We start from the raw sequence: 71,167 nt of genomic DNA on the forward strand, positions 1-71,167 counted from the left end.
ATAACTCAGAGAGACAAAACCTTCAGCTATTTTGGTTTTTGTATTATTTTAATTTTCAAGCTAAAAACCATGTTTTATGTAATAAATAGGAAATAAATTAGTTATTCATGAAAGTTGAACGCGTGCCGGCTACGTCACCAGCACGTGGCGTCATTCCGTCATTCCCACGTGGTGTCACTCAACCCGGAAGTGTGCGTCTCGCGTCGCTCATGTAAACAGCGGCCGCAGATAAACCACATGTACATTAGATCCGTGAAAATCTTCAGTAAAATAGTGGTTTGTATCAAATAATCGTCGGTGTTTGTGCTCTTTAGCGGCCATGTCGGAGGACGTGTCCTGTCTGAAAGCTCAGCTGGAAGAGAAAGAGAGAGAAATCGCTGCTCTGAAGAATAAACTATCACTACTGGAAAAGGTAGGCCAACTTAATGAATGGAGGAAGTTCTGTTAAGTGCTTTGCAATCTATGTACCATCGTCTGCAGACAGCACGTTTAACAAAAGTCTGTGTTTTAAGATGACCTGACACTAGAGATGTGCACAGATGCATCAGAAACACACATGTAATGGCTGGGAGGTTGAGATGCAAAGCTCTTCCTCAGGTTTGCACCTGGTGAGGAATTCAAATGAGCTAATAAATAAATTAATATCCAACCATTATAACATTTTTCAGTGCCACAGTTTACTGTCCTACTTTTTCTGGAGTCAGCACTGCATGGTTTTTACGAACTGGAATTATTTGGTCAATAAATGAAAAAAATAATTCAAAATGCATGTGATTCAAGGGACAAACAAGAAAACAGACAGTAAATCCCTTATTCTCAAATGTGATCTGAAGACATTTATGGCTGCAGACCCTCTCCCCTTTTTGATTTGTCCAAACATTACAGTGAAAGCAACACACCCACTTTGACACAAACAGAAGTAGGAGCTTCCAGTATCAAAGAAATGGGTGACATCTATGATCTGCTCTTATTTTTATATGAAAGACATAATTATATTGCAGCCTCATATCTCCCGTGGTCGCTGGTGCACTGTCAAAGGTCTTTGCAACTTTCCTTGTAAATCTGATGTATATTTTGTAAGAATTCTGTGTTCGGACATTGTTGACCAAGTCAATGGAACCTGTGATCAACCAGCTCCTGACTGAATCTATGAAAATTCTTTGTTTGTTACCAGAGCCAAACGCTAGTGCTGGACCTCCATGACAAAGTCACCCCCCTCACCCCTCTGAGAGCCAAACATGCACTGAGCAACGAGGACATCATGCGTTACAGCAGACAGCTCCTCCTGCCTGACCTGGGCGTCCGAGGTCAGGATGACCGCAGGCCATGTGGTTCGCTGCAGAGTCACAGTTAGGACAGAAATGACCACAACAGTGTGAATCTTGACTGTCCGCAGGTCAGCTGAACTTATCCAAGACATCAGTGCTGATTGTGGGCTGTGGGGGACTGGGCTGCCCGCTGGCGCAGTATCTGGCAGCTGCAGGCATTGGTAAGTACAGCTGAATAGATGATATTGATTATTAATGAGAAGATAATGTGTGGTGTGTTAATCTGGTTCATAACCAGAAAACTGTTCATATCTAAATACATCACATTATGATGAATCATTTAAATACTCTGGTAACTGTTTTGTTGTCAGTTTGATCAGTTCACCACAAGCTTTCTGCAGAGCTTTTTATCATTAGATTATAATTAAATTTAAATATTAGGCATCTTTACCTGAATAATTCCTGTCATTGACAGTTATTTTAACACTTCTGTTGCATCAGATAAAGTCCTCATCTTCAGAATAAGGGATCCGAGTTTAGTATAAGGACATCAGTATGAATCTGGACAAATGTATGGTGCAAGTGGCAAAGACGTGGAGACCCCAGTAAAAAAGGAGCAGATTAATAGAAACTAACTGTTGCCAATCATTTTAAACAGATTAGATGACTGAGATTCACTCAGTAATTAATAGTTAGTAATTAGTAGTTTTCAGTCTCACCACACAGTGGGAATATATCCAATTCTTTTCTGTGTGGAGTTCATGAGGATGGGTTTTATTTCTGTAACCAGTTTCCTCTAGCCGTCTAAAACTACGCCAATTAATTCATTTGTGATTGGGAAATTGCCTGTATATGTGAGTGTGTGTATGTGATTGTCTGTATTGAACAATAAGTCCAAGGTGTGTCCTGCCTTTGCTCATTGTCAGCTGGGTGTGGCCTGAAATTGAATAGACAGATATTTTTAGCATTTTGCACAGAGTCGCTTACATTGTGATACTAAATAAGTTTATAAGAACAAGTTAAAGGTCAAAAGAAAGAACAAAAAACATTCAATACACATTCACACACTCACACAGTGCAGACATGAACTCATATCTTGATGCATTTTTCATAATTCTGTCAAGTAATTCTGCCATAACGTCCAATCAGAGGTCAAAAACCTGGAATACAGAATATGCCTGATTTAAGGGGTAGAGTTTATAAGATGAATAATGCAAATATTAGTAAAAATGATGGATTTCATTGATCTTGTTCGACTATGGATGTGACATTTCTTGTGAAACTGTTCTGTCGGACTCATTGGTCCCTGCAGGGCGCCTCGGCCTGCTGGACTACGACGAGGTGGAGCTCAGTAACCTGCACCGGCAGGTGCTTCACGGGGAGGAGAACCAGGGCCAGGCCAAGGCTCTGTCTGCAGCCAACGCCGTCAGAAGGTACCGACCAGATGCAGATAATGCACAAATGTGCAAATTTGTAGACTAAATGTCATACCAGCACGATCTAGGAGTAAAGGAACTGTGAGGGGAGAGTCCCAAACACACACCAGTCCATTGTCAACCCACATTAAGAATGACTAATTCAAGACATTTTCTTTCATTTGTCTAACTCCTTGATAGGGGTCTTAAAGAAAATAACACCACAGTGGAAACACATGCACACAAGTAAAAACACATATTTTCCACATTGTGCCTTCGCCTGTGCAATAAGTGATCTGTATAAGAGGAAAATGTGGACAAACGTATACACACGCCAAGTAAAACCCCAAACATAATCTACACCATGACTGTATAACCCGTGGGGCCTGGTGGGCATTTAGGACTGATTGAGGGAGACACATGAACTCCTCGAGAGGTTCAGCCTGCAATGAGGAACTTTCTGACTTATCCACAATAGTGCCTACTTGTGTTCAGAGCACATGTCAGACAGAAGCTCTTTCTGGGTCCAGACTCAGATGGGCTTAAGCGGGAGAATTTTTTTGTCATTTCTTCCATCAGGTGGTATCAGATGGGCAGTTTTTCATTTCCAACTAGACAGGGTGACCTGGCTTCAGTGTCCTGTTACACTAAATAGTCTTAAGTGTCACTGATGTCTCATTTATTGTGGAATCTCAAAGCAGAGCAGCCAGTATGCTGATTAATGGTAGTAAATGCTCTTTCATTTCGATAATTTGTGTATTTTGCTGTTTTCCGTGACCCTGCTGGTTCCTCGGCGATGCAGGCTGGCGCTCTCCAGTCTCGCCACAGGTTATATTTGGTTGTGTATTTCTCTCCGCTCGACAAATATTGTGTAAACATGTTATTTTAGAGACTGCTGTTTCTGGTGCCTTTCCGCCTGACAGTGGGCCCTCTGTGGTTACCACACACAATGCACCGCCGCCGCCACACGAGGGCGTCATTTCTCTGAATAACTCGCTGTCATACACTTCTATTATCATCCTTTTTAATGTTATATATTTCATTTTGTAGCACTGATTCTGCTCTACATGCAGTAAACCTCTCTTGTGGTGACATGTCAGGTGATAATGTGGGTTTTCAGGCATATTTTCTTTAATGATTTGATTGACAGTGAGGATTAGGCAGTCGGAGCTCATATGTTGCTGTTTTGCGGCCTGTTCATGGTTAAATCAGCCGACTGGCGTCCCTCTCACACGTGTTGATGGGATTGCAAGTCCTTTTGTGTTAAATCTGCTCATTCCGCAGGGCTCAGTCAGTTCAGTTAATCAGTCGCTACTTCTCCGTGTGCGTTTGTGTCTGCAGGCTGAATTCCACCGTGGAGTGTGTCCCCTACCACCTGCAGCTCTCGCCGGAGAACGCCTTGCAGCTCATTCAACAGTATCCTCAGCCTGCATCTGTTGCACAGACCCCTCCGCTGCCATGAAAACATCATATAGCCGCCATCTGCTCAGTCTTACTCCAGCTTATGATTACTTACTGCACGGAGAGCGTTTTGGATTTCGGTAGGAAAGCTTTGCAACTGTGTCATGCCGGTATTCTTTTGCTCACGGGGCTGCTTTAACCTCGCCGACCTCAGATACGACATCGTGGCCGACTGTTCAGACAACGTTCCCACTCGCTACCTGGTGAGCGACGCCTGCGTGCTGAGCGGGAAGCCCCTGGTGTCAGCGAGCGCTCTACGAATGGACGGGCAGGTAGATGAGAAAACGCCTGTTTTTCTCTCTCCAGTGTGTCGGACAGAGATTTGTGACGTTCTCCGTGTTTCCTGCGCGCAGCTAACAGTCTATAACTACCGTGGAGGGCCCTGCTACAGGTGTCTGTACCCGGCGCCGCCGCCTCCAGAGACGGTGACCAACTGCTCCGACGGAGGGGTGCTGGGAGTGGGTGAGTCTCACAGGTGCAGCGGATATCTTTATTTTAATACAGAGGCTTTTATAAGAGCGTCTTCCAATGTCCCGGCCCACCACGTCCTCGCCTAACTCCCACACCACACTCACACAACCGAATGCTGGACTTCCTTCTTTCTTTTTCCACATTTTAAGACGTTATTGTTAACAGCTGTTGGGATTCGTAGGAGATAAAAAAAACAAATAAAGCTCCTTTCACATCAGTTAGCTGCTTTTAACTTTAAATATCTCATAAGGTGTTATAAAAACTGTAGTTATTCTATGTTAAATACTACAAAATGACATGTAAAAGATCAAACTGATAAAAGGCGTCAGCTTGAAGCCCCCCAGGTTTTCCATAGTTGAATCTATGGTTCACCTCATGATTTAGACGCTGCTAAAACAAAAATAAAAAAAGGATTTAAAATAGCCAAATTTGAATTAACGATCATCATGTTGATGATGAGCTAATCTCACCATTTCACAGTGTTGCCACCTTTAATCTCCATCATCATCATCATCATCATCATCATCATCATCATATTTCTCTCTTTTTTTTCCCCTTATTGTACATTGAACACCGTTTCTTGGTGACATTGTCCACGTTTTTTTCCACGTTCAGTTCCAGGGATTATGGGATGTTTCCAGGCTTTGGAAGTGATCAAGATTGCCTCAGGACAAGGTTGTATCCTTTTCTTGTTCAGTCATTTCCTTTCATGCTACATAGACTCTCCAGCTTGAGCTTTTTTTTTTTTTTTTTTTGCCTAATCATCACAACGAAGCGACAACAGGCAGTTTTAATGTAGCAGAGAGCATGATGGGAATGGCCTGTGGCCGACACCTGGCCACAAGGCATCAGGCAGGGAAACGCTGCAGTGTTTAACCCAACCACAAGCTCCACCTCTCTGAGTGATCTGTCCCTTGACTGGGGGGCGTCCCAGCTTCCTTTGGCCAGCAGCTGCTGATGTTCGACGCTCAGGACGCCAGGTTTCGGTCCATCAAGCTGCGGCCCAGGCAGGCGGGCTGCGCCGTGTGCGGAGAGGAGCCCAGCGTGACCCAGCTGGTCGACTACGAGGCCTTCTGTGGGTCCGCCGCAACAGATAAGGTGGTTCTGTTCAAATATCTGACTTTCCTATATCATATATGTTTTATTATTATGGCATTTCTAAAGTACATCCAAACGGATCTTTGTCATTTCAGTGCCAGAGACTTCACCTCCTCTCCAGAGATCAGAGGATCACTGCTCAGGTAACCCGGATCGACTCCAGCGCCCTCAGTCTGTGCGTGACTCCCTGCATTTAGCGCCGCTCATTGTATGATTACTCCCAATTTTCTCAGTTTTCATTGCGCGTTTATAAACTGATTGCATCTCGCACCGACCCAGCCCCAAATGGGAAATGACTTAAAATGCGCCCGTAGATTTTCTATGGGAAAGAATAACACGTTCTGCTTGGCACGGAGGGCAGCTGGCGGCGGATTGCATCTGTTGATATTTCTGCAGGGTTGGCGCTTTCAAAGCCGCTGAGTCATTAAGCGCCGGGCGATGGGGATCGTGATTGATTGGGGTGTCGCTGGGGGTTGCGCAACAGGCACCAGTCAGAAACAGTTTTGCTTCCTGCGATTTGAGGGAAGGCAGCGAAAGCACTCATAATTCCCCTGCAATTACAAATCCAGGTGACATTTCAGGCGATTGCTGCTCGTAATTTTGGTTTCACAGTTTAACTGACGACATAAATGAGTGTGTTTTCACTCAGATTAAATCCACATCTCGGTAGAATTCCAGGATTTGGAGGCGTGGCTGCATTAAATTCTTTCTTAATGTGATTGCAGGATTACAAATCCATACTGGACGATGCAGGGCCGCATCTCCTGCTGGATGTACGCCCTCTTGTGGAGGTGGATATATGCCACCTGCCCTTTTCTCTCAGTATCCTTTTTTCAAGCAGCTCTCTCTCTCTCTGTCATTGTGTAATAATTTCACACTTTCTGTCATCCAAGTTCCCTCATTTTTGTGCGATTACCCTCCTGACGCGTCTGCCAGATATCCCTCTTTCAAGTCTCGAGGAGAGGAAGAGCGAACATCTCCAGTTACTCCGGGAGAGAGTTGGCCAGTTGAAACGGCAGATGGCGGGCGGCGGCCGGCCTCCAGGTAACGCGGCAGAACAACAGCACGGCGCGCTCTCTCCGTGCGCCGCTGGAGATGAGCGGGCACGCAGAGCCGCCGGTGCATATTCAACGGCGGAGCGTGGAGACGCACGCCACGCCGCGGCCTCCTTCCGGACAGGTTGTAACGGGGTTGCTAGGTGACCCCCTTTTCCAAAACACGCTGGGTCGGCCCGAGCAGCTGGCCCACTGCAAGGACATTAACATGCAAAATGTTATTTTGGTGCTGTTCTTTAATCAGCGAGCTAAATTTAGACAAAGTTAGACAAAATTAGTCTTTTTGAGCTTAATTCAGCCGTTTAAGTAAGTTTGACCTCCAGTATTGTGCCGCCACTCCAGTTGTAATCTCCCATTGTTTTCCTCTCTCTGCGGTTTTCTCCAGTTTATGTGATCTGTAAGCAGGGGAACGACTCCCAGAAGGCCGTGCAGCTGCTGGAGAAGATGAGTGGATCGGAACTGGACCACGTCACGGTCAAAGACATCAGCGGAGGACTCATGGCCTGGGCGAGGACAGTCGACCCCACGTTTCCACAGTATTAATGTGTCTTTACTGTCAACAATCTGCACTTTGGACACATGAATGGGGATCATATTTTCAATGTAAAATGTAAAATCTGTTGTTTTGGAAGGATTCACATTTTTTTTGTAAATTAAAAGAAATTCTGACAGATGTCTCTCATGTTGTGTTGCAGATGTGTGTTTACTTTGCAGGATGTTTGATGCAGAATCTATTGAACTTGACAAACTAGTCCAGAAAAACCGCGGCTTTCCCAGTCTATCCATTGATCCTACCTCACACTGAGCAGAACACACTTTTTTCAGGGATATGGTCAATTTAGAAACATCCGTTCACCATAATACTCTTAATTGTTTTAATTGTGGAAGAAAATTGTAGCACCTGGGGATCAATAATGGTCACCAGTCAATCAAGTCCATGTGATCCATTTTATGATTGTTAAAGTCCAGTTGAAATTATGTGAATGACCACAAAGAACTCAGCATCAGAGCCTTGCAGCCTTCAGGCAGGTTTGTCAAAGTCACTGGAGTTCAGGCAACACACACACACACACACACACACACAGCTCAGTTTGATCTCAATCAGGCCAAATCAGACACGAGACGACACGACATCTTCTAAATAACAACTTCAAATTAGTCCCCCAGTTTGGAAGCAAGTAATCAATGTGTTTACCTTTTTTACAAAATCTATTATGAAGAGCCTGAAATAGATTGAGAATAAAATGCAACATTTCCCTCTGGGATAAATAAAGCTTTTCTATTCTATAATACAAAATTCAACCTTTTCCTCTTCAAGCCTTCTGCACACATTTCCTGAAGTCTTTCAGCATGCATGTTTTAAAAAAAATTCACCTCCATGGCGTAACTGCCACACTTAACTCTATTTATGTCGCTGACTTTCACTGTTGCATTCCTGCCGTCCGTCTGGCTTCTGTATTTTAGGGTCCAGTTCAGGGTGGAGAGGTGATGTAGCCGATCCCAGTGATCAATAAATGACAGTTTGCTGATCGATCACAGGGAAACACGGACAGTCAGGCAGTTTAGGGTCTTATTTTTGGGAGAAAACAGCCACGCATGCTCAGGGCAAACATGCAAATTCCACACAGAAAGACCCAGTTTGAACATAACAACTATACCACTGTATGAGCTGAAACTGCTACCATCTATGCTTCTCATTATTTTAACAGTTTTGCTTGAATTTTCTCCCATGTTTAAGCTTTAATTCTTGTCTTTAACATCGTTTCACTTTTTCATTTTTATGCCTTTTCTTTTAAAATCTTTTTTATCTGAAAGATAAAAGTAATTTTGAAAATGACTGTGGTGTGTAAATAAAATAAAAATAAGTTTAAAATTGTCTTCAGGTTAGTGAAAGCTTCGGCGAGCCACCACAAAAAGGTCAAAGGGGCCTCGTGAGACCCCAGAACCACCGCTTTCAGACCCCTGGACATCAGCTGTAACTCACACTGCCACAAAAACACTTGAAGCTTCCGTAATGTGCCTTTAACTAACGCCACTGCTGAGTTTAACAACCAGGCAGAGGACAAGTTCCTGAAATGTCTTGTGTAATGTGTTGAGTAGAGCTGGCATTCAGACGACATGGAAGCATCATTGCAAAATCAGAGCCCCTCTTCCCTTTTTTATCTGTCAGTACTCAGAAATAATGAAAGTTGCTGAGCAAATATGCTCTTTCATATCCACTGAAAGTGAAGTCTAAAAGTTGTTCTTCAATGTGCATTAAGTTGATTTGAGGTAAGTGAACTTTTCCAGATGTTTCAGATGCCTCTTCAGGCAACAAGCAGGCCGGGCATGTGGAGTAAAGCAATGATTTTTTTTTTTCTTCTTCTTCTTCCTTGCATGGACAAGTTAAAATAACGGAAAAGGCGCACACACATGCGCACTGGCCGGAGGCGCCATTGCTCCACACGGTCTGTAGTTCCAGTTGCGCTCACCGCGCACGCAGAGGCAGTTGTGCGGAGATAATGAGAGGACTACAAGCCCCAGCCGCGGCGCCTCCTCCTGTCCCCCCCCCTCCTCCTCCTCCTCGCCAGGCAGGGGGAGTAGTCACAGCTGGAAGGATAATAAGATGCGCATGAAATTACAATCAGGAATAAAAGATAAGAGAAAATAAATGGACGGCGCGGTTGGTCTCGGCGGGACTTTGCGCAGGAGGAGAGTCGATCATGAGCGGATCACGGCGCCGCGCTCCTCCGTCTGACTCCCAAACGGCGCAGAAGATCAAACTTCAGGCTCCGCTTTCCTCAGTTTATGGGAGCTGAAAAGTTTCGTCGGTCCCCTCACAATGGGAAGAAAAGCGCCCTTCGCCGAGAGTGAAGGTAAAGTATCAATTCGGGAGCGTTCCACTCGACGTTCGGCTCCAGGCGCGCTTTTACGCGCACGGAGGGAGTTCGGATGGAGCGAAATGTTGTCAGAAATGTGCAAATTCAGGGCTTGTATAACTTGTTTTGCTGGCATTCTGCTCTCGGGTAGTGTGTGCTGCCAGCGAGCCAATCGAAAGTGGGAGGGGTGCAGATGTTCAGAAGCCCTGGATCCAGATGTTTGTGAAGTTTGGACTGGCGTAAACGCTTTATCAACTTTTACGCGTCTTTTTTCTCGGGGCTCTCGTCTCTGGATGGGTCGCGGAGACGCACATAGCGGCAGGATGCAGTCGCGACTGAAAAGAGGCAGAGGGAACCGTTATAGCGAATGATTCTGAAAGTCCTTGTTCCCACTTTTACTAAAGAATTCTGCTGATTTAGGAAAAAAAGAGTCCGTAGTGCTCACATTTCAACATGAAATACATTCTTCGAAAGGAGTTTTTTTTTTTTTAAGCAACCTCAGTGAAGGAAAGTAAGCAAAAGAATGTGGTTTTCTTAATTTTCACATTTGTGTTGAGGATCAGCAGCAGAGTCTTTCTTCATTCTTTTATATTTTCTGTTCTTATCATAAAAACAGCGTTGTGTGTGTTTGTGGTGACAGGCTTCCTGTGGACAGGCTGGATTACTGACTTCAGTGAGGAGAGGCAACCAAACTCCAGGATATGAAGTTTTCTGCAGCTCTCTCAAGTCTGGATTGCCTCAAGACTTTTTCTCCATCACCTGCTCAGGCAGCAAATGAGCGAGCTTAGTGCGCGCCCAGGTGGGTGGATTGGTTGTTGTCCTCATAGTGTAGAAAGACAATGCTGCTGTAATTAAAACAACAACAAGAGGAAGGGAAAACGGTTGATGAGGACTACCTGCAGAAATCCAGCTGTGCTCCTTCCCCCCGAGCCCTCTCCGAAACCCCCCCACCATTCAGCGTTTCACGTCGCAACTGGAAGAAACCCAATGTCTGCCTCCTCTCCCCCGTCCTTACCTCGAGCCTTCCTCCACTCGCTCCACCCGCCGTCGCTGAGCCCGCCCGGACCGCTCTACACGCGGCTGTCCAACGGCAGCCACAGCGCCCCCAGCCCCACCGACTCGCGCAGCTCCTTCCATGGGGTGTCCTTCCTGCTGCAGATCGGACTGACCCGGGAGACGGTGAACCTGGAGGCCGGCGACCTGTCGCTGTCGGCCGTCAAGGACCTGGTGTGCTCCATCGTGGACCAGAAGGTAGAGTCCCACACTTCTCCCCATTCGTACACCTCAACCAAAGATCTTGTCCAGCTCTAGGACTGGGAGGCAGTGAAACAGGGAAGGCCCATGCACAGGGAGAACATGCAATCCACACGAACAGGATGAATCAGGGTAAAAGTGCCCTCTACTCCCCTCTCACGCATCACACACACACACACCTTGTTTTCAGGCAGTGATATGAATGATGGATGCGGCGATGCGCCGGTGTGTGTGTGTGTGTGTGTGTGTGTGTGTGTTGTTGCCATCCGTCCATTCAGGTTGTGTTTTTCCAGAGAAGCACATCTGGGCCACGCGCCCCCGGAGTGAGTCAGCGGTCTGCACACGGCAGCACCGCCGCTCCTCCAGACGCACGGTGCCAGCTATTGACACACTGTGGTGTGATGTTACTGGACACGATGCAGAAACATGGTTAAAATATGCACACACACACACACACAGAGGGTTGTGTGGTTCCTGTGTATGTTGGACTCTCCGTATTTTCCATGACATTGGTAATGTGTTATAATGACACTTGAGTGGAGCTCGAACACAAGTATAGGCTGCATCCATCAGCGTGTTTCACCAGCGTGAGAACATCCAACGCGTGAATCAGCGGCGCCAGCTTTAATTTGCCTTTCCTTCATCTCCGTTCACATCGGAAGAGCCGGGAAGTCGCGATCCTGGTTTGCGTCCTCATCTCCGTGTGTGTCCTTCTTTTTTAACGTGCGAAGTAAAGAGTGAAGGCGAAGCTTTTTTAAATTTTTTTTTTTGCCTTTAATTTAAAGCAGCCACGTGTAATCGGCGCAGTGAAGCCGGAGCAGCAGCAGATGCAGCGCCGGGCATGTGAAGTGGTTTTCTCTGTCAGTAAAACATGTTTATTGTGCAACTGCAAACAAGATGAAAAACGTATTTCACATAAAGCAGGGAATGAAACTTAACGGTGCATTTGCACTGTGATGAACGGCGCAGCATACTTTGAATGGAAATAGATTTCAAGACTTTTTTTTTTATATCTTACCACTGGTAGAAAGTAGCAATACTTTATATTTATGCTTTAAGGCAACATTAATCATGTTGATGGCAAGAAAATTTCAACTTCCTGCCAAAAGGACCAAATAACAACTGATTTCAGTTACATTCATTAACAGTTTTTGTCAGTTCAGCTACTAATCTAACTTTTTTTAATTGATTTGGTTAATATTCACAATATTTTCACTGTTTTAATCTTTAAATATTGGGCTTTTCCTTCATCTGTATATCAGGATTGTTAGTGTAGTTTTCGGTTGTTGTGTTTAAGTGACCCTCTCCTTGTATATTTTGTGAAAGAAGGTTACAAGCTCAGAATAATCAAAATAATCACATGTTCAGTCACCATAATCACTGTTGCCAGAAATCAAAGACAAGTTTCCATTTCATACAAACGCAATGAGAAATGGTAACCAAATTAGGCAAAGTGGGGAATGAGATGGAATTGGTGCCAGTTGACGGTAATATCTGCAACACTTCCTCCATCCAGGGCCTATTTAAGGGTCATATTTTACATTTCAAAGCAGGTGTATTTCAGATTTGATCAACACCCCCGCTGTGTGTGTAGTTCTGCAGAAAGTTCTACAGAAAGCAGAATCAGGAAACACCCCTGACTTCAGGATGAGGAATTTATCTATTTGACACAGTTGTAGAGGAAGAAGAAAGGGAGAGATTCTGGTCTATTAATACGCCGATGACACTTTTTTTTTTTTTTTTTGCAATTATTTGACACAGATCGGGTGTTAAATTCGCAATCAAACCACTGACACGATAAAATCTGAAGATTTTATTTTGAATTTCATGGGCTGTTTGAAGCTGACGAGCAGCTTCGTTAGACTTTTATTACTTTCTGTGCTTTGCAGAGGATGTACATCCTTGTTTTGACACGGGGCCCGATGTTTTTACACATGCGTGTGCGTTTTGCCACCTCTGCTGGATGTACAGTAACTCTCATCATATGTATGTTCTCTCAGCATCACTGAGCCCATAAACGTGTCGGATTAAGCGCGTGCGGAGCCTGTCGCGGTAATGAAATGGCTTCTGTTTGCGTCCACACGTTGCTGTTTTTTCGGCCCCTTGTGAATAATGATGATTGCCGCGTTTGTGCCTGTAATTATCAGAGGGGGCTGACTAAAAACAGGGTGATTAAACAAAAGCACTTTCATCAGCCGCTAGAATCAGAACATTCAGGAAGGTCAGAGCTGCACCGGTGGTCGTGATGATAATGATTAAATTCATTTAAAAAAAAGGGGGGGGGGGGGGGGGGGGGAGGAATGTGGTGCAGACTCTCAGCGAACAACACATGAATGATAGTGTGTATTGAGTCTGTGTCCTTTTTCTTCCATGTTGTCCAAGTTGACATTCCAGAGGAGCAGGGTAATGTTGTTGTTCTTTACGAGGTCTGCTGATTCTCACTAGCTAGTTATGAACAGTTCTGGTCCGCAGAGCAGAAAATCTCATGGCTGCGCATATATTTACATGGATCCTGTAATGTATTGGCAAGAATCTCCAGCAGGAGAACGGTGGGAAATTTGATGACGGCCCCTTAAAGAAAGAAACAAAAAAACAAATCCAAACTGTGCGTTGGTGGTTGCTGATCATCTGCCAGGATGAGATCAGGCTCACTGATTGCCTTTGTGCAGCGCTATCGCTGTGTTCCACATACCTGTGTTAAGGTAATGTGTGGAGGAAACGGCCTCATTCCGGCTTATGGGAATGAAAAGTCCTTGAAAATTCTACGTTTATCTAAACATGTTATTCTTTTCATCGCTGAAGAACACATCCAGCCTGCTCATCCACGTTATTGTGCGTTTCTTCTGTTAAACACTGCCAAATGTAGTGTACTGCCTCAGCTATTTCATGAAATCCAGCCATATGGCTTTGATATCAATGGAAAATATGACTGTGGGCCTTGTGTGCTTTCAGTTAACCCTGCCTCGCTCCTCGTTCGAAAATATGCATGACAGTGGAGAGGCTTTTACGAAGCCCGCAGGTCCCGGCCAGCTCTCCCAGCTGACGACCTCTGACCCCCCGGCTCGCTGTGGCCGCTGACAGTCGTCCCGGGACGTGTCTGCTCGCTGGAAACTTCAGGTGTCTTGTCAGCGCTGGCGGGCCGGACGGGAAATCGATCCCATCTGATCTGATCCCACCTCCGGCGGACCCTTTCTGCTGCGTCAGCCGCCGGAGACTTTCAGGGTGACGCGCCGTCGCGTGTGAACCGTGACAGAGACCGCGCTGACGTCCTGTCAGCCTTCAAGCCCAGCGCCGCAGTGGCTGCGCAGTTCACGCTTCTCACCGCTGATTAATCCGAGTCTGGGTCACTGTGCCAGCGGAGCAGAAGCAGCAGTCCAGATGGACTCTTCTCGTTTCTCTGCAGCTTCCTGGAGCTCTTTTCATTCTGTTCCAAGGTGCTTTCAGACATGTTTGGAGCTGAATTCCTCCCGCTGAGCTCTTTTTCCCTTTACAAAAGCCAAGTATTTGTAACTACTACCTCTCACTGATCCACTGAATGTATTAATCATAATCAAATCGAGGAATTTAAGAGTTCCACCACAGATGAGTAATGAAATAGGTTTTACAACATAGATAATAGAGCAAAGTCACCTGAGTCCTTTAATGTACTCGTATTTCAACAGTTTATGTGCAAAGACTCATGTTAAGCTGTTCATTTTGGAATTTATTTTCCAGCTTTTCAGTTAAGTGTAACTCCTTAACCGTAAACTGTGTTTCTTGAAAATTTACATTAAAGTTAAAACAACATTGGGAGGACCACTTTGCGATTCAGTGAATATGATCAGAGGAGAAGGTAGGAACGTTTTGCTGTGTGTGCATGTTGTCAGAGTGAGGAACGGCTGCTGGTTTTGCTGTTTGTTGTTGTTGCTCTGATCTCGGTCCTAAAATCTGGCAGTCGCATTCCTTTGCTATCTTCTGAAAGCTTGTGACCATAGCTTAAGGAAAAAAAAAAGAAAAAAGGTGTGTTTCTGGTGAAAGGGCTGTTCTTTGCTGTGATAACACTGTTCCCCATTTTTGTTTTTTCTTGGGAGACTCTGCCTTCAGTGGCTCGCTGGAGTGATGACTGAGATCTTTTGGTTTACCAAGCAGCAACATTTCCACAACCAAGGTCGAGCCGAATTTTCACTTTTTATCTCAAAGATACTGTTTGCTTACCGTAGCAGATGCAGTTGGACAGACGTAAAATTTGCTGCTGTTTGTGTGTGTGCGCTCCGTATTGTGTATAATGCGCTATGCCTCCAAGGTTGACATTTCATATCTTTCCTTAACCCTTGAGTTTTGAATCAGTCTCATTGTTTGACAGCGAGTCACGCAGCCCCGTATAATAGTTGTGTATTGTATAGATCTCGCACGGCTCGTTCCTCTTCCTGCTAAAGACTCCACCACATGACTTGGCCGGCTTCCACGGAGCGGATTTGCTTTCTCTCTCTGCTCTTTGTGCTGATCTGAAATTGGTTTTGATAGTAGCAGGCCGGACCACAATAACTGACTTTAGTGGTTGAGGTCAACCTTAGTTGGGAGCAACTCGATCCAGGTCGGTTCAGTCTCGGCGTTTGGCTGAAGTCATTGCGGTCGCCGCTCCTGCGCTTTACCAGATATTTCAACGGGCGACTCCTTCAGTGTCGCCACTTGGCACGCAGGCCAGGCTCCTTGAAGACTGTGAGAAAGGATGAGGGGAGCCAGCCGGTTGGGTGGTGGAGACCACCCCTGGCCCGGGTACTGTGGAGGTCAGATCTGACCCCTGATGGCCCTCCGATGGCCTCGCCGCGGCCAGCATGAGACTCCGCGCTGCCGCGGCCTCTGCCGGGTCCCGACTCCTCCGTCTGGTTTTGGGGGCTTGATGAATGGCGCGAGATAAACATCCATAGCTTCCACTTGTTGGGAGTTTCCTGTTTGGTGTCGCCCAAGTCCTCTTGGGCAGCCGGCGCAGGGAGCAGCGGCGGGACAAAAGTTCACGGACTCTCTGAGAATGGCTCCCAGTTAGCCAGCTGGTCAGACTGGACACGGAGTCGGCTCCGGAGCATTCCTCCAGACTCAGGCATTTCTCCGGCATGATGTAATGCTGCTGGTATGGGTGGGATTGCACTGCTGGGAAACCGAGATATCGGAAGCTGAACACTTGATCTGGTCGTACTGAGCAGTTGACAGGTTGGAAGTGTAAAATCTACAGTGTAGCTTGGCAGCAGTTAAGAGTTTCTCTGATAAAGCGTAGCGCAAGGAAAGAAAAACTCCAGTAGATTGGCATCGGTAATGGAAGAAAAAACATGAAACCTTTGCCTCAAATGTTAGTTTAATGAATACTTTAATTGCAGTGCTTGTCCTGAGGATGTAGCTGCGTTTTCCCTGCAGCTGGAAACACTGTGAGAGGCAGCTGCCTCGGCCACAGGTTTCCCCACTGGTTTCTGTCGGTGCCGTAACTCCCAGCCTCTGGTCGAGGGCTGTACAGCTGCCTCTGTAATTAGCCAGACAAAGGCCTTTTTGAGTCAGAAGTGGGCTACGTTGGTCAACATAGAGGAAAAAAACCCGAAAATATTATAAAAACAGCAGAATTTGGGTTCCTCGAAACCATTTAGTGAAATCATTTGAGGTCGCTGTTGCATTGCTTCTCTATGAAACGGATTAAATTGAATTGCAAGAAGAATTTTGCTCATTCTTTTTATGTATATTTTCTAAAATCTGCAGAATTTTTAGAATACGTTTTCAGTAGAAGAGCTCTCTGGATGGATTTAAGTCCTTCTGGGAAGACGGAGCGAGAAAAAACAACCGAGCTATAAGGAGAGGAAAACGAGAAGAGAAAATAGCGAAAGAGAAGGGCGCAGATGGGAAAATGGAGACGGTGCAGCTCGCTCCGACCGACGCTAACCGAAACACACGGGAAATAAATTACCGCCATCTCCCTCCCTTCTTCCCTCCGACAGCATGAGCCCCACATCTGCATGTTCCTATAAGAGCTGGAGGACATATTTCACCCCGGAGGACATCCCGACTGCATGGGGCTTATTGTGCGATGTACATGAGGTCAGGCGTTTCCTGGAAAGCGTATTCAGCCACTCTGAGTCAAAAAAAAAAAAAAAAAAAAAAAAAATGGAGGTCACCCGTGAGTCAAAATATTCACTGTTGATATTGCTTCTGAAGCACAGTTTTGGCTTTTGGTCGTCTTTCCAACGACAAGGATGGACTTGACTGATAACACAATGTCACAATTGATTTTAGACTAAAAGAAATGTCTTCTTATATACTTCTCAAAAGGCTCCTTGCACAAGGAATCTATCAATTTCCCCAGTCTTGGAGTAATTTGTGGAAAAGGCAGGGAGGAAAAAAAAAAAGGGAAAAAAATATCTCTGAAGTTAAGTGAGCTAAGTAATTTCTACCATCTGCAGTGCACATTTCTGCCGCCTCGCTCCCCTTTAAATGTAAAGTGGCCGCAAGAGCAGGAGAATGACAGAGCGGAGCGGCGCGGTCCCCCTTCAGGGAATCGAGGCAGCTTCGCATTTAGGGGGACGGAGGAGGCTGTGTGGGTTTTGTGTGCCAGAACCATCAATCGAGGGCCGCTGCCGCCAACGAGCAACGTCTCTGCCTTGCTTTTAGGCTGGCCCAATGTCCTTTCACTATACTTGACTTTAGAACAGCGGCAGGAGATAATCTCACGTCACTTCAATCTCTGCTAATGCAGGCTGAAACAGCTCTGATTGTGACTGTCCCGAAGCGGTCGGCGTCGAAACGTTTAAAGCTCAGGAATCCTGGTGACTGTCACTGTGAAGCCAACCACGTGTGGCGATTTATGTAAGTGCTCTTCCTGCGAGAATCTGCCAGTTTCCATGAATGCATTTTCAACTGTGGCCCGGCACGGTTCACTGATGAAGGATGTCTTGTTTCCTTCATTAATTTACTCATTAATTGAGTTTTTCCTCTCCTTTGACTCTGTTCCGCCGTTCCGACAGCGTCAGCACAGTTGACGGCACCTCAAGCGTGACGTCTGCTGAAGTGTCTTCAGTTTGGGCTTGAAGAGGGAACGTGTCGGATTCAGTATCAAAGAGAAGGAAAACTATGGATTACAATCCTCCCTCTGGAAAAGTCTGCAAACAGAAATGTTATTTGTCTTTAATAAATGTTGTTCTGTGACATAATTTAAGATAAGTTTTAAATCTGGAATCATATTATTAAAGGCACGGCCGCTCAGTAAGACCAAGGGATCATTTCGATCCAAGGCTCGTGGTTTGATTCCGATCACGGAGCAGCCGTCGGGACTGCTCGAGTGGTGAAACGACACTTTAAAAAAAATGTTTGTGTCTCAAACTTCTTTCCAAGTGCAACAATGGGGACAGCGGCGCGGCGTCTGCCGCGGCCACACAGACGCATCGACGTATTGTTACTGATCCAGCGGGTTGCAGAACGTCTTGTTCGGCGCCGTTTTCTCAGCACTGTTTGCATTTCCTGTCACCCTGCATAGACAGTGATCTGTCAAACTGATAGGAAGGTGGCAGAGGAAGTGAAATTAGATGTTGATACAATAATACAGTGAGAAACTCACACTTACCAAGAGAAAAGATCTCAAGAAACACTCCTTTGAATGCATGCATCTGGGTTGATTAAAAAAAAACAAAAAAAAAAAAAAACCTGCAGGCTAAGTAGGCAGAAGTGCTGCCCTTTAACCTTTTGTTTAATTGTTATAATTTTCAAACTGCTTCAGTGTGACTCTTTCTTTTTCTCCAGCCCTGCTCGCTCGTCAGTTCCCCTCTGAGCCGCTCCCAGTTTCCACATTCGCCCTGCTCCCGCTCTCCAGGCTGCTGTGGTCGCACAGCAGCACAAACTGTTCACTCCGGATCTCTGTTCCCCCCACACTGCACTTGCTATTATTCGCGTCCCTGTGTTTAAACGCCCAGAAAAATGTCCCCCTTTGGTGTTTCTGTTTTTTGAGGGAGGCGACAGCTTCGTGTTTGGAACTTGACTGTGTTCAGGAGTCCTTCAAAACTGAGAAAACATCTGTAAAAGTAGGCTATGCTTATTAATCATAAAGGGAAGTGAAAAACCTCCTGCAGCCGGTTGTTAAAGAGTCTCCGCTGCACGACTCGGAGCAATTATTAATGCTTTTTGTTGAGCAACAGCAGCCTGTTCCTACATCCTGCTGTTTCAGCTCACCCTCTGACCCGTCCAACAAGAGAAAGTGCGGTTATCATCAATCTCACATAAATCCCCCCCCCCCCCCCACCTCCAGGTCCACCTGTTTATTTGCCCTGTGAGGAGGTGGACCTGGCCGCTGCCCCCCGCCCCCCCACCACCACACCTCCCCTGCTCCTCCAGGCCAGGAGACGGGGAGATGGAGTGCGTGCTGCAGTATATCTTCTGGGCGGAGGTGCGAGCGGAGCATCGCAGCGGGGCTATAACTCTTCGGCAGTGTGCGGGGGCCTGGAGAGGCATGTCTTAGATCACACTGCTGTCTTCCTGCGAGGCTTCAGATCCTGTGACTCAGCCTTCCCCTCCTCTGCCCGGCCTCTGGACCCAGTTAATGCATGTCATGCACACGCACACCTCCGCATATCCTCGTCCTCGCACACGTCCATACGTTCGGATGTTGCTAAGCATGCGTGAGCGGGACGAAATCGGCGCCGTTTGGCCCAGAGCCACCCGGTCCTCAGAGGGGATACGGTGGCTGGTAACCAAACGGTGACCTCACCGCCATTATCTCCATTTCACTCCAGTGCTTTTGTACTTTAGGCTGAATACCCACAGAGGAGTATTGTTTCTCCAGACCCAAACAATCCAAAGCGATGTGAAATAATTGTGGAATTTTCTTTGGAGTGCTTCGTTCCATCAAACCGGTTTGCAGAGCCGGCTGGAGACTCTCGCCTGTTGTGGTCGATGTAAATTGGGTAAGCGGTATAGCTTTCGTAGAGTCTCCCGACGGTTGGAGAGGGTCTCGGATGACAGGTGTAGAGTCTCCCTGCTATAGGCTGCGGTCTGGACGAGGCCGCGATCCCGGGCTCGGCGGTTAGAGTTGTGATTCCTCCTTGTCTGCACCAGAAATGTAAACAGGCGCGTTAACACAGGCGGCAATCAGACGCACATGCAGCCCTCGAATCACAATAAGCAGGGAACCGGGGGTGAATTAATTGCATGTGAGAGCTTGGCGCTCCTTCAAACCTCCGCGCTTCTCACTTCACTGTACGAGTGGGCTCTGCCGGGCCCGGCTACGGTGTTGACACTTCTGTTAAATACACAGATATGAGACCAGGTGTGAAGTGGTTCAGCGCGCTGAAATGTTGGTCAAACAATCGCATTGTCGTTATGTTGACTACGGACCGAGTGTTTTGGCCGCAGAAGCTAAAAAGTCACAGTGTTGAGAGCCCGGCGCTACGCCGCGGCGCTCGCTTAAATCAACTGGAGCAGCAGGTATATTTCAAGTCGAGGCTTTATTTCATGCTCGGCCGAGCCCGGGAAGCTCTGCGCAGCATCAGGTGTCGCTCGGGCTGAATCATTCGCTGCGATGACACAGCCTCACACGGTCTGAAGAAATAACAGAACTTATGAATGAACCGCGGTCCGTTTTTCCAGCACATGGAGGAAAACATGTCCTCCTCTCGCCGCTCAGACACCGCGCCGGTTTCCTTTCCGCCGCGTGTGGCCGCTTCGGTCAGTCGCAATGAGTGAAGCTGAGTGAAGTCTTCCTCCTGCAGTGGAAGCGGAGCGGCGTTTCATGGCGAGCGAGAGACGAGTTTGAAGATACCATCTTGAATGTAAACCAGATGAGGGGCAGCCCTTTGTCAAGTCAGCTACATACAGCCCTGCAGCAACCCCCCCCCCCCCCCCCCCCCGTCAACTCTTCCCTCCCCACCTTCTCTGCCTCCAGCTGTAGTATGTTTTTCTTGGCCCTTGCTTGCAAACAGTTTTATGTAATGCGCTGCTGAAATGAAGCATGCATCTCAGCCGTTCTCTTCATGCACTGGCTACATGGCAGGAAGGAAGCAGCGACTGGATCCACTAATGGACCAGTGTTCATGTCTACTTAGCATAGGAATATCACTTCACGGTGAAATGAAATAGAGAAAGGTTTTGTGATTTCACTTGAAAACGCTGTCGTTCAAACGTTCCTCAATGGAAGCAGGAAGCACAGATCACACGATCAGCCAGAGAGGCAGAGAGAGCAAAAGGGGACAGACTTCAGAACAGAGACACACATAAAATTAATGATCTACAGTGGAAGCTAAATATATGAGGGGAGATGAAGTCCAGGGAGACCTGAACCAGCACAAACTACAAGATTTAGCAAATGGAAAGGCTTCAAACAGATGAGCTTTGTTCTTGCAATTAAATTTCCTCTGGGCTCAGAAAAAAACTCAACATGTACAAAAATATACTCAGAATGCATTTCCTCATATTTCAATAACTTCCTGTAGATTGTTTTGAGAGGTATAGTTCTGTGCTTGTTAATATTAAAACACTTCCGCTGTTATAAGCTAAGATGGTGCCTGGTTAAAGAGTGTTTTGAACCTCAAAAGAAGAATTTCACAGTCAGGTAATGAGGTGAAACTAATGTGGAAGTCATATGATCCCTGCTTCTTCCTGTCGGTACGTTTTAGAATCACCCGGCCTCCCAGACTCATTTCATTGATGATAGAATTGTGATTTAAAACGTATTATTAGAAAGAAAGAGCATGTTTTGGGTGTGATTGAGGACACATTGTGGTCACTACCATACAGTTTTCAAACAAAAGGCATACTTGTTCAAATCCTTTTGAATTAGTTGTGTATCTGAAAAAATGTTCTGCACGGTTATCACTTTTTAAAAACATGTCATCCGTCAGTGTGTTTGTATTGACTTGCCTTCAGCTTGTGCTAAATGTGGCACAGTTGACTCTTTATGGAGCACTTTTTGTATTAAAGGATTCCATTGAAGGCTGATGAAGTTACTCACACTTTGATGTTTGAACAAATGTCACAACAATTTCAGAATCTAGAGCAAAAATAAACAAATTCATATGATGCCTTTCTTACTAGGTTTTTGTGAACCGTTACAGACCACGAGAGACCAACAATTCAGTGTTTTATTTTCAAACGAATCATCCTATCGTGACGTACGCGATGGGAATTTGTTATCAAACCTCCGTGCACATGACCAGATATTGTGTAATCGAAGCATTTTGTAACATTTTTCCATATTTTAAGCTGCGTAAGAGGTACTTCATTCAAAGCACGGGGGCAAAAACCAATCAGTATTTATGTGATTATGAGGACTATAATTGACTAAACCCTACTGATATTACACCTTTGAGGCATCTAAAAGCTTCATTTTCATATCAGATGGACGTTGGTTTCATAACCATTAGAGGATGGAGGATCTATTAAAGCACTTTATTGCCCCGTTTTCACGTCATTCATTTATATTGCTAAACAGTGATTGGTGGAATCGCTACAAAAATCCGCCTCCTCGGTGCAAGTTTTCCAGCACTCCAAACTGTTTATCCCCTCTTTCATTGAAAATTGTTTATAGAAAATGTAGCACATACATTGTTAAATTAATATCATTTTACATTAGAGTTTATTTTGTATTATTTTTCTGTTTCTGAGTCGAAGGCAAAATGGTATTTATCGCAATTCTGTAAAAGTATATTAATGGTTTTAGTGAATCAGTATGAAAGGATGGATGGCTCATGGTGCATGTCCTCCCCACGGAGTAACAACAACACTTTTATAAAAGTGTAATAAATACTCATACATGCATACTGGTTTATAGTGAATTGCCTTATGGCGTCCATATAACAACATCTGCACCATAAAAGTGAATTATTGGCACATCATGCAACCAGAGTAAATGGAAACTATTAATTGAGCACCAAAAGCTCTTAACGCCGAGGAAGACAAGAGTATTTCCAGTGTGAACTCTTATTAATTATTTGGCTGCCCACATCGAGTAACAGTCTAATCTCCCATGTGTGTGTTTCTTCCACTGACACTGTGTGGAAACATTTTGCTTGGTATTACGTTAATGAAAACAAATACAATTCCTCACTTGACTTTAATAAATTAATAGTTTTCCACTGAGTCTTTGATGTGACTTGGACAAAGTCATTACGAAGCTCTCCGCTGAAGCTCGCGTGTGCCTGTGAAGTTTCCAGGCTGCGGCACTGAAGCGCGTTTTCCTCTGTTGTGGGCGTTTAAATGCACCTCACAGTCAAACAATGGTCCCCTCGCTGCTTTGACACGCACGAAAACGGCCTCGCCGTTTGTGAAACATGACTCGTGGTTTCACACTTAGCAGCACGTGTCGCCATTTGGGTCGACGTCAGAACTGATGGGAGTCAGTTTCTTTTGAGATCTAACCGGGAGAAACAAAAGTGGGTCATCGTCTCATGTGTTTTGGGAAAAAAATTCAAACTGGGTCTTAGTACAGTTAAATAATTGCAAGGTTACAGTGGGAACGTTTATGCGCTGAATAAACACCTTGTAACACAGCGGTCTTGTGACGGTCTCTGTCTGCCACCTCGAGCCAAACAGCCAGGGCCCGTCTGCCTCCTGACTCCGGCTGAACGTTTCATAAGAAACTCTGTACCTTCATGAAAATTATTTAGGTTCCGCGTTGGACGTTAGATAATCTTTTACCAGCTGCTTATGCAATGCCGGCGTGCATCTGTCATTCAGTGCAAATACGCTCATCTCCACACATTTCACACACGTTCACGTGCTCCACCTGTTGTCTCCAATTTGGACTTCAGATCAGGTCAAAAGTTCCCTGTCAGTCGAGGTTGTTTTTCCTTTCTCCACAGCTCAAATGGCACACTTTGATTCACGTCAAGATTTTAGCGATTTCTTTGTGAAAAAATGTAAATTCTTGGTGGATGTACAGATCCTACGATCAGCTATGGGTTTTAAAAAACAGCTCACTGCATTCCCTGAACAAATTATACAACTTAAACTCATGCAGTGTGTTTTCGGCTGAGGCTGATCAGTTATTCACAGTTTAAGAAGGAACAATTGTATAATCCAGTGAGTGAGCATTAGTAACAACACATCACATGACAATGGCATGCCTGAGGTAACAAGGCCACTCTTTCCTGGCTCCTATTATAAAATGGGAATTTGCTGCAACTTCTGCTTGAAGAGTGTCTGCTGAAAAGAACCATTGTCCAGTGGCATAAAATACTAAAATGAGAATAGAAGACTGATTTAGAGTCAAAAGAGAAAAATCTTACAGAGAGCTGAAATTAGTAGAGAGGGAATCAATTATGATTCTGATAAGAATATCGACTTGTAACTATTTTTATCCAGAGAAAATTACAAGTATTTCGAAATTTTGAATCTATTCATTGTCCTCAATGGTTTTACATGTTTGAGATTTGAAGCACTGCACAAACTCAAAGTTAACTTTTCCTGCTATCTCAAGGGGAACAAGCATAGGAAAGTTGTTAGCATGCTAAAATCTCTGCACTATCATGAAGACCAATTGAGAGCTTGCTGATGACCTGACACGGCGTCTGAAGTGAAAATGCATCGTTTTTCAGAAAAGTTTCGCATTAATGCAGCTAAGCCTTTGAAATCGACGTCCATTTACGCAGAAATGACACTAGTGGGTGCTGTTGATTGTTTTTGTCGCGAAACCACACACACCCACAGAAATACGCTGTCAACATTAGCAATGGCGGGTACTTGCAACTGTAAAACCACCAAGTCCCAGGAGAGCGCGGACTGGGAGCCGTGGCGCTCTGGAGGCCACCGAGATGTTTTCACAGCATGTAGAGGCTTTCTGACTGTTCCATACAGCTGTACATACAGCTCCGAAGTTAAGAATGACGCCGTTGTGATTGTTGTGATCGACCGGAACCCCGATCCTTGTTTTCACGAGGCGTCATTCAGTGTCAGGAATTCCCAACTGGAAAGCAGCATCAGCACATAAACCAGGTGGATGAAGATATTTGTTGCAGTTCCACATTATTGTGAATCATTACGCACATTTTTACGAGCCGTGCAGTTTAATGTGTGGTGGAGCCTGCGGAGCGATACGCAACTGTCCTCCACATCTGTGTGGAACGCTGCCAGGCCAGTAAAGGTGTGAGGCGGCTCGAGGTCGAGCAGCATACTTTTCCTCGCTGTAATCACGCGGCCATCTGTCAGAGCCTGGATGCTACCCGCCACACGGCCTCCATCTTTACCCAGACACCTCTGTCTGTGCTGTCGAGTGGCGCTACTCTTATTTTACCTAGTTTTAATGTCAAATCTATAAATTAATGTACATGGATGAGTTATGACTCAGAAGGCAATTTCCCAAGTCTTACAAAGTAGCAAATATAAAGATTTCAACAGGGCTAAATGGGACATTTTTTCAAATGAGATCAGTTTTAAATGGATTCGTTTACATAATTGGTTTTTGGCCTCCAATAAAAAGAAGATTTTTGAGATCCGTCCCCCCGTCCCCCCTACTCCGGCTCCCCTCCCGCCTCTCGCTCTCTTTCCTTATAACAGGATTTAGCATATCAATGGCAGATTAGTCGGTTTAACAAAAGCTTACTACTGCAAAGCTCCTTTCGACTCGTCTTTCCAGCCTGACTTGTGGACCTCACACACAGCTCCTCTGGCGTCCGGGTCTTTGGTGTGTGTGTGTGGTCGCGGCCGCCCCGCCGTACAGATCTGCGTTTGAAGGCGACAAAAGACGTGGCTGCGAGCGAGCGTGCAGCGGCGGGCCACATGCTAAAGGTGAACGGTGTATTTTTACAAGCGGGGGAGGGAGGGCCGAGTGTCGGAAACTGCCTCACACCCACAGGTTCAGCCAATCAGTTATCACTCGATCTGACCGATCTGAACAACAGATTGTTAAAATAGCATCCTAAACCTGCCAATCTATTGTTCTTGTACCTCTGGCTTCCTCCTGCATTAGTTGGGGGCATGGAAAACAGCGGTGTCCTCTGCCCTGGCGACCATTAATGCGCCTGCCTGCAGGTGGAAACTGCTGCGCGGGGTGCCAGGGCTGGACGAGGCGGCTGCAGCCGCGCACATCTGGGGATCGAACCCGATCTCTAGACGCGTCAGGCCAGCGTAGGAAAACCCGTGTTGACACTGCGGCCGGCTCAGGAAGGATGCCCCCCTTTTCCCGGCCCGTGGCGCTGATGGTTTGAGTCATGTAGCATTAATCACCTGCGAGCGTGACGGGCATCGGGGCAGAGGGTTGGAAATGTTCCGCCGTGCAGGCACGTGCCGTGTTTGACACTCCGAATGTTCAGTTTCCATTAAACATCAGGTTTCTTATGCTTTGGAACTGTTTCAGCGATAAAAAAAAAACATCTCATAAATGGGTTACTTTGAAATTAAGCTGATGACAGAACCCTGTGGGGCTTTCAGTATGAATGAGAGCTCTTAATAAATTTCATATCATGCCATGTTGGAATGCTAATGGAAATTAAGGGGGAATTTATTTCCTCTCAATGTGTTTATTGTGTGTCTGTTAGCCAAACAGCTGCTGTCTATCCCAGCTACAGCAAAGTTTTCAGTCACTTTGGAGTCGAAGCTAAGCCTGTTTTAGCTCCGACTGAAGGTAAACACAGATAATTAGCTGCACGGTGGCAAATACAAGAGGAATTGTCTTTTCTGGTCAAGTGGCAGCATTCTGTTAGTTTGTTCGCAGGCAGGGCCCACTTTCACTGGGCTCATACAGAAACTTGGGACATTCAACAGCTGAATGCCAAATTGGAATAATCCGTGGATTTTGAGGGCAATAGTAGGTCATTTCTGTTTCTTTGAGATTTGTTCGTGTTCAAAATGTTCTCCAAAAAACAAGGAGTAGAGGTAGAAGGACAACAGAATCACAATGCTAGTTAGCATGGTTTCTCGCTGCTAATGTGGGTTGATGCCCCTTCAGTCGGATCCAAAGCAAGCACTTAGATTGATTAATCTAAACACCAGCTTTGTTTGGAAAGCTCCGGAGAGCTTTGTGCTTGTAGCCCTGCTGCATGTGGAGAATGTGGTGTTGTGGTGCAAGACGCCAAAGTAAGCTTGACCCACAGTCGCGCAGTATACACAGTAATGGGAAGCACATTGAAATAAGCCGGAATCCTGTATTGGGAGTGGTCTTCACCTGTGACATGAAACCCTCATTTAACTGTCTTGTAATGCCAATACCATTGCAGTTTCCAGCCAATAAACTAAACACTAAAAAGCTCTGCAACAGTCCACCTTTTTTTTTTCCTTTTCAAACATGTAAGCATGAAAGAACTTGATACTTTTCTTGAGAAAAGTGCAGAGTCAGAGTCTGCAAAAGCAATAAAGAACTCATCCTGTACATAATCTGTGGATCACACTCGTAACAACAGGAAATGATGAAACAAAGCCAACAGTGAATTGAAGCATCTGTGTGGTTAGAATGTGGACTTGTTCCATAAATGACATCTTAGGTATCAGCCAACCGTTGTTTTGGTGCAGTGCTGGTGTCACTCTGTTGTTTTCTGCTGTTTTTCTGCTAGTTGGTAGTCGAGTAGCTCGTAGCAGTCATTCAACTGTGTCGGAAATTCAACTCAACTGAAATGGTCATATTTTCCAGATTAGAAGTCACACTTCTGTCTTTCAGTTTGTGGGATGATCTTGCAACTTATATGAAGACTTGTATGTCAAAATCTGGCCGTACATGCCATCTGGATGGCACTGTATGACCACATATGACCACCGTAAAGTCTCAGTTTTATACCGCAAGCAAAATCTCACCCAAAGCTAAATTTAAAATAAAAGATAGACTATTTAATACATAATCAATATAGTGTGATTGTGCTGGTTTAAATGTGATATCAAAGATGCATTATCAAAATAGCAATAATTTATTTATTATGCTTAAACAGAGTGATTATTGTTATATTTCTCAGGCTGCAACCTTTAGAGTTTAACCTCTGTGGGCCTGATTTGCCAACATCTTGTATAATATTTGTTCAGTTGCATGCGCATGCAGATAGACTGCTCATTCACTTTGCATGCGTTTTGTGGGTGATCACCTCAGAGTAACGCCGCGAGTGACTTCACGCGTAAAGAGGATTCACATGAGGATTGTGTCTGTTTACACGGGGGAATTCTGTTGGAAAGGGTATCGCTTTCATGTTTGTTTGTCTGGACGGTTGGGATGCTGCACTGTGCCGCCACGAGCACAAAATGAAACGTGACAGCGTGGAGTTGGACGGGTTGGTGGAGGAAGTTATCAAACACCATGGACCATTAAAGCACAAAAAAATAAATCTGGATCTAGAAATAGAAAATAAATTAAAGATGAAATGGGGTGATTAAGTTGGAGAGAGACAGTATATTTTTTATACTGTATATATAAAATGACCCATAAAGCCTCCAAGGTGGAGGGAGCTTCTTGCAGACCAGATTTGGCCCCTGAGCCTTATGTTTGATAGTACTGCTGTAATGGGCCAGGCTGTTTGTTTACTCCTCCAGCCTCCTGTTGATTCTAAACATGCACCCATAGGCAGTTCATGGACGTTACAGTAAGCAACCATGTGATTCTTGGGCCTTCGACTGTGTATCGGGGGAAGAACCCATTGCCCTGCAAGAAGTGCTGTTTTTTGTTACGGTGTTGTTCTTTACTGATCCCTGAGGGGAAACTGTTCCTTTTCACTGAGAGAGATCACAGTGCAGGTTTCAAGAGGAAGGGAGAGCTGGTCCTTTGCATATCTTTATCCAATCTAAAGCGCCACAGTAAGCCTGAAGAGTCCAGACTTTCTTTGCTGATGGACGTTTTTACCTTTTGCCGTGTAATCCCCCCGGCTTTGTTTACACAAGTCATCTGATACACTCATGTTTTTGCCAACAGTCAATCCCGTCTTGCTGACTGTCTCTGTGTTTCTTGGCAGTGATAAGGCTCCAGGTGTCTTGTGCGTCCCGTGCCCAGACACGGGGCCAGCTCCTGGCCGCTCCCGGGCCACGGCGGCATTGTTCTGCGCTGGCCCATTGTGCCTGACCCTGGTTCAGGGGGAAACAGCTGGCGGAGCCTTCAATGCCAGCCCGCTTGGCATCGGTGCTGGGCTCATGCCTCAGTGTAACACCGCGGCGCCCCAGTTCCCAAAACGATACAAGCCGCGCTCGCCAGCTCTGAGCGCTGCTGATGGGCTTTTTCCTGCACCGTCAGGTGTGGAAACGTGTTGTTGTGCTGAGCAGGGGATGAGAGGCTTTTTCCCCCACACAGTTCTCCTTTGAGAGGGGGATGAGCGCCAGACAGACATACAGCATGTTTCACTTCAAAAGGCTTTTATAACCAAAATACGTTTCTTATTGGAATCAGAAAGACGAGCAGCTGATCCGCCGCACGGCAGCAGTTTGCCATATGTAAAGCAGATTTAGCCAGTGCTGTGTGTACATATGCTTTCTTCACAGAAAGGTCCATGTGACGAGAACTTTGCTCTCTGCGAGGTTACGCTCTGCCCTTAGCTGCAGGAAGTGACTCAGTATTGACTGGTGCTGCACTTCCTGTGCACTGATTCTCCCCTACTCCTCTCAGGATGTTTACCTCCTCCCCTCCCACCCCCGCCCACTGAACCCGCCCCCTTCGTGACTTAACGCCGGCTCACTGGTTCACGACCAGCTCGTGTCGGTTTGCTTTCGCCAAGATGCTGGCTGAGAAAAATTAAAATGCTAGCACAACACATAACTGAATCAATGCAAGTATTATCGATTTATATTAAGAGTTTAATGTATTCCTGGATATCCTGTGAAGCAAGAGGATCAGAATTAGCTCTAAAACCGGTACAAAGTAGAGCACCTGGGCTTTAAAACTTACAAACACGTAGATACACTGTTCAGTTTGATTGAAGTTTGGTTTGTTATTGTGTAGATCTCTTTGGGGCGGTAGCTCTCCTCATGACAGCAGGGTTGAGAACCCTGCTACACCCACACCACTGCAAATGATTTGTGTGTGTTTACAGAAGATTTATGATCAGATGAGTTTTATCCTTTTTTTTTTATTTCCTCCATTCGGTCCAGACCCACCACAGTCAAGTAACCACACAAGCCAAGATGTTCAGCGTTGGACATATATAGACACATTACTCCTACTGTAATCTATCAGGGTTTGCATTTCACTTGCATCTTTTACTGTGGTCATATCTTTACCTCTATCTCCGCTTCTCTCTAGTTCCCGGAGTGCGGCTTCTTTGGCATGTACGACAAGATCCTGCTGTTCCGCCACAACTTAAATGATGAGAACATCCTTCAGCGCCTGACCTCGGTCGAAGACATCCACGAAGGAGACCTCATCGAGGTGGTGCTCTCTGGTAAGCCACATGCATCGGGCTCTGGGTGGAAACTGCTGGCTGACTGTAAATGCACTGGACATTTTCTGCACAGTGGTTTTTTTTTTTTTTCAGATTGACTTAGTTCAGACAAGATATTTTTCAGTGTGCGATTCTTTGATTCTGCTGACTTTTGTTTTGTGTTTTTAGTTCGCTTTAACTTCAGATGATGTGAAAAAGTTCAGTGATGATGTCTACAGACGATATCAGGAGCCAAATCCCCCCCAAAAATGTACATCACATCTGAGACAGAATCATGAACACACTCCATCAACAAGTGAACTTCAGCCTCTTTTTTAAGCCTTTCAAAGAGTTTCCACACGTCCAGCTCTGCTTTTCCCTTTAAAGCAAAAAAGAAAAAAAAAAAATCCAAAATGTGTCAACAATTTCCATTTAAAAAGTGAAGGTTTGGATTTTATCCCTGCACATTTTTACAAGTTGTCCATCATTCTGGCTTTCTTTTGAACTAGATGATGAAGGAAAAACATTTTGCCCCCTGCTGGAGAAAAGTGGGAGGATTTTTTTCAACTGAGCAATCAATTAAAATATTGTAAAACACAAAAACCCAATAGTTATGTGACTCATTCCCCCCCCCCCACCCCCAGTGGTTTCATCCAGTCTGCTCTCCAGCTCGGTCGGCAATACCGTGTATTTGCTGGCACAGCTCTGGGTCCCTCCATACAAAGGTCGCGCTTCAAAACGGGAGAAAAATGGATGTAAAATTCCCCTGCACGCTGAAAAGCAAGTGCGCTGAAGTCCAAACAATGGCCTGAAACTCATAGGCAGGAGATTCATTCCTGCCGAGTCATCGTCGGCACATGATCTGTTAAGCTCACGGCCTGCTGTGTCTTATCAGGAGGCGCTTCAGTGGGTCAGACGCTGGCTGTGAGCGTCCTCTGTGCTCATTTATAAAATATTGACTGCTTGGCGGCCCGCTCCGCCCACTCCGCTCCACGCTGGCTTCACACGCTTGCTTCCATTTGTCTCTAAGCTCGCGTTTTGTTTTCCTCCTTCCTCATCACAGTTTCCATCTGATTGTCCACCTTTTGTAGCAGCCCGCGCAGGTGTCGGGGTATTTCTTTTGTCGTTTCCTGCGATGAATGAATCGGCTTCCTCTGCAGCGCCGGGGACCGACGCGAGGCTTAGAGTATGTGTTCTGCTCTAATCTGTTCTCCTGCTCCATCTGTCTCCACCGGGAAACACCTGACACCACCTGCGCTGCATATCTCCCCCTCTCCTCTGGGCAGGGGAGTATTGTTTGCAGGGATTTGGAGAGAGGATGATTGTATAGGTTCAGGATCTGAGGATACTTCAGGCATCAGGGCTGAGGAATGCAGACTAAAGACTAGAGGACTTCCTTCTTTTTGTTTCTGACTGTCTGTGTTTATCTTTGTGCTCACTTTTGTGTCACTTCTTGCCGATTCTCGCTCCCCCATTCGCTTTCTCTCATCCTAATCCTCCCCACCCACCCGGCACTGCAGATCCATCTGCAGGTGTAAGCCGGTCGATTTATAACCTGAGATGCACCTGATGAAAACCGCTGTCCGACATGTCGGGTTGGCTGCGCGTGTTTCCAACGTCGCCGAACGCTCAGGGAGCCTGGCTGTCTGCGCCGCGTGTCACACACTTTATCTGGGCTTGACAGACGCGAAATAAGAGAAAATATGAACATTTCTCAAGCCCCACAATTTGTCTTCCCATCATCCTCGGCGTTGTGGGATCCGGCGGCTGTGGGAGAGCGGGGCAGACGTTCTCAGTATCTCCAACAGGGAGGCAGAAGTGGCTTTTTCTTGGCTGTGAGCTCAAAGCGAAGGGCCTTGTTTTTCCTGCAGTAAGTGATTGTAGCGGGCCCCGCCGAGTGTAAACACGCTCTGATGCAGCGGACGCCGCGCGGGCCATCTCGGCCCATGAGGTTTGAGGTTTGGCTTGACCGATTGTCCCTTTGTTCTCATCGTTCGCTCCTCTCGAAATTCCCACCCACTTTCACAGGCTCTCCATTCACCGCCGCCGAGCGTGCGAAATTGATATTTTACAATACCTTCTGTTTGTCGTAAGTATGGCAAACTTATTTTTGTCGGATGGAAACTTTTGGGCTCGGCAAATGGAAAACTGGCCGGCCCCAGAGCAAACAGATAGCGCATTCATGTAAACCTCTGCGCTCGTGAGAAGCGCGGTGGGGGGAACAACATGCCGAGCCGATGTGGGGTGTTGTTTGATGTTAATTAGCGCGGCGGCCGTTACATAATACCGGCGCTGCTAAGAAGCGGCCAGTTGTTCGGCAGACGTGTGTGAAAAAGCTGATGAATGCCGCCTTTCATGTGTCAGTGCCGGAGAGCGCTGCCCGCCTCGTGACATGTGACCTGCCCCGCTCCTTTTCTTCTCCTCTAAACCAAACCAGAGCTGTGAACAGCCCTGGATGAAGCCACCAGTCGGCACACAATGACTTAAAGAGGAAGAATTCAGAGAATATCTGGGATAATTGTTTTGCTTTAGCAAATTTTTTATTTTTTTTTTTGTTCTTCTCACATTAACAGATCATCATTTCTCTGTGTCACATGTCAAACATTGTCCTTGTCTTTATCTGCAGCACATGCAGATATTTGTCAGGGAAATGTTTTGCTTTTGGCTTTCGATCACATGCGGTATTTGTTGTTGCAGCGGCCTGCGACTCTTCCCAGCAACAGCAGCTGAAAATGCATCCGCTCGTCCAAAACAATGTTTTTGGCTGGAAGCTTTCAAAGGAAAGGCGCAAACACACACACACACACACACACACTAAGTGACGTTGTGTAGCAAGTTTCAGCAGCTTAACCTGAGTGTAAAAGATTAGCCAGCGTTTTTTGTCGGTCACTTGGGCCACATCAATGATTGCAGTGGGACTGTGCACATTTGGCAGCAATCCCCTCTTCATCTTACTCATCTTCACATCTCTGGTGATTCACAGCTGTGATTAACGGATCCTCGCTTTTGGTGATGAGCTCAGTGTGTCTGGGCCGACAGAAAACAAACTGCGAGGGAAGAAAACACGATAAGGAGCACAGCGTTGAGCCGTATGAGCAGCTCTGATTATGATGTTGCTGATTACAGAGATAGACTGATATATCAGTGCAGTTCCTGGCTGGGTGTGACCTGTCAGCAGCCGAAGCTGTGTCACTGCAGATGTGACGCCCTCTACTGCAGCAAACAGGTCGCAGCACGCTTGTTTGTTTAAAACTGAGCTAGAGCTGAACAGTATAGAAAAACATTGCATTCACATAACTGAAAAAGCGCCCAGTGTGAGAATCAACAGGGCATTTTTTATGATATTGTGATATTTTTGTCCTAATTTGTGTAATAAATGATACAAAAATAAACTTTTAGGTCTCTGTTTTTCTGTATTTACAACATCTGGCAGAAAACAATAAACAATACTTTGGCTTCTTAACTGTGTTAGCTTCATCTTTTGAGAGATGAAGGTCGAGATGAACAGGATCAGCAACAGTGTGCTACTCTGTTACTCTGCTCCACTGCTCAGTGAATGAATGACAACTTTATCAGACTGGATGAAGATAAAACTGAAGTCCGAATCATCGGCGCAGACACTGAAATAACACACAGAGCGGGAAGTCTGGCCTTTAAGTGACACCAAGAGTAAACCTGGGTGGTATTCTGGCTTGAAAAAACTGCCAAACATCCGGTCCGGTGGGATAAAAACCAGCTCTGATCCAGCTCATGGGATGATACAGCAGTACTGAGTGGTAAAATGAATTTTACTGCTTGTTGTTCTTCAGTTTTATTCACCTGTAGCGTTCTCTTTGAGCAGTTTCACAAGTTTCATGGATTGTTTTTTCTTCTTCTTCTTTTTTTTTCTAGCACAAGCCACAGTTGAAGACTTCCAGATCCGACCTCATGGCCTGTACGTCCACTCCTACAAAGCCCCCACCTTCTGCGACTACTGTGGGGAGATGCTGTGGGGTCTGGTCCGGCAGGGCCTCAAATGTGAAGGTTAGAATCATCCAAACAAACCTTACTGTCAGTTCTTTAGGGGTCCCGAAGACTTTTTCTTCTGTATCTCGGGGACAAGTTGTGGAAACCCATCCTGTTGTGTGTTGTTGATGCACAAATACACAAAAGATTGTCTGAACACTGACACGCCTGATGTTCAGATCTTGGTGGAGTAAAGTTAAATTTGTCATTTTCCAACCAGATTTGAATGATACTCTTTTAGTTGTCATGTCTCCATTTGATGTCCTCAAAGTTTGTAATATAAAAGTAAGTTGATTTCCTTGTAAAGTCATGATAAAACTTTAAAACTGCTGGATGGAAATTTTAGATAATATCACTTTTGTGTGTTTGGTGGCAGCAGTGAGTGTCTGTACTGCTGTACTCTTTTTGTTTGCGTTTTTTTTTGGCTGCTTTAAAAGTGGTCATTTCCATTTCTGGTGTGGTTACCGTATTTCCCAGAATGTTAGTTCCACCTCAGTGTGAGGCCGCAGCAATGATGTTTCCAGTGGAAACGTTTCCGTCTTTGTTTCAGAAAAGTTTTGCATTTACAAGGAAATGGTGAAAACTGCTATAAAACTAGGAAATCCCAGGAAAATATGGGAGTCATGCCGTTCTGGTTTTTGCCACTGTTTTTACTGTATATCTACTTGTGTGTGCACCGTATCAATGCTTTAGTTAGAGCGCTTTCCTCCATTTCATTGGATATTGAAATATTGGATCTTGATGGAGTAATGTTTACAATGATCGATCCTGTGTTTTCGTTTCAAGGATGTGGGCTGAACTACCACAAGCGCTGTGCCTTCAAGATCCCAAATAACTGTACCGGCGTCAGGAAGAGGCGGTTGTCGAATGTCTCGCTGCCCGGACCCTCGCTGTCCGTCCCCCGCCCGGCACCTGCCGAGAACGCGGTGGTGGTCCTGGACGAGGTGAGTTCACACTTCTCGGACGGAGCTGAACAAATCCAAACGTTACACAAGGAGCAATATAAGAGGAATTCGTAGTCTGTTAATCGTCAGAATCGTCGGCGCTGACAAGAGTCTGAATCGAAGTTTGAGCCAGGAACGTTACTCAGTCAGTCCACATGCAGCTACAGAACTCCATCCATGCTTCTGAACTTATCAAATCTGGCTCCTGTCCACGGGAGGTTCTCCCGGGGCTGTAGAATCGTACTGACGCATAAAATTGAATTGAGCCCTGAGGAGAGATCTGCAGCGTGGCCTTATGAAACTGTTTTTGTGTAAGCGCACACTTTCGCCTATGTCCTCGCAAAAGGTCATCAGGAAATGTAATTATGTTAATGACATTAAAAGCCCATTCAAGTGCAGATTTATGTACTCACATGTTGACAAAAATGAAGAAGGGATCATTTGCTATTTCTGTGTGGAACTTTTAAAGGGCGCCATTCACTTTCTCCAAATCTGAACAAAATGCTCATGTGTGAGTAGACTTGACAAATTCAATAATCTTATTTATGCCACTAGGATTGTGAATAATAGGCAAAGTCATGCTAACTCTCTATGAAAAATATATTTTTTTTTTCCCTCTTTCTTTTCTTCTGCTGCCATGTCATTACTCACTGTCTCTCTCCGTCACTCAAACCTTCCCTCTGCGGCCGCTCTTCCTCTGTTTTCCCCTCTTCGTCCTTCCTGCATATGGTTTTTAATTCTTCTCATTTCTTCTCTCCATTTCTTCCCCCCCACCTCGGTTTCCATCGTTCCGCCCTCAGCAGCAGAGGTCCCATCAGGAGGCGGGGAAGCGCATCCTGTCCTGGAGCGGCAGGCCCATCTGGATGGACAAGATGGAGAAGACGCGGGTTAAGGTGCCGCACACCTTCGCCATCCACACCTACACGCGCCCCACCATCTGCCAGTACTGCAAGCGTCTGCTCAAAGGTCTTTTTCGCCAGGGCATGCAGTGTAAAGGTAGGACAGCGTAGCGGGAGTGCACTTTCTACACGTTTCGCTGCAGTGTAGGAAATTTTTCACAAATCAATCCGAAATGGAATTTTCCAGATTGCAGGTTCAACTGCCACAAGCGTTGTGCTTCGAAGGTACCGAGAGACTGTTTGGGGGAGGTGGACTTCAATGGAGGTGAGTTGTAAACCCGCTTTCAGAGTAACAGCAGCATAATTGCTCCAGTATCTGCAGTAACACCTGGTTTTTAATGTGGGTGCGCAGAGCCGGCCAGCCCTGGGCCAGACTCGGACACCACCATGGACAACATGGAGGTGGACAGCAGCGACATGGACGGTGGCCGATCACTGGACGATCCGGAAGAACCGTCCACCCCGGATGAGAGGATGTTTGATATGGACTCTCCCTTCCTGGATAGAGAGAAAGACGAAGAGCCCATCAAGACCATCAGGTACCAGTGGTCACATTTAGTCACATTTCAAACTGATATCAATTATATTAACAATGCGATTACTTGAGGTTTGAATATAAGACTTTTTTTTCCTACAATTTGGTCTCAATAAATGGGCTCCTCCTTTCTTGGGAGTTTGATATTCAGCTCTTGGTGTTATTCCCAGCTTTGCATTTGACCCTTACCTTCTTTATTTAAAAAAAAAAACAAAAAAAACAACTTATTTTCTCCATAAAAGCAATACTTTTTCCTGTGAAACCTTTTTTGTAATACAGGTCTTAGAAAATTAAGCCTCACTCTATATTTGTACCAGTGCAGGAGTCTATTTTTGAATGCATCTGCATTAAAAGGCTTCAGTTGTGATTTGCCTTCATGGCGGAGGTGCAGGACCATGAGGCGGTTGTTCAGTTTCTCTAGGTGGCAGTGTGTGCTGTGTGTTTGCAGCTTTCTTGGCTGGCTGCTCACTTTCATTTTTGTTTTTTGATGCACTTTGCCTTTGAGCATTTCATCAAAGAGCAACAGTGGGAGGGGGGAAAAAAAAAAAGGAAGGGGGAGGGACACCCTCAGCTAATGTCACCAGCCTGAATCAAACCAGAGACGCTGTCTGTGGTCGGGTTTTATCGAGCAGGTCTAACTGCCCTGCTTCTGTTTATTCTTCTCCAGCGGCAGTTTTATGTTTCCAGCAGTGTTGTCTTTGCTGTGAGCATAAAGTCACTTCCTATCCTGGATTTCTGGGAGGAAAAGACCTACCAGACACTGGCTGGTTAGAAAAGCAAACACATAAAAGTTCATGTACTTCCTATTGGTGTATTAACACACTGGCAGTCAGCGGTGAATGGCAATCATGAAAACCATCAATAAAATCCTGTGTGTGTGTGGTGTGTGTGTGTGTGTGTGTGTGTGTGTGTGTGTGTGTGTGTGTGTGTGTGTGCAGCCCTTCCACGAGCAGCAACATCCCTCTGATGCGGGTGGTCCAGTCCATCAAACACACCAAGAGGCGGAGCTCCACTGTGGTGAAGGAGGGCTGGATGGTTCATTATACAAGCAGGGACAACCTGGTAAGACTGATAACCCCGAAAAGGGCCAACAGTGGAGCCCAGTCTGAAATGACTGCGCTCCCCCTGTATGCTGGGGGAAACTTGTCATGAATTCAGCACAAAAAGGTATCTTCCTCTGGGGGGTCGTGTCTTGCACTTTTGCAGTGTTTGCAGGTGGCGTATGTTTTGCCGTTTCGGTATTCTCATTTGACTATGTTCCTATGTTCCCTTTTTTTTTTTTATTAACAGCGGAAGAGACATTACTGGAGGCTGGACAGCAAGAGTCTGAGTCTGTTCCAGAACGACACCGGAGCCAAATTCTACAAAGTAAGTTTCAAACCCTCAGTTCTCTCTTCCACTAGAAACAGAAACTCTGTCCTGCTGTCTTCTCATTCAGAAGTGGCGTTTCTGAGGCTGCTTAGGAGTGACCTGCTTTCGTGTTCCTGTGTGGATATTTGTCTGTCACATTTAATGAAAGGCATGTAAATAAGGTCTAACCAGCGGCCGTGCCTGAGTCAGCTTCAGGGTTGTCATATTGCAACTGTAAACTGTCCTGAGGTCAGTTTTGGCGCGCTGAAATTTCCCCTGTGGTTTTCACCCTGCGGCCCGGTCGCTTCCCTGCGCGAAGTGAAAGGCTTTCGTCACCGGCAGCGCCCGCTTTAGCTTCAGCGTTGTCACTGATCCAACAAGCGGGGCATTTGGAGGGGGTTTTAGAAGAAACTAAAAATTCCTCACAATAAATAAATAAAAAGTGGGTCTACGGAGAATTTTGATGCAAAAAACCAAAACCAAACAGGTAGTTATTTTTAGAGTATAAACTTTATTTTGGTGAGTTCTAGCCATGACCGCCAGGGGCACCGGCACCCAGACTCCCCCCGACTCCGACAGACAGGGGGACCCCCCCACACCGAAGTGGGGGGTCCCCCAAACCAGGACCTACGGGACCGAGGGGACCTACGGACAGCGCCACCAGCAGGCCCCAGTGCGGAGGAACCCCCTGAGGATTCCTCAGGACTTTAACTTAAAAACAAGTAAAAGAGCCTTAAAAACGTCAGATTGATGTCGGTTTTACTTGAAGCTTGGCTGAAGCTTCATCGGTTAGTTGGACAAAGATGCTGCTAGCACGTTTTACAGTAAAGTGAACATTTATGCTGAATTTTGGTGTTACTTTTCATTTCATTTTCCTTTATTTGTTTCGGAGGGACACTGCGCATTAATAAACATTTTACATAAAAAATAAATGTAAATGCACCCGAGTTAGCCAAAAGGCTAGTTTACATCGTCTGTCCCCCCTGCCAGAGCTAAAAGGCCAGTGCCTGGTAGGGAAGAGATAAAAATGATACATACTATACAAATGCAAAGTGCAGAATACAGATCAACAATAAAAATACAAATATACATGAAATAAACAGCTATATACGTACATACTATGTGACCCAATCTCATACTCGCTAAAAATATATATAAATAATTTACTCATTAATACACAAAATTGCTACAAAACATATATCGTATTCATTCGGTTACAGTCATGTTTAACGCTCAGGATCAGAGAAAAGGAAGACCAGTTCAGGCCCCAGCGGATGTAGAATTCAATGTTCACATCTTTGACTATCGATTAGCCAACTCTTAAGTTTGTTTTTGAAGGAGATGTATGAGCTGGATTCTCTGATGCTTTGTGGGATCTCATTCCACTCTTGAGCTGTCTTGTAAGAGAACACAGACTGTCCAAATGAACTCCTTAGGAGAGGAATTTTACTGTCACCTCTGACTGCTCCTCTAGTTCCAGTCGTTGGGGATCGAAAATGTATTAAGTCACAAAGCGGAGGCGGTGCAGAGCGCTGACATATCCGGAACATTAGGCAACAGTTTTTAAAAATAACGAGATTTTCCCAGCTTAACGGTCTGTATTTTTGTAATATAGTGCAGTGATGGTATGCTCTCAGTTTTTTTATCCAAGACTTTGAGAGCTTGTTTATATAGAGACATGACCGGTGTTAAGGTAGTGCTGTTAGCAGTAAACCAAGTGGATAAGAAGTAGTTTATATGGGATAAAATAAGAGAAAACGTGTACAATTTTGCAGCTTTGGTAGTCATGTGATTTCTAAGATGACGAAAATTTGCCAAAGCAGACCTTACATTTCTACAGATCTTGGAGACATGATTTTTAAAAGTGAGATTACAGTCAATCATGATGCCTAAGTATTTGTATTCCTTTACTATTTGTATTTTCTTAGGCCCCATTTACACAATGTTTCAAAAGAAACCGTGTTTCAGTTTTGGAAATATTTAGAAGAAAAAAAAAAGCAGAAATGCAGAAAAAAAAGTGTGCATGTTGGGCCACTGTGTGGATGTTGTTGTTGGTTTTTGTAATGAAGCCGAACGTGGATTATTATGGCACTCCTTCGGTAAACAGAAGTTTAGGGAAATAGTAACCAAGCTGCGTGCCACTCAGTGAAGTAGTAGTTAGTCATAGTGGTCTGTCTTTGCTTGTCTGTCTCTCGATGTTTGCACTGTGGAGAAGTGGTGACCTGTTGATCGTGCACCCTGCCTTCACCCGATGTCATCTGGGATTGAACTTAGCACCCGATGACCCTAAGTTGAGCAGCGTAGTGGATGAATGGATGAAGTGGCAGGGCTGCGGCTCCATTCAGATTAAAGCTTTGGCCGATGCTAAACGTCTAAACGAGCAGGACAGAGCGAGGCAGCAGCCCGACGAACTCTCTTCTTCGCTGGTGATGAGTGACTGATGTGGCACTGCAGGGAATATGCCGCTCCATCACGCATCGCTCTCGGGCCAAGCTTTGAGCTCGGTGGCATCATTTCAAATGTGTGACACTTCCCGCTCGGCGGCAGCGCCGTAGCCAGTCATTACACCGCCGCAGGGGCTCAGCAGTGGAGTAATTACATGCCCAGGCCTGAGGGAGGGAACTGCAGCCTGTAAGGTAAAGACTTCCACATGTGTATTAGTGGTTGTGTGTGTGTGCGTGCATGTGTGTGTGTGTGTGGAGAGAGGGCAATGAGAGGGAGATGTAATGATTTTATTGTTCATGTCGCTTTGTGTGTTTGGAGAATTTGACACCTCCCTGAGCGGCGGTTGGAGGTGCGCTGCTTCACTCTGGTGAAACAGGTGGTTCCATACACAGCCGTATGAACATCCCACATCTCTGCTTTGTGACTGTTTCCATTCAGATTAGTTGGGTATCAAGCCAGAAAAGCTTAATTCCAACTCTGTTTTTCTTCCAATTACTCTGTCACACCCTGCGTCCCCTGCCACTAAAGTCTTTGAGAGGAAACCTCAGCGGGGAGCGAGTCCTCGGGGTGTGTTTACTGGCAGCTTTATGTGGTTCTTTATTATCAACTTGGCACTCAGCAATGCTTAAAACCTTCAGGGGACTAATTGAAAGCTTGCTGTAAATCCCTTCGTTTTATGCTGCGGCGTTTGCTCTTTGTCCCCCGCCTCGTTCCTTCAAATCAGAGCATTTTTATCTGCAAATGACTTTAATGTGAGTAGAACGACTGCGCTTCCTTCTGGGGGTCTCTCTAAAGAGGGGGTATCCGGGAAGTCTTGGGCATTTGCCTTTCATTTGTCTGAAGCCTGCTGCGCATCAGTGTGTGGCCACTGTCCTCCCCTCGCCCCTCTTTCTTTCTACCTCCGATCTGATTAGTGGCGGTCTCGTGGCGGCCCGCTCGCCAGGCATGGCAGCCATTTTCACCATTTGGAAGCCATAACGGCTGCTCGTTTGAAGACGAGACCCCTGTACTTGTGGCTTTCTCTGAAGAACCTTTCATGGGGTGAGGGGGCTTCTCTCTGTCTCTGCCAGACTCAGTGCGCCCCGTCACACACACACACACACACACTCACACGCCGCACTGTTGTGGAACAGTAGTTGCCTCATCTTTCGTCTCCGTGGCTGGCGGTAGCGCCGGCGGCTCGTGTTCAGGAGGGGCCCTCCAGCTCGGCCCGGCCCTGCCTTGTAATCAGGGAACCAGAGCGCTCGGGCCACCGCAGGGCCCCGCTCACGTGACCGGGCCCCGCTAACCACAAGCACTTCATCCGATACTCTGTGGTGAGCCACGCGGAGGGGACGGCGCGCGCCTCCGCCGGCCCCCATTGGCTGGAAATCCAGCGTGTTTTTTTCAGCTCCGACCCTCCCTCCTGTCTTTGATTTGAGAGTTTGAAAGGGGAAGGGGGGACTTTTAAAGTGCGCTGCCGCTGTCCTCTCTGTCTGAGCTCAGAAGAGAGAGAAGAGGCGAGGGCAGAGTCAGAGCTGGGACTGCTGTGAGTGTCACCTGGGTTATTTTGGATTGTTACCTGTTGATGTTTTATCGTTTGGATGCAACTGGGCAGGTTCTGGTTGGGAGGACTATTATTATGATGCTTGATGCTTGAACAAATGAAGCTACATAATGTGTACTTTGAAGATTTTTTGTGTGATTTTGGAGTAATAATTTATAGGTCTGCCTTTATTAATGTATTTTCAGCATGTGCTCCTGTGTTTTGGCCATTTTTAATGTCACTGAGAGGAGTGTCAGTATCCATATTGAGAAAAGTAGACCAAACCTACCAGGGAAACACATGATATAGCATTTCTCTCTCCTTCAGCCTGTTTTTCTAATTAGCCGTCTGTCTCCGGTCCTGCAGGAAATCCCCCTGTCGGAGATCCTCCAGGTGGAGCAGTCCAGAGACTACAGCAGTCTGGCCCAGGGCAGCAACCCTCACTGCTTCGAGATCATCACGGCCACCATGGTCTACTACGTGGGGGAGCACAACGGCAGCCACTACCACAGCCCGGCACTGGCCGCCTCCGGGGTGGGCATGGAGGTGGCCCAGGGCTGGGAGAAGGCCATCCGCCAGGCGCTGATGCCCGTCACCCCGCAGCCCAGCGTGGCCAGCGCTGTCGGCCAGGGCAAAGATCACAGTACGTGGAGCTTATCTCAACTCCTATGCTTGAAAAAAAACCAAACAATCTCACAGTTTTGTCGTTCCCTTCTTCAAATATTTCTCTCTTGCCTTGAGAAGAAGTTGACTTTGTGCCTACAAGCGCCATGACGAAGTGATGCTGACTTTGATTAGCTGTGTTGAAAGTCTGCGGTTAGACAAATACAAAGGAGAGCTTTCTTTTCGTGACATTAGCGTGAAGGAGACAAAAGCCTTTGATGACTTGCAAAATGTCTTAAACTGCAGGGGAAAGCCCTGAATTAGTGTCTGTAGGCTGGAGGAAGTGAGGCGGTGAAGTCACCTTCTGGAGAGAAGAGTTACATGACTGCACAGAAACTGAGCTGGGCTCTCATTGGTCGGGACAGAGATGTTATTGTCCGGGGTTACAAATCAATCACATGGGTTTCACATGAGCGTCTCATTACACGTTATGTTAGCATTGCACAACGCTGGAGAACTTACATCACTTCTGAAACTACTTCTCATTCAAAATTACTCTTTTTTTTTAACTTATCTGGAATAATTAGTTATTTAATGAAGCCTTAAATAGAAATGTCTGTAACTGAAGTGGACCATACTGTGATGGATGCACACAGGCCTGTATTGAAAGATTTCTCTGGGACAGGAGCTGACTGATTTCCAGCATTACTTTTCCTGCTGGCTTGTACCTCTCGCTGCCTTCCCATTGGCCAGTCTGCAGGATTGCCCCACCCCCCCCTTGCTGCTGTCTGGATTCTCAGTTTTGAAATGCGTGGCATACTTGCACTGTTCGGTCACACATAGCTTTCCAGATCAATTTTATAGCCAATTCATTGTGTAATAAAATGCTTCATTATGTGAAGCTGTGACTTATTGCATGCAGCTGCGATAAGTCCGAAGAAGGTCGCGGAAAAAAAACAGAAGTACTAGTATGTGAGCAATGCACCCCTGACTTGGATTACTTAAGGATTCACTGGTTGCTTTTGTGGGTCGTGAAGCAGCAGGGTTTCTTTTTTTTTTTCTTCTTCTTCTATTGTTGAAAGTAGGAAACATCGTGCGTGCTTTCTCTTGCAGAAGAGCTGTCCATCAGCATATCTGTATCCAACTGCCAGATCCAGGAGAATGTGGTAAATGAGACTTCTTCTTTCTTCTCCGCGACGCTCTTGCACAATTTCCCAGCACAGCCTGCAAATTCATGCATTTATGTTCCATTAAAGTCGCTGCTGCGGTGAGATCAGAAATCACATCCTACTGTTTCTTTTACTCCAGCATCCAGTGGAAATGGGGAAGCTGCAGACTGTTTCTTTTCGGTCTCTCTGACTTAGTTCCACTTCTGCAACGAGTGAAAGTTAAACATTTGGCAACACCAGAAAACATTTTGGGAGAGCAACACTTGTGCCGCCAAACCAGAGATGATGTAACTGTCGCTTGATTGCCTGTTGCAGCATGGAAAATTAACTTGAATGTTTCCACAAGAAAAGAGTAAAACACTGTAATTCACTGACTGTGCGCAGGATATTGCCTCGGTGTACCAAATCTTCTCTGATGAAGTGCTGGGATCCGGCCAGTTTGGCATCGTGTACGGAGGTATGTCTCCTTTATTGTATACTGCAGCTCCAGGGTGAACTGAACGATATGTAACGCCGCTATTTGAATGTGCATTTTAGGCAAACATAGAAAAAGTAGCAGAGACGTGGCCATCAAGGTTATCGACAAGATGAGATTTCCCACCAAGCAAGAGAGCCAGCTCAGGAACGAGGTGGCCATATTACAGGTGATGGCACTGTCCAGTCGAAAAAATACGTTTTAGGAGCGATGTGTGTCTCATGCTTCGTGTGTCTTTCTGCAGAATCTGCACCATCCGGGCATCGTTAACCTGGAGTGCATGTTCGAGACGCCCGAGCGGGTGTTTGTCGTCATGGAGAAGCTTCACGGCGACATGCTGGAGATGATCCTGTCGAGCGAGAAGAGCAAACTGCCCGAGCGAATCACCAAGTTTTTGGTCACGCAGGTGTGTGTGTGTGTGTGTGTGTGTGTGTGTGTGTGTGTGTGTGTGTGTGTGTGTGTGTGTGTGTGCGTGCTTGCTTCACAATGGCTGTTTAACCTTCTTGCATTACCTCATTCTTCCCTCAAGCTTTAAATTTCATCCGGTTTGGTTTTATTGATACAGCGCCATTTACAACACAGCCATCTCACGGCACTTTACGTTCTTGTAAAGTCTATAGAGAAAAAGCCAAAATGAGAAAGCAAAGGCCACAGTGGAAATGAAAAAGTCTTCTTTTTCAGCCAGACTTGCAACCATTCATTTCCGGTTGGTTTTAGGACAGAAAACTACACACATTCAATTGAACAAGCAGACTTTCGACTCGTGGGATCCAAGAAAACCTGTTTAAAAAAATTTATTTTAGCCTTTAGCTGCACCACATAAAAGGTGCAGAAGCACAAACATGCAGGGCAGACATTGCATTTTCTTACTGACGCGATCTGGCCTATAACTAACCCAGTAACTGTAAGTTTTAGGCTTCCATGTCTGCTTTATCTAATTTAAGAGTACTAAAACCAAAGGTGCACCAAGGACAGGTTAGCAGCCATCACAAAGAGCGTACTGATCACACTCACATTCACAGAAAGGGTCATCAGAGAGCCTCCAACACAGTGGATGAAAACTGGCACATGAAGAACATGAAAATTATGACTAAAAAAAGAATCAAATCCAGAACGTTCTCACTGTGAGGCGACATTGTTTTATGATTTATTGCAGAAATGCAGCATTTTGAAAAGATTTAAAACCAAAACTGTTTCATATTTCAAAAATAATTGAAACTGAAACTGTCCGTTCAACCTCAAAATAAATAATATTATGATATATAAACTGCCATTTGCAAGCCGGTGAGATTTCCTTCAGCTCCTGCTGGGGTGTTTTCGTCTCATTCCTTTTCTAAAGCAGCTTTCTCCCCTCTGTCCGTCTGTCTTGTCGTCTGTGGAGCGATGAGCCTCAGCCCCGGCTCTGGGGCCTGTTTACTCTTGTGGTGAGCCGACCAAAGCGGACTGAGGGGAGGGATGTTTACGGGATTTGGCGTGCGCGGCGTGGCGGCCTCCTCCTCGGCCGTGGATTACAGCCTGCAGCGCGCCGGCGGCTTTGCGGCCTGATTAGAGAAAGCGACGGGGCTCCGGGGCCCCTCCACGGATCCCGGACTCCCGAACGGGAGCGGGGCCATTAACAACAGCCCCATTAGCTGCGGCCGGCCGGGCTCTGATGTGGCCGGGGGGACTTCTGTCGAAGCCAGGGTCAGGGTAGGGGAGCCAGGCGCGCTGTGGTTTTTGGGAGCGCGCCATCGGCAGACATGCGCGGCGTGCGCCAGGCCTCGTGAATACAGATGATGAGATGAGATCATGTGTCCTTATGTGAAGGCACTGGTCAAGATGGGAGTATTTACGGGCATCAGTGTGCTTATACTGCCACTATATTTACATACGGCAGAACCAGAGATTATACAAACAGCGCAGTGTTTATAAAGCACGCTCGATAGCTTTAGAGTTTACACTGCTGTCATCTGGATTATTTTAGCTGAATCTGTGTGTGTTTGCAACAGATCCTCGTGGCCTTGAGACATCTGCACTTCAAAAATATTGTTCACTGTGACTTGAAGCCTGAGAATGTACTACTGGCCTCCGCAGAGCCGTTTCCTCAGGTAAGCACTGACGTCTATGTTTTTCTGTTGTTAGTGTGAACACGTTCACCGATTTTGATCCCACTTCTCCAGGTGAAGCTGTGTGACTTCGGCTTCGCGCGCATCATCGGCGAGAAGTCGTTCCGGCGGTCGGTGGTGGGCACGCCGGCCTACCTGGCCCCCGAGGTGCTGCGCAGCAAAGGCTACAACCGCTCCCTGGACATGTGGTCGGTGGGGGTCATCGTGTACGTCAGCCTGAGCGGCACCTTTCCTTTCAACGAGGACGAGGACATCAACGACCAGATCCAGAACGCCGCTTTCATGTACCCGCCCACGCCCTGGAAGGACATCTCCACCGAGGGTAGGGAGGCAGAGTCCGGCATGAAAGTCCCCGCAGCTTCATATAATCTGGGCCGGAGGTGACCTGTTTGCTCCGGTAGTTTACTGTCAAACTGACATTTAGACACGCCGCTGCAGAGCTGACACCCCCACCTACACGTCTGGCTCGTCTGAACTTTACACTGAGGTTTCTTTGAGATGAATCACCAACTGTCCAAGCAGCATTTCCCCTTCTCCCACATAGTGTTCACGATAATACGCAGCCAAAACTTGTGTTAATGCGAATATTTAGCATACCGGCCACTTACTCGTCTTCTGTTGTTTTCCTCACAGCCACAGATCTGATCAACAATCTCCTTCAAGTCAAGATGAGGAAGAGGTACAGCGTGGACAAGTGTCTCAGCCACCCCTGGTTACAGGTAACACACTCCCTCAACCCATTAGCCTCTTTAAATCTAGTTTTTAGAAAATGTCAATCATGTATCAGTTCAATCCAATAAATGCCATGACTTGAGATTATGAGAAACATGAGCTTATACTGGCTAGAAGTCATTAATTACATGTTTTTACAGCAGGAGGTTATGATCCAGGGCAATTGACTGAAATTATATTTGAAGAGGAAATTATATTTGGCTTGACAGTCTGTAATTTAAAGAGGAATATATGACCAGGGTTCAAAGCGAAATTATGTGACTTTATGATCTGCTCCATTAAAGAATGAAAATCTGAAATTGCTTTGTCCAAATCAATTCATTCAACTTGGTTAACATCAGTTTTACATTTTAATTTGCTTTCACTTCCTCAGTTCTTTCATTGGTTTGATACAAATCTCTTTTTTTACTCTCATATTTATGTATACTGGCTCATTTGAGGAGCTTTTTGAGCTTTAAACGATTTTTGTTCTTGCGTTTTGAATGACTGCCGTACAGACAGGATCACATGGAGCTTGAAAATACTGCTGAACTGTGTGGCTTCAGAAGTCCTTCGTCTACTGTAATTGTCACAGCTGATAATAAGAGCATATTGGAGCTGTACTTCACCAGGTTATCTGAGTTGAAGAGTGTAAAGTGGCAAATAGACCGAAAACGTTTGGAGGCTGATATTCGTTGGTGCAGGGTTCTGAGTCAGTCTGAGCTCACAGTGGGTGAAGGCAGGTTACACACACTGGAATTCACACATATTAGAGTCACCGATTGACCTGGAATGCCTGCTTTTGGAGCGCTGAGGGGAAACTGTAGTACACTCTTCCTCTGGTAAATATTTTCCACTGCCGAACAGATGCAGAGCAGGTGTGGGTGATTTCTGCAGATAATAGAGAGGAATAGAGGCAGATATAGCAAGAGCAGTGAGTCTCCAGTTTCAGCCTGAACTGCATACTGTTATCCTTTTCTTTCTTTTTCTTGTGTTCCTACTGTTAGTCTCAAACTGGGACGGCTCATTTCAGATCAGGTAACTGTGATGTTAAAAGAAGAAGTTGGGATTTCCTTTGCGATAGGGAAAAACATTTGTGAGAGCTGCAGATTTTCCCTCCGGGCAGAACCTGAACGTCCTGGTTTCTGTCCTCAGGACTACCAGACGTGGCTGGACCTGCGGGAGTTCGAGACGCGGCGAGGCGAGCGCTACATCACCCACGAGAGCGACGACGCGCGCTGGGAGGAGTACGCGGACGAGCACAGTCTGGTTTACCCCAAGCACTTCATCATGGCTCCCAACCTGGACGACATGGAAGAGGACCCCTAGTGGCAGAGGGGGGGAGTCGATGCTGCGTCTTAAATATGAGGGACAGGAACTGTCACTGGGGACTTTGCGCACAAAGGCTTTGGGAGCGGCAGGTTTTCCCTCCAGAACTGTCTGCGGTGGGAACAGAGGGAAGCAGGAGAGTCGCTCTCTGGAAGCTTCAGAAGGGGGGGAAAACCCCGATTCGGTAGCGCCATGCAGCGCTACAAACAGCCAGCAGGTGGAGTGGCGGATCACAGGAGGAAAACTGTGAGGAGAGAGACGGGCCCTCTCTTCTTTGTACTATAGAAAACATTCCACGGACTCGCTCGGTTTTGAGAACAATCGAAGACCAAAGGTTGAACGTAATACAGCTAATTTACACGCAATTCCCTACAAGCCTGAGTTTATGCTAGCTGTGTTATTGATCATGGAAAAAAAGAAATGCTCGCACCAGGATTAAAGGGCACTTTTCACAAGGGATTACTGGTCCGAGACTCAAACACACACGCGTTTGCTGTCATCTCCGAACAGTTTGTGAGGCTGTCCTTTGGTATGAAACTGGAACCATCACATGCATTTGTATGTCTGTTTTTTTTTTACTTTAATGTATTTAGTATTGTAGGTTTTTGCACTATATTACTATTGATCATAGCGATTGAATAGAAACACTATTCACTGCTACAGAAAACAAAGCAGTGAAATCGGTGGAATTCAGTGAAAAAGTCATCCGAGATTTGACGTCTTAGCAGGTATTTTTATTACCACAGGTCAAAGGTCATGTGTGGGAATTATCTGCTCCCAATAAGAGACCAAGAGATGATGAGACATTATGCTCATTTCAGTGTTTCCAAACTGTTTTTCTCAGTGTGAATTTCATTTGAAGGCGATGAACTTTTGTCGAAATGCAATAACGGCGCCGACCCTCCTGTTGGACCTGAGATTAAAACATGCGGCGCGCTCTTACATTGCGTCTCTGCGTCCTTTTCCCCCCCGAGCGTCTGGCAGTGAATGTGACTCTTCGACAGCTCTGGGTGTTGCTGATGCTCTGCAGGTGTGTGAAGCGTCGCCGTCGGTGGCCAAAACTAGAACAAAGATGCTGGTGTCGGTTGTTTTGTGTTGTCTGTATCAGGGGGTTTTCAAAGTGTGGGAGGCTCCAAACGCAATCCTCACACGCCGCGTGCTTTGTCTCACGCCACGGACTCATTTTTGAGTGAATGCCGGACTTCCAGATGTGTTTCTCATTATGAGATGTTGTTCGGATCGAATTATATTAAAAAGAATAACTCTTCTTGTGCTCGGCAGATGCTTTCAATTTGAAAGCCTGTTGATTTCTTTCTCTCAAGAATTAAGAGGAGTCAAAAACATCATGCTGGGATAAGGCATCCCCCCCCCCCCCCCCCCCAGCCCCTCAGAGAGCAGCCCGACCCCACACTTTGGAAAACAGCTGGTCCAGGTCATTTCAGCATCCCCTCTGTATAAACTCGGTTTGTTTGGTTCATGTGGGAGTTTATAGGACTACACACTTGTAGTCTGCTCTCTTTGTGTGTTTTTTGGGAGTTTGTTCCTGTTGTCCTGTTGTTTTTTTTTTTCCGTCTCTGTTGCCGCTGGATTGGCAGGTGTCAGTGTTTTGTATATTTCAGTACATATTAATTGAATAAAACCTTAACTGTATGTGTCTTGGAGCATTTTCTCTCTGTGCACTCCTCAATCCATCATTGCTACGACTTTGTCTGCCTTCGGATTTCACAGTGCTGGAACACCAAACTTTACAGAAAGATATACATAATTCATTTGAAGTGTATCCATGAAATTTCCAGAATTTTCAGCACTTGTTCATAATTTTTTCTGCGATTAAGCTTCTATTTTTGGCTGAATGGAACTGGACTGACTGCTAACTTACACCGTTATCGAAGGGTTTTAACTGGAGGGAATATTCCAGTTTCATCAGCCACCAAGGTGATTTGCATTGCTTGTAATATTCGCTCACACTTCATTGATGACAGGACACTAAATCCATCCAATAGGAGGAATTTGGGGGTTCCTCAGGGACATACAGACAGGGGGCGATGGGGGATAAAACCTGAAACATTCTGAGTAAGCGACAAGGACTCTATTAACTGAAGCATACACAAATGAGTATTGTAAGTTGCATGTGCATATAAAGCCAAAACTTTCATTTGCTGCAGGGTAAATCCTAAATTACCTGTTCATCACAGGGCAAACAAAGAGAGAACATCACCAAACACTCTCTGAATCACACTTACGGAGAATTTAGACACAGAAAAGCACCTTAAAGGCACGAATTTGGAATGTAAGAAGAAAGCAAAGACCACTCATGTGTAGGCAGGAAATGCAATCTATGAGCACAAACCACGACAACACAAGAAATGAAGTTAATTTCTGCAGCCCCTCTCTGGAGAAGACATCACAAAGAAGTGCTCAGCAATAAAACATCTAAGAACGGCCAGGCTTCACATTTGTGGAGCAACTGCCTTTATTTTTCTGTGTCATGCACCGAGTGTGTGTGTGTGTGTGTGTGTGTGTGTGTGTGTGTGTGTGTGTGTGTGTGTGTGTGTGTGTGTGTGTGTGTGTGTGTGTGTGTGTGTCAGGACTTCTCGTGTCAGACCCCATTCCCAGCAGCTGGATGCGATTGCTGCACCGCGCTGAGCCGCTCGCTGAGCCAGTCGCTCACCGCAGGGCCAGTAATGGTGCAGTTAAAGAGGGTGGTGGTGGTGACGCGGGGGTTTGTGGAGGACTTTGAAATCCCTGATGATAAAAGCTATCGCCGATTCCCTCCTCCCCCCACACTTGAAGCATGGAGTGTGTGTTTGGCTCCAGCCTGTATGAATGAATCGTCTCCCTCTTGGGTTGAGCTTCTTGAATGGGCTCATTGTTTGAAGGTGCCGTTTATCGTCCGCCGCTGCAGAGAACGGGCAGCTGTCACTGATTTGGACGAGTGTTTGAAGTGTTTGAAGCGTGCTTCTCTTGATATCAACTGACCCCTGCTTGCAATCATGACTGGCCACATTGCAGTGCTACCTTTTTTTTTTTTTTTTCTTCCTTTTCTGGGATAGATATTTGACACTGCTCTTTGCTGTCTATCAGTCTGAATGATTTCAAGATGTGGACTCCTGCAGACCCAACGACCCCATTAACCTCTGTGGGAGTGAGCATTTTATACACTGAGCAGGTCCTCAACGCAGCTGTCAGTAAAACAGCCTTTAGAGATTTAATAATGAACATCAAAAACTGTCTTTCATAATTTGCTATGATTTAGTGGAGCTTCACTTGAAGGACTCAAAAAAGAAGCAATGTCTCCCTCCTCTGGCTGAAAGCTTCAGTGTTTTATCCATGAGGCCAGACAGAACACAGTTGGATCACAAGTAGGGTGGACAATTAAGACGACTTCTTCAACAACTAACCAATGTCGCGTAGAGAGAAAATGTTTAGATCAGGCAGGTTACAGCTTTACGTCGAATGGTTTCTATTACTTTTTATTTGCTTGTGTCTTTTGGCTGCATGTGGGTCTCGTCTGTGTGTGGTTTCATCGAGGTTTTAAAAGACAGCAGAGTAAGTGAGATGCCAGCGCCGTACAGGTAAAGACACCAAATACAACCATACAAGGCAACATCACACAAGATGAATATGAGGCTGTGACTTGGCTTCATGCCGGATCCATCATATAGAGGTTGACAGCAGGAAAAGTAGAAATGAATCATTTGTTTTGTCTCAAACAAAACAAATAGTGCCTCCACTAAACCACAAAATGAGGGTTGCTAAGCAACACAAACATTTTTCTATGGGTTTCATTGTATAAATGTATAAATTAACATGAGTTTAGTCATTTAACCTACATTTATTTACATTCCACATCAAACCAGATCAAATATTATATTATATTATATTATATTATATTATATTATATTATATTATATTATATTATAGAGACAGCAGGTAAATTTGTGATTCTATAGGCCTGTGTGAATGTGAATGAGTGTTTATGCCTGTTTTCCTCATTTTGGACTGATTACTAATCCAAGATGTTGCCTTGTACCTTTTTAAAAATGCATAGTTGATGTTTTTATTCTGAATCAGATACAGATAACTGGAGGTGGGAAACACCAGGCTTCTTTTCAGCCATAAAAGGAATTTTGAGAGCGAATTCTTTAGTTCAAAGCATACTGTATCTCTGTGGAACTGAGGATGTTATTTTTTTTGCATTAAATATTGCATATTCCTGTTCTACATCGTCAGAATGAAAGTGGATGACTGCTTCAGGAGCTGATCGCACCTCGGATATAAAATGTGTGAACAATCCTTCCACCGAGTTAGTTACTCTCTCTGGATTCAGGGACAAAACAGTTCTCCTTACAGCCAGAAGGTGTCACTCTCTGTTGGTTTATCTACTGAAAGAGCAAAGCTGGAGTTGACTCAGTAAGTGCATTTGATGAAGCATTAGGTTATTATAGAATGAAAGTACTTTTCTTTTCGTTTGCACACAGACTGTAAGAAATACTATCTTTTAAACAGGAATGTCAAAGCAGATACTGAGAGTCTCACAATGAGAGTGCATGCAGGATAATTTCAGCTGGTTTGGAGCAAACTGTGACCCCTCATTTCAATTTTTGAGATTTTTAATGACGCTTGCGTGAATTAAAACTCTGTAACAAGCCCTGAGTCAGTGATATTTCCTGTTGAAAGATCACAGACAGCGTTGAGTCTGTGCCGCCCTGATCCCGGGGTCTGCCTGTGTTTGTCCAGCAGCTTTGCCTTGGTAGCTTCTCGGCAGGTTTCTCGTCACCTCGAGGGGAGGTCTGCGTGTCGTGCATGCCCGCCACCCCCCACCGCAGCCAGCTCCCCTCTCTTCTCCTCGATTCCTCCACTTCTCCATGCTGGGTATCCATGGGCTGCAGACCAAACAAGCAAACAAACAGAACAACAGAAAAACCCATCACCCAGACAAGACTGGTCTGGGCTTGAGTGTGAGGGGGGCGAGAGAGAGAGCGAGAGAGAGAGAGAGAGAGAGAGATGGGGGACAGATCTTGTTTGCTCTCTGGGCCAGTTCCATTTCACTGTGATGGCAGAGAAGGCCTCCCAGGACACGGCTATACCCCGCACTTCTGTTTGACTTCCAGGGAGGAGGGGGAGGGATGAAGGTGGTCCTCAGTCTGCACTGACACATCATCTTCTGACCCAATACACAGCTGGCCGCGGCCACGGGCTCGGTAGCCTTTACCTAAGCTGGCCCTGCACTCTTTAGCTGCGGTTGTCGGCCTTTATGGAGGGACTTGTTGGTGTGGCATTCAGCTGGTGGCCTTTTATCCTCACAATGCCGGCTCTCAGCAAATAGTTATTCATTATACGACATTCGCAGGAAATGTTGACAGGAACTAAAAACATAAATATGTAAGTACTAAACAGAAATGAGAGAAACAAAAACCAATGCCATTTATGGTGTGATCGTGTATAAAACATCTTCTTTACACCCTTCAGTTGTATGAGTTTTTAAATTTTGTGCAAAAAATTAATCTTATGTGGAAATGAAATCTGTTTAAAACTGTGAAGAGAGCACACATTCTCCAGTAATTATAGCACACACACGGTGCTGTACAGTTTTTTCACTCTTGCCTCACAGTAATAATGTTCCTGGTTTGAGTCTGACAGAGTTTGCATATTCATATTTGTCCTGTTCATGCATGAGTTTTCTCTGGTTACTCCTGTTTCCCTCCACCGTCCAGAAACACGGTGAAGTGGTGAGTCTAAATAGTGCATGCAAGTGGATCTGACTGTGTGTGACGACGTCTGTGTGACCGTATGACCGTATAACAGTTATTTATATTAATCGTAACGCTACAAATCTTAGAAAAACAGTACCTTTCTGCACTGAGCCGACCTGTCTACCAACACACTGACTGGATTTATTTATTTAGATTTGATGGTCGTATTGAGGAAGTAAGGTAATCTAAATGTTCTATATATCATTAATAGGTGTTATAGGATCTGAAGAAAAGATGTGCACAAAAGAGGAAGTTATAAATATGGTTCTTTTGTTGGTCACTGGTGCATGTGCTTCCTTATTTTCAGACGACCAGTCAGACACTCATTGCTTTGCTTTGACTCACATGCATTAGCACAACTGCCTTATTTGCTTCTGTGTCTCTAATAAAAGGCATAAGTCCCACCAAAAAAAACACTCCGATCTCTGATACAGTCTCCCGACACACAGTATTGTCCTTGTTATTTTCACATTGAGACCTTCGTGCCAAATAGACACAACTTCAGAGGGTATTTATACTGCAAGTCTGTGTAATGGAGACAAAGCAGTCCAAAACATTACAAGTGGCTGACAAGATCAACTTTCAGTTCCTCTGCATGTTTACCTCTTACCTACTAACCTAAATTTTAACCGTTTTGTTTGGGAGTTTTAGTTAATGATAAAATAATATTACGTCAATAAGTTTTCCTCAGTGTGTGTATTCCAGGAAAAAAAAAAAAAAAGGGCAACAGCTATGTGTGTGGCAGCATGCAGGGACACCGGGTCACTCTTTTGTTGCCCGCAGAGGAAATGAAAGGTAAGGAAATGGCGTCCCTGACGGGGAAAATGCATACGAGCTGTATAGGTACGTTTGATTTGCTGACTCCAGCTGTGCTCGGAGAATCCCCCTGACCCGTCCCGTGGTCCGGGTGCTTGTGTGGGGCCATGTGTACCCCCTTGCAAGGCGCAATACGCAACCCCCCCTCCTCCCTCAGCCCCTCCCTCCCCTGCCTCAAAAAAAAAAAAAAAAAAAAAAAAAAAAAAAAAAAGGGACGGCCATTGAACTCTCAGGCAAGTGGCAATATTTGCTCACCTGAAATACACGCATCTTGCCAATTGGGGTTGGGGTGGGCTCACGGTACAGGGAAGGCCCCCCTGATGCAGCTGTGCCCCAGAGAAAGACCAGACCAGGAAGTTTTGTGGCTGGATTAGAGGGAGGGGGGGGGGATATCCCTTGCCGGGGGGCTGTTTAGCGATGGCCGCCCCATTGTATCTTGAAGGAGGCAGGGTGGGTATTTGTTCGAAGCTGCAGGAGGCTGATGAGGTGCTAATCTGTTGAGTGGCTGTGCCATTGGGCCCCTGTTCCCAATAGCCTGTTAGCTGTCAGGGTCCTGTTAAAAAAAAAAAATAAAGAGAGAGAGAGAAAGAAAAAAAAAAAAAAAAGGCTAAATTTATGAGCCAGCAGGCCGGGCCTCGGCCATCGGCGTCCACGGGTAAGCAAACACAGATTGGACACTTCTGCCGCTGCTCTGGTTGGGGCAGGCTTTAACAGCGGGCGCCTGGGGTGACACGTAGGCAGCCTCTCTCAGCCCTCGCCGCCAGTCGTCGGCCTCTTCTGTAAACACTACAAATTAGCCATCTGCATATGGATGGGCCCTCGGTCGTTACAGGAAGGAGACGGCTGCCCGGGAGAAGGCTGGAGATATTGTCTCGCTCTCTCTCTCTCTCTCTCTCCCACTATCAGCTTTTAATTTCTCTGCTCATGCATGCAACACATGGGGAGCACATTTCACGGCGTTTAGGTATGCATGCGGCGATGCCCGGCTCCAGAGAGAGCGGGTGAGATTCGGCGGTGCGCCGCGCCGGAGCTCGAGGAAAATGAAAGCACGGGGCCGGCCGGCTGCCTCAGATAGGTTCAGGTCAGCAGTCAGAGGTAATCCCAAACTTGAATTTCCCCATCAGGCTGGAATACAGATAAGACGCCGGCAGATATGAGCCTCGCTCGCCGGCCGACTGTGTGAGTGATGGAAAAAAGGGACCCTCAGATGTAGAGATGTGCGTGTGTGTGCATGTTTTCTCAAGAGGCTGGCTGCAGCCAGTCTGGCAGATCCAAGAACCCTGAACAATGTGGATGACTTCCCCCCTTTTTTTCTTTTCTCTCTTTTAAATCAACTCAGAAGTAGACAGTCGTATCTGATGAGTTACCTGTCATGGAAGGGATGCGTGCTTGTGTTCCCTGGAGACACTCGGGATTAGCAAGACCATTACGGATACACAATGTTTTAATCACAGGGCCTGCTTTGCCCTCTTGTCCACACTGACGGGGGATCTGACAGCGTTTTCCGCATCTGAACGGCAATAGCTCATCACGGATTACCGCATGGGCTTGATTGTAGTGATATTTAGCCACAGAGAGTCCCGTGGGAGCGTGGCACTTTAATTAGCATAGCACTACTGGCCTCCCTCCTGCTTTAATTGCCTTCAGTCTGTGATTAAATGTGTATTGACTCTGCAGTTGGTTCGCTAATGAATAACAATGTGCTGATTTGGTGATATTAAATCTTCAGGCTCTAATACACATCCCAGCCACGTTTCTTTAGAAAGTTCAGCACATCGCATTGCGGGGAGAGATGACATCTGAGGGCATCGGGGTGAAGGAGTTTATGCGACACGTAAAACATCCAAAGTAAAAGTAAAGTTCCTCTCTGTGTTCATGGATCACTTTGGATGAGATGATAAAAAGGCTGAAGATTGTATGTCTGAAGAAAGTGACTGAATTTTTTGTTTATATCATTTAGTCCTCATTAAGTGATGCTGTTTAGCAGGAAATCTGCAGTTTCCCAACCTGGCAACATGAATTTTCAGTCTTCTACCTGATTCATAAAGCTTCAGGAAGTTGGATTATCTTCTTGAAATCTATGAGAATTCACTTCTTTATATTTCAGGGGAGGCTTTGGCTGACGTGTTAAGAATTCATCCTGCCGGCTGGTTTATTCTGGACTGCAGGAGACCCTTTCTGATATTTTTTTCTCTAAATAACAGTAACTTTGTATTTCTAATCCATTCACTGGGCTCACTGCAGGAGACAGAGATCTGAGCGGAGAGAATTTATTAAAACACACATCTTGAAGGCTGCAGGAAGGACTATTCTGCCTTCATATATTGTTATCTCTTTGGACTATAAGGGGGAATGTTTTTTCATTATTTATAAGTTCAATTTAAACTCAAACTGAACCCCCGAGCCAGGATGTCTTGTTGAAAGATACTATCTAAACCTGCTTAATTCCAAACACTAGATTGCAACATTTTAAGCTCTCCAAGACTGTGATCTGTGCAAAAGGCTTCCTCTGGTGTCATCTGATCTGTGCATCTCTCAGGATCCCACCTTCCTCGGTCAACTCCTGTGGTCCAATAGATAAACTGTCACCTTGTTTGATAAATGAAGGGCAGCGGTCAACACAGCCTCTCTTTTTTTTAACATGACAAGAGCCAAGTATTGAATGCGCCGGGCCCTGGATACAGTCAACATAAAGCATATCGAATGGCATGCCCCACAACATTCCTCTCAATATCAAAAGGTGCGTATTTGAGGATATCCTTAGAGCGTTTACGCCTGTGTTTGCGCCCTGACCCACTGGGGCCAGCGCAATAACTTTGGACTCCCTCCCACTGCATCCCGTCGCAATGACCACTCTGGGTTTTTATTTAGCTGGCTTGTGTGCCTTCCCAGTCCAGCCGCTTTTCAGATTCATTTCCAGGTAAACACAGTGTGGCCAGCCACAAACCTGCAGCCAACAGGCGTTGTCACAGCTGTGGCAGATAATGGCAAGTCCAAACTCCAGCCCGGCTCTGGAATGTTTACTGTCACCACAGGCAAGTTGGCAGCAAACATTTTTTTTTTCCCAATACTTTCCAAGAGGAAGACTCTTGTTATTAATTTTATTTTGATGAATTACATGCTTAACCCTTTGCCCTGCGCTGTTTTGTGTGTCGGGGTGTACTCAGGAGGATACAATGAGACACTCTTGGGTGCATCTTTTAATTTCAGCTGGGAGAGAGAAGAAAAAAAAAGAAAAGAAGAAGGCATCCTTACTTTGAAAGCTGAAATTTAAAGTTAACACATTCCCGCCAACAGCTCCGGGGTGTTTGAAGGAATGTCCGAAGAGATCCGCCTTCCTCTCACAGACCAGGGCTGACCCCGCTTCCATCCCCCTGCCCGGCACTCTGGAAAACCTCCCAAGTGTCTCTTTTTTAGGGCCTCGCTCATGTAGGTGCTGAGCTTTCACTTCTTTAACTGAGTCATTAAACTTTCACCACTTAGTGGCTTCCCTTGTCATAACCAGTAAAAGGAATGACACCCGAATGTGTGAAATGTAGCACTCGTCATCATGGAGGCTAATTGATCAAGAAGGTGGTAAACCCAGCTGGAGGAGCACCGAGGGTCACGGCACTGCAGATGTGCATTTACAGGGTGGAAAAAAAAAAAAAAACAAAAAAAAAACGAGGTGTTTTTCATACACGGTTCGAGGTATGAGACGGGCTCCTTCGCATACTTTCTGAGTGTAAAGCACACGCAGCTCTGCCGTCGGCTCCAGTGTGTGCACAGGGCTGTGAAAACCTGAGAGAGGAGCAGAAAGACTGGCAACAAACACAGCAGCAGCAGCTTGCTCAGAGACGCTTTCAGATCTCTGCGCTCCAATCAAAAAAAACTTTTAATGCCGAAAACAAAATCCCAGAATGAATTAAGATGTGAAATGCTGAAATCAAAGGAAAAACAAAAGTATGATCAAGACTTTTAAGATGAGTGTTTTGCCTGCCAAAGCTTAATGACTCCACAGGATATGAAACAGGGGGATAATACTGATATTTATCAATTAAAAGCTTTTACTTTTTTTGCCATAACACTGCATGATAAAATAAGGCTTCAAAATAAGATGAATTTATTATCGTAAAGCAGACACTGATCCAGTGGATTTGATTGAAAACCAAGAATAAAGTGTAATTCACTGAATAAAAACAAACTAAAAAAGTCATATAGTTTGAAAATGGCCAGAATAAATGACAAAAGTAGTAAATCAGTAAATTAACAAAATGATAAATCAGGTGTGAGTGTTACACTTGTGTTAGTGTGGAGCAGTTCACTCCTGTGAACATGTGAGTATGAATCCTTTCTAGAGTCCCAAACAGAAACTGTTCTTCAGTTTGTTAGTTCCAATTTTGTGACTGATGATCACCTGAGCAAAACATATCTGTGTAATTAAGACATTTCTGACATTTTATTACCAATAAACATTTTCTTTACAGTATACAAATAAACTGCTGCTTTTAAAAAGTCTGTTCGGTCCTCGCACCCGTTGATAAAGTAAAAAGCATGACGAAATCCATCCATGTGTTGTATTACAGCAAGTAACTGTTTCAGAAGAACTTAATATTCTTTAATAACTGGCTTAGTGAACTTATGTGAGCTCTCTAACCTCAGTTAGGTGAAATGAGGATTTCCAAATCTTCGGTTTTGATCCGACTTCCAGTTGCAAAGTCCCAGTGTGGTAAAGATCCAATTACTGCAGCGCTGATGCAAGTTTCACACAATCTGACTGCAACTGCGATGCTGACTCTGCTGTTTTTATTGAAATTGAAGATACTGTGTAGTGATAATATCTGTTCCACATCTCAGAACTTCATCAACTCCGTCTTGAAAATCTTCTTCTTGTTAAATACATTCAATTGACGATCATGAAAGTCATCTGAAGCCATTACCGATACCTTCGCCTCATGATGATTAAGTGCATCAACAAGTCAAACAGAGACATGGAGGAGCCACGTTACACCTCTGCACAGCTTGAAGCACAGCCCGGATTTGGTCAGACTGACATCCCTCTGCAAACCTAAACCCGTGTTGCCCAACTTTCTTCTAACCTGACGAGAAAGAGCAAACAGGGCAGGTATTGTTGTGGACTGCGTGGCGTCCAGGCACTCCCCACCTTACACCAGAGAAAATGGAAGAAATAGACAACGGTGATGGAAAACAGGAGGGTTATTTTTTTGTTTTTGACTGAATCCAAAATGTGACCTTCACCCGTGTGTGAAGGGACTCGGGCAGGTTGATGATTAACAGTGGAATTAGCAACTTGTTTCATTCAGGAACATAATGTCATGCGGGTCAAGGACCTTTCGAAAATACTGAGGGTTTCAGTCTATAAATCTGTAAAATGGCCACATCAAAGGTGCATACTCTTTACAACATGCACACTGGATTTTACTCCATTAAAAAGATTTGAGGTTAGTTTTCACCCACTTGCCCAATTCTTTTCTCTCCTTTCAAAAACACCTTGCATGCTTGTGTAACACACTCAAGTCAGCTCGAACTATTTGGAGTATTTACATTTATGGTGACATTTTTGAAGAGAAGCGTCTGAAAATGTCTGTTACAGGTTTAGAATATGTATTAAAAAATCAAGCTTTTAAATGGCAGGTTGGTGTACTTTGACATTATATACATATTTGCATATTCTAACCTTGATATTGACCTTATGGCCTTTCGTATGACAGAATACACTCTGTGCCTCCACTGTGAGAGGAGCAGCTCTCCAATTTCTTTACACACTGTATGACGATAACAAAGACTATTCGATTATATTATTTACAATATACTGCCAGTTGCAATCAACAGTCTATCCAGGGAGTCGAACCCCTGTTCTTTACTCAAGATTCAGCCTGAGGCACGACCCACAGATGTCATTATTTTTTTTTAAAAAAAAAAGAAAAATATGTATGCAAAATAAATACAATGCTTACTATTTGAGACCAAAATGCTCCATGAAGAATTAATTCAGAGTATACATTACATTTATATAGCAAAATGTAAATATTTAGACCACTGTGTTTTATCACAACAGACGTGTTGACGATTCCATTAATGAAAAAAAATTGTGATTTTTTTTTTTTTTAATAAAAAACTCATATTGACTGAGTCAAGCCGAGAAACGCACATTTGACCACCTCCAGCTCTCCGCCGGTTGCAATCCCAAATCCTCAAACACACACAGAGCTTTTTCTCATGATCTCATTTCCAAGTTAAGCAGACTGTGTTAGTCCCTCGTCAACACGACAGGTTTGCTCGCCTTTACTAATGGGGCTCTATACTGATAGTTATGCTCTTGCGTAAATATGCAGTCAAATAGATGTACAACTAGTGACGCGTGGCTGGCAGCGCTCTGCAGCCCTCACCTTGATGTTTGTGTCATACAAATACTGTACGGGTTGCGGGAATTAAGGGGCCTCTCTGCGCTCCGGGCCTTTTTACCGTCTGCGGCTGTGACGGCGCACCAAAACACGGGGGAAGACCTCCGCTATTTAAATCCCTCACCTAAACCAATATGAGAGAAAGAGAGAGAGAGAAAAAAGGCGCACCACCTTTGTTATGAAGCTGCTTCAGTCAAATCGATGCCATCATATTAACAAATAAAAGGCGTGCGTAAAAGTGCTTGGATTCATATGTAAATGCGCAACTGGTTTTCACTCTAACTCTGAATTATTTTTGATTATATTTACTATAAAAATCTTAAGGCAAACTAAAGCTGACAGTTTTAAAACATTTCACACACGAGTTCAATTATTTTCCATTCACACAAATAGCAAAAACAGTTTGAGGCAACAACCGAGAGAGGGCGCTCTAAAGCTGTGGCTGGTGTATTCAACCCCAATTAAAACATTTACAAACATCAAATCTAGGTTTAAACTATCACCTTTTTTGGGACATAATTGCCAAATAATGAAGACATGTTGTATATATTAAATAATGGTAAACACGTGGAAACAATATATTTTAAATTTCTGGAGAGAAAAAAATATTAAGGCTTGTCTTGTAAAATAAACCTTTTTAAAACTAAAAATAGGTGAAATCATTTGAATGTACACCAAAAGTGTGTGTGCATGCAGTCTCGCATCAGCTATAGGGTATTTGCTGCCTTTAGGTTAACGCACAGAAGTTTGATTTGTATAATAACCCTGTAAACACATCTGTTGGAATTACAAGCAACACACTTTTGAAAGAATAACGCATGAATTTAAAGAAAATCATTTTGTCAGAAAACAGTTCTTTTATGTCAAAATGTACACACATTCAGGCTATATCTATAAATAAAAGCTGACATGTTTTAATATTGCACCATCTCTCAGTGATATGTAGATTCAGGCAATGCATGCTTTGAACACACAGTAATAAAAACTGGATTATGATTTCAAGTCATCTCAAGTGAAATAAGCACGTCGGAGGATGTACGTAATGAAAAGCACACTAAGGAAGAGCGCCAAACACTCCTTTTATAGTTACCCCCCTTCTTTTTTTCTTTCTTTCATTCTTTTTTTTTTTTTTTTTACCCCAGCCAAAATACAATAAGATTAGTTTATAATGAAGCTTTTCATATGAAACTGTTCTTTTCAGTCAGCGCAGGTGTACAATTGGGGCGGTGAGTGGTGGGTAGGTGGTGGAGGGGGGGTGGGGGGAAGCTTGAGGAGTCTCACGCCTAGGTGCGAGGAGATTATTCAAATAGGGCCCAAGGCGTAGAAGTAGGGATTGGAGGCTTGCCTGGCGCACAGAGCTATATCACAGCGTTAACAAGCAGCACGGAGCGTCATTTGAACTCCAGTCACTGACAGACGCGTCTCACGGCTGCCTCCGTAAGACACATGCGCCAGTCCTCGACGAAAGGGACACACGCCGACGACCAGAACACACTCAGTGGTCCCCAGTCACCTGCTATTAGAGACACTTTGGGCTTTTCCACTGCTGGGAGACGCTTTGTGAAAGTCCTCCATGATGCTTGGAGCAGTTAAAATGGAAGGACACGAACACACCGACTGGAGCACCTACTACGGAGAGCCCGAGGTGGGTACCTTAAATATATATTTTTTCCCCACGTCTAAAGCCGATCCCATTTTATACAACTCAATATTAGCCCTGAGATAATATTAACTTTGTGATCAAATATTGACTTGAGGCGCCTCCAAATCCTCCCCCATCTCCACGCAGCGCGCTATCCTAACAAAGTTGCTTGACATGTTACAAGGGGGGAAAACTTTTCGCTCGGATTATAATTTCACAAATCTATACGTGTCTTTTTTACCGAATCGGATTAATTTAGTCACGTTTGCTCTCAATAAACATCTGTGCTGTTTGACTTGGTGGAGATGGGCTGGGATATGCGGGGCTGCGGGCTGGATTTAGTGCGGGCGCTGTGTTATTAGGTGTCAGCGTTCATCCACACTGCACATTTTTTGCGGATCTTTTAATTCGATTTACTTCACAGACTATTGCCATGACATAGATTATTAAATATATCGGAGGATGTTTTAAATGAAAGACTTTTTTTTTACGCACGATTTCAACCTTTACGAACAATTACGCATGGATATTATTTAATTTTCTTATGAATTTATAATAATAGTATGATTTTTAAATTATCAGAGAATAACTGATCTATGCTTTAGTGCTTACAGATTCATGTAAATTCTCATTGTATGATGCCGGGGCCGGATGAAACTCATGAATGCCTCTTTCCCTCGTTCGCAGTGTTACACCTCGGTTGGCAACATGAACACGGGCCTGGGAATGAACTCTATGAATACCTACATGAGCATGTCCGGCATGAGCACCACGGCCAACATGACGGCCAATTCCATGAACATGTCGTACGTCAACACGGGCATGAGCCCCTCCATGACGGGCATGTCACCGGGCACCGGAGCCATGAACGGCATGGGCGCGGGCATGACGGCCATGAGCGCAGCCCTCAGCCCCAGCATGAGCCCCATGACGGCGCAGCCCGCGTCCATGAACGCGCTGACATCGTACACCAACATTAACGCCATGAGCCCCATCTACGGACAGTCGAACATCAACAGGTCCAGAGACCCGAAGACCTACCGCAGGAGCTACACGCACGCCAAGCCCCCGTACTCCTACATCTCCCTCATCACCATGGCCATCCAGCAGTCCCCCAGCAAGATGCTGACTCTGGCTGAGATCTACCAGTGGATAATGGACCTCTTCCCCTTTTACCGACAGAACCAGCAGCGCTGGCAGAACTCCATCCGCCACTCTTTGTCTTTCAATGACTGTTTCCTCAAAGTGCCCAGGTCGCCGGATAAACCCGGAAAGGGCTCCTTTTGGACTCTGCACCCGGACTCCGGGAACATGTTTGAGAACGGCTGCTACCTGAGGAGGCAGAAGCGCTTCAAGTGCGAGAAGAAGATGGCCATGAAGGACACCGGCCGCAAGGGAGACGGCGGCTCCTCCAACAGCAGCTCCGAGAGCTGCAACGGCAACGAGTCCCCGCACTCCAACTCCTCCTCCGGGGAGCACAAGAGGTCCCTGTCGGACATGAAGACGAGCCAGGCCCTGAGCCCGGAGCACACCGCCGCCTCCCCGGTGACGCAGGGCCAGCACCTCATGTCCCAGCACCACTCGGTGCTGGCGCACGACGCCCACCTGAAGCCGGAGCACCACTACTCCTTCAACCACCCCTTCTCCATCAACAACCTCATGTCCTCAGAGCAGCAGCATCACAAAATGGACCTAAAGACTTACGAGCAGGTGATGCACTACTCTGGCTACGGCTCCCCCATGACCGGGGCCCTGTCCATGGGCTCCATGGCGGGGAAAGCCGGCCTGGATTCCTCATCCATACCCGACACGACTTACTATCAAGGTGTCTATTCCAGGCCGATCATGAACTCCTCATAAACTCTGCCTTCCCTCCCAGCAGATGTGGACTTTCTTCGCATTCGATTTGTACATTTGTAAAAAACAAAACAAACAAAAAAATATAGACTTTGTGTACAATATGTATTTCAGATATTTTTGACGTTTCCCACCGTTTTAGTTGTCGAGTTTGTTCGTAGCCTAATTATTTTGAGAGAGGATGTCGATAATATTAATAATTATAATAATAATAATTAAAGTGACGATAATGTGACCAGATCTGTTCAGAAGTCTGCTTCAGGAATGGACCCCAAAGATAAAGTTGCTGTAAAATAGCCTCCATCTGCATCACTGGGAATGAATTTGAAATGCCTCGCAGGATTTGTTCAATCATTTGTGTAATTCCTATTTATGGCTTGTATATGTGTATTCTTGTAGTGACAAGAACAGAATCTATATTAAAGTGTTATTGGTTTTGTTTTTTGAACACAACAGCGTTTGACCATTATTATTATTATTATTATTATTATTATTATTATTATTATTATTATTATTAAGACAGAACTAGTATTTCAAGCGTGTTCTCGTGAAGATCCATATCATAACAGAATTTATAAAAACTGAAAGCAGATATATTTCGACAGAAATCGAAATGTATTTATTTGAGTAGAAATGACATTTGTTGTACACATGCGGTGTTCAACAGTTATCTGGAAGGAAGCAGATGCAGCTGAACTGCTTAGATCGAGCTTTGGCGTGCGTAAAAGAAAAAAACACAAATACATTCCATGTTGGCGCATAAAATAAGTTTCAAAGCGATTTTTTTTTTTTGTAAATTCTGGGATTTATTCTTACCCATGTGTTGTTCTAATAAGGCGCATACTTTCAGCGAGGATTAATAGCTTTGCTGGATAAAACCGGGAACAATGCTCTCAGTTTGTCAAGCAGGGAATGTAAACAAAACAATTATATGCTCATTAACCCCAAACACAAATTTAGATATTTATGCAGGGAGGAAAGAAAGGTTTATCCAACGCATCAGCTGCTTTGCTGTCTTTTTTGAGAGAAATCTATAAAAGCAACCCGGATCAGGACTTTTCTTCTTCAAAAAGCTATCTGAATGTTGCGTAATTTTGGAAGAAATTTACACAAGGCAGCCCAAATAAGAGCAAATAACTCACACAGTTATTTCACCTCACAAATCCAGCTGCAGGCAGCCTGTGTGTGTGTGTGGGAAGAGTTGGTAAAACCCTGTGTGTGTGTACATGCATTAAATCAGCCATTCAAATTCCCACACATGCACCGAGACATATTATAAGTCACTGTCACTCAAACCACCATACGCGCCTGTCAGTCACCCACGTTACGCACAGAAACAGGCCGTCTCACTCTAGTGACACACACACACACACACACACACACACACACACACACACACAAAGTTTAGATCAGTGAATGAGATTACGCGTCATTGTCACATAAAACAGCGTCCCGTGGCGCAGGAGAATGGTTGCTGGAAAAGGGGGCTGATTTGGGAACAGAGCCGAATGAATGTGATGCTCTAACTTCTCTCCCCTGCAATCTGGGGGTCCATTGTATCCTCCCCATTTCTTAAAGTAGCTCGACCCTCCTCCTCTTGTGAGATAAGATAGACTGGAGCTGTCGTCTAAAATGAATCCAGGCTCCCCTCCGCGTCTTTCCCCGCTGCGCTCAAATCCAAGGCCAGTGGGGGAAACGATGGTTCGGGGACGAGCTCCGGCTTCCCCCGCAGGACCACATGACACCCCTTCGACTTCTGAACACGTAGGGCCTAAAGTGTGCGTTTATTCTCCAGACCCTCTTTACAGATCGTACTTTAAACAGCGTGATCTGCGAATAAACAAAGCCAGTAAACAATGGAGTGGAGGCTATGCCCACATATAGGAAGAGTACACACACAAACCAAATTGCACAAGTGTAAACTTTGAATAGGACGCTGCAGCTCTGTAAATTTACACAGACATTAAATTTCGTTCTATTCATTTTAGACATATAATGCTAAGCTGATTTTTTTTTATAGCACACTGATCGATATCTCTGTAAAATAATCATTTTTTTAACTAGCGGGGCAGTGAAATCTTTGCTTTGTGCTAAAGTCAACAGTGACAGAGTTTGAGCTCAAATAAATGCCGTGATGTCTGGAGCCCTTTGCAGAAGGCAGAAGGCGAGCTTCTACAATGGGCTCCTGTGTGGCTTGCCAACAACAAGCACCGGCTATTTTGCACAGGTATGAAGCTTTTTATTTATTTTACGCGCCAATATCTCTATTTCTTGAAACTTTATACATGTGTGCTGCTTGTATTTTTTTTTTATTACGCATGCGGACGGCAGTAGTTTGATGGCAATTCTCGGGAATGCATGATGAGGAGGGGCAGAGGCTGATATCCTGAATTCATGAGAAACGTATTGGATTTCACGACAGGGTGGCGCAAAGCTGAGGGGATCTGCAGCTTGTGTGATAGAGGTGGCTTCAAGTTTCTGTGTGTGTCTGAGGTGCACGATGGAGAAATCCTACTGCACTGCAGAAAAACTGCCACGAGCACGCCTTTCAATATGTCTCAAGCAAAATTATTACTTGGGAAAAAAAAAACCCATCAAAATTTTGTACCTTTTAACACAAATTCTCCCTTATTCCTCTCGGCAATCGAAAAAAATCTCTATGCGCAAAATTAAAAAAAAAAATCATATTGATATCCTGAGAGAGTTTTGCTGTTTTTATCCAGGAATTAAGTGCAAGTAGCGGATCTTTTCACCTGACAAGAGACATATGATTCTCAATGAGGACCAGATGTCTCTCTGAATTGGATATTTTGTGCAGCGTGTGGCTGATTGATATGACTGTTGTTGCATTGACGTAAAACAAAGCCAGCTTTTCTGCGGCTCTGACCCTGCTTGGATTCAGATTTTAAAAGTCCAATAAATCAATTTTGATTTTAGCTTTATTTGTCAGAGGAATACAAATTTAAATCAATGAAGAAATAACTTTTGGAAGACGAACTGACAGTAAAAAAGAATAATAATAATAATAATAATAATAATAATAATAATAATAATACCCAAGTGCCCGCTTTTGAAAAGCAGCTCCTAAATTGGAAGTAGATGGGCAGCTCTCCAAAATCTCTCTCCAGCAGCATTAAACAATTGCATGTGGACGCGTCTCTCCTCCGACCCTTTGGAGGGGGGATAACCTCCCAGTCAAGCCCCTTCTGGCACGGACTGAGACGGTGGATGGCCTCTTGGAGCTTTGCCGGTTCAAAGGTAACCAACCTCAATCTGTACTGGCGGACAAAAGTGCGCCGAGGCCACACGAGCGCACCTTCCCCATGCATCTCCCAACTCCATCCAGGCTGGTTTCTGTCTTTCTTTTTTTTTTCCCTCCAGCAGGGAGGAACAGCCTGACACCTCTGCAGGTCCTGCTTCAAGACATTGCAGGCAAGCACATCTGTTGTTATAGCAACTGCAGAAAAGGATGAACCAGCCTGTTGATTTTTTTTTTTTTTTTTTTTGACAACACGAACCTGATTTTCTGCATTTCTCATTCGCGCATTAGAGATTCGCACTAATCTTGGTTAAGGCCTAAACATCGGACATTCCCTTTTTATTCCTCCCTCCATAAAGGCAAAATGCAGCAAGACGCATCATGTGCAGGCAGCTCGAGTCCGGCTGCAGGTCGCTGCAGTTTATTAATAGAGGCAAAAGAAATAAGCATTTTTTGAGAGGAGAAGCATTTTTTTTTAATCAACAAGGGTCGTCTGGAATTCACCCCAGAAACAATCATAAAGTCTGATAATCCATGCTGTGAAAAAACTACTTTTAACCCAGTGCGTAATTGTGGCTTCGCTTTATAAAATTACTATTTGGTTTTTCCTTGCTATCTGTTGTGCTTTTTAAATGTTATGGATTTTTTTCATTTTACGGAAAGCCTCTCAGTTATAAATTGTAAAATGTATTAAAAAGAAGATGGATTAATAATATAACTAATGTCCAACTTTGCATGCATCGACGAGCAAATATGTGCCACAACGCGTAAAAACTATACTATTGCTGAATGGGAAACAACCCAATAAACAGATTTATTTTATTTTATTTTATTTTATTTTTTGTGATGTGAGGTATAGGGTCCCATCAGTAGCTCATAAAAAACATGTTTATCCATGAAATCATAGCTTGATGGATAAAGCTTCATAGTTTTATAAATGCATCCTTGTGCACATTATTCATCCAAATGCTTTGCATATTTTTCTTCTATCAGCATTATAACATATTTTCTTCTGAAATTTATATTTTGCGACAATGTATTTAATAGAAAGTACAGACCTTCTAAGTCTCGGTCCCTATCAATGATCAGTTAAAAAAAAACAAAAACAAAAAAACAAAAAAATAAGCATATGTTGCAACAACAGGCGCTTTGCCCTTTCTCCTTTTATGTCTGTAAATAAGTCTCCATAATTGTAGCAGACCTCCAAAGTGAGACATTCTCCCTACAGCGATGCATTTTAATGCCGAGGCGAGTTTGGGCCTCTGTTTTCTATGAATGACTCAGAACCCTATAAGCCATATGCGCACCCACCCATGGGCGTCAGCTGAATAGGCGATAGCGGGGGCAAAAGCGGCAGCAGCTTTACGCAGTAAGGAGTGAAAACCGTAAATAAAACCTATATGCAATATTTTATCTGGATGCCCAGACGCGGCCAGCTGCAGCGAGGCTTGTTCTCTGCGGGATAAATCAATAAAACGGCCTCCGAATGGGGATAATTAATTGTTTTAACTGTTCTGCTCTTCATGTTATATATCGGCGCATTAAATCAGGTGTAGTGTTGCTCTGCAGAGACGCATGTTATGCGCATTGGGGTGCCGGCCGGCCGCACCTACACGCTCCTCCGCCGCGCGGCAGCGCGCGCACTGGAACACCCAAGTAGATCCGTCTCCATGGCGACAGCGGGACACCGGTCCAACAAGCTGTAATTCTGTCTCAGCCTTTTGCAGGGGAGGGACCGTCCACACCAGCCAGACTTAACTCCTCTTTCACCAGAAATACTCCTAATCCCATATCTTAGCAAGGCAAACTGCCGTCCCTCAGTATATTAAAGGGACCACAAAGTCAAAACTTCAAGCCACCCATGGTTTCACTGCGGGCGGCTCGTCCCGGCGCGCGGCTCCGCTGCCCGGTCCCGTTCCTCCGGCCGGTGCAGCTTTACGCATCCACGACCCAGGGACGCATGCCGCAAGTAATTAGCATTATTTATTTATTTATTTATTTTAAATGACACATTTCAGATATAAAGACAAAAAAATGAAGCAGTTGGAAAAAAATTATAAATGTGAATGAAATGTTAGTTTATTTTCCCATGCACATATTACCACTTTAATAGAAAATTAGGACAAAATCACACTATTTACATTTAAATACTAAAATCATATAGTCACAATTTAAAATTAAATACCTGCATGCTAATTCATTAAATTCAGGTATATTTTTAAGGCATATATTTAAATATTAAAAAAAAGATTAATATAACTGCATGTATAAGCCAGGTAACAACACAGTGTTGCACACACCCAGTGATTTCAGTTAACATAAATTAAAAATATTACTTAAAGCATTATTTTTGCAGCATAACACAAACATTATATATTGCTTTGTCTTGCTGCATTGGACTATGTTGTTTTACTGCTCCACTCTGAAAGGCCTCAACTGTCATGTTTAGGTTTAGCTGTTCATCTTAAACTCCTATGAGGTTATTCTTTTTCACTCAAGGAGATTAGAAATGATCACAAAAAAGGTGTTGCAACAAACAAATGTACTGACAAATCTTAAAGATATAAAGATTATTCATTTGGCCTTTTTTTCATAGAAATAAATGAAAGCTATTTTCGATTATTTTCCTAAATTAAGACAAGAAAATACTGGCATAACAGTGGCATGCTTACTATTGCAACCATATCAGATAAAAATCAAAATATTTTTAATTGTTAGTTTTTCAGTTTTTTCATCTTATAAAAGTTGAGAAATGAACTGATGGTTCTGATCGGGAATATTAATGTAAAATCACATCTTCACTTGAAGCATAGACATGTATTTTCATTTTCTCCTCATCCCTCTGGCAGAAATTCTATTTTACAAAATGAAGCAGTTTTTATTTAATTGTCTGACTTTAATTACTGAATACAACTTTTTTTGAATAGAATAAAAAAAGTTCAGAGTTAACTACCAGATGTGGCTACAAAATCTTATGTGATCTTAGTGATCTGTGGTGGTGAGGAGGAAACAGTGGATGTGTGTGTCAGAAGGAGAGAGAGGGAGGGAGAGAGAGAGAGCGAGAGAGCGAGAGAGAGAGAGAGAGAGAAAGTCAGAGAGCTGGAGAAGGAAGGAGGGATGGACAGGGTGAGAATGCGGACGGTAACTGTGATGTGTCCGCACTCTTCTGACACAACTGTGTGAAATTCCAGTGCAGGACTCC

The 71,167-nt window shown here is 45.0% G+C and overlaps 3 protein-coding genes across 4 annotated transcripts; all 3 read left to right on the forward strand.

Moving 5' to 3' along the window:
- The first annotated feature begins 201 nt into the window (after positions 1-201).
- Positions 202-7,442, forward strand: mocs3 (molybdenum cofactor synthesis 3). The gene is made up of 13 exons (XM_030116134.1): positions 202-412; positions 1,175-1,307; positions 1,397-1,489; positions 2,581-2,701; positions 4,025-4,099; positions 4,299-4,416; positions 4,498-4,606; positions 5,231-5,293; positions 5,550-5,713; positions 5,809-5,856; positions 6,439-6,535; positions 6,650-6,757; positions 7,154-7,442. The coding sequence occupies exons 1-13, from the start codon at positions 320-322 to the stop codon at positions 7,309-7,311; spliced, it is 1,380 nt and encodes a 459-aa protein (XP_029971994.1). The 5' UTR covers positions 202-319; the 3' UTR covers positions 7,312-7,442.
- A 1,905-nt stretch (positions 7,443-9,347) lies between these two features.
- prkd3 (protein kinase D3) lies at positions 9,348-49,881 on the forward strand. Of its 2 annotated transcripts, none has more exons than XM_030116132.1 (19): positions 9,348-9,623; positions 10,267-10,877; positions 30,019-30,157; positions 34,028-34,159; positions 34,928-35,085; positions 35,886-36,081; positions 36,172-36,249; positions 36,337-36,523; positions 37,458-37,581; positions 37,810-37,887; positions 42,206-42,482; positions 43,556-43,608; positions 43,996-44,068; positions 44,149-44,255; positions 44,331-44,492; positions 46,075-46,173; positions 46,246-46,513; positions 46,825-46,910; positions 48,058-49,881. In XM_030116132.1, the coding sequence occupies exons 2-19, from the start codon at positions 10,512-10,514 to the stop codon at positions 48,229-48,231; spliced, it is 2,757 nt and encodes a 918-aa protein (XP_029971992.1). In that variant the 5' UTR covers positions 9,348-9,623; positions 10,267-10,511; the 3' UTR covers positions 48,232-49,881. The 2 variants fall into 2 exon arrangements, with proteins under 2 accessions (XP_029971992.1, XP_029971993.1); XM_030116133.1 differs by having other exon boundaries at positions 35,889-36,081; positions 48,058-48,231.
- Positions 49,882-62,576: 12,695 nt separating this feature from the next.
- On the forward strand, positions 62,577-65,106 carry foxa2 (forkhead box A2). The gene is made up of 2 exons (XM_030116782.1): positions 62,577-62,852; positions 63,537-65,106. The coding sequence occupies exons 1-2, from the start codon at positions 62,781-62,783 to the stop codon at positions 64,707-64,709; spliced, it is 1,245 nt and encodes a 414-aa protein (XP_029972642.1). The 5' UTR covers positions 62,577-62,780; the 3' UTR covers positions 64,710-65,106.
- The last annotated feature ends 6,061 nt before the right edge of the window (positions 65,107-71,167 follow it).

Source organism: Salarias fasciatus, chromosome 19 (genome assembly GCF_902148845.1).
Source record: "Salarias fasciatus chromosome 19, fSalaFa1.1, whole genome shotgun sequence".
NCBI classification, from domain to species: domain Eukaryota; kingdom Metazoa; phylum Chordata; class Actinopteri; order Blenniiformes; family Blenniidae; genus Salarias; species Salarias fasciatus.

Coding starts and splice junctions, on each gene's coding strand:
- mocs3 (XM_030116134.1), top strand. CDS start 320: ATGTCGGAGGACGTGTCCTGTCTGAAAGCTCAGCTGGAAGAGAAAGAG. Junction 4,100..4,298: donor GCCTTGCAGCTCATTCAACA/GTATCCTCAGCC, acceptor CGCCGACCTCAG/ATACGACATCGTGGCCGACT. Junction 4,607..5,230: donor CGGAGGGGTGCTGGGAGTGG/GTGAGTCTCACA, acceptor TTCCACGTTCAG/TTCCAGGGATTATGGGATGT.
- prkd3 (XM_030116132.1), top strand. CDS start 10,512: ATGAGGACTACCTGCAGAAATCCAGCTGTGCTCCTTCCCCCCGAGCCC. Junction 35,086..35,885: donor CGGTGGTGGTCCTGGACGAG/GTGAGTTCACAC, acceptor TTCCGCCCTCAG/CAGCAGAGGTCCCATCAGGA. Junction 36,082..36,171: donor CCAGGGCATGCAGTGTAAAG/GTAGGACAGCGT, acceptor GGAATTTTCCAG/ATTGCAGGTTCAACTGCCAC.
- foxa2 (XM_030116782.1), top strand. CDS start 62,781: ATGATGCTTGGAGCAGTTAAAATGGAAGGACACGAACACACCGACTGG. Junction 62,853..63,536: donor CCTACTACGGAGAGCCCGAG/GTGGGTACCTTA, acceptor CCTCGTTCGCAG/TGTTACACCTCGGTTGGCAA.